General features: G+C 37.5%; 5 protein-coding genes and 2 long non-coding RNA genes across 10 annotated transcripts; 3 read left to right on the forward strand and 4 right to left on the reverse strand.

Annotated features, from left to right (window-relative positions):
• The first annotated feature begins 801 nt into the window (after window positions 1-801).
• On the forward strand, window positions 802-1,583 carry LOC126596832 (uncharacterized). Its single transcript, XR_007614036.1, has 3 exons — window positions 802-852; window positions 962-1,037; window positions 1,547-1,583. It is a non-coding gene; the product is annotated as an uncharacterized LOC126596832 (long non-coding RNA).
• A 9,983-nt stretch (window positions 1,584-11,566) lies between these two features.
• LOC126595274 (NDR1/HIN1-like protein 10) lies at window positions 11,567-12,247 on the forward strand. Its single transcript, XM_050261624.1, has one exon. It carries the CDS (start codon window positions 11,567-11,569, stop codon window positions 12,245-12,247), a length of 681 nt encoding a protein of 226 aa, XP_050117581.1.
• A 2,667-nt stretch (window positions 12,248-14,914) lies between these two features.
• On the forward strand, window positions 14,915-18,515 carry LOC126596821 (BTB/POZ and MATH domain-containing protein 2-like). The gene is made up of 4 exons (XM_050263477.1): window positions 14,915-15,675; window positions 16,192-16,540; window positions 17,424-17,703; window positions 18,057-18,515. Exons 1-4 carry the CDS (start codon window positions 15,254-15,256, stop codon window positions 18,236-18,238), a joined length of 1,233 nt encoding a protein of 410 aa, XP_050119434.1. The 5' UTR covers window positions 14,915-15,253; the 3' UTR covers window positions 18,239-18,515.
• A 554-nt stretch (window positions 18,516-19,069) lies between these two features.
• Window positions 19,070-25,368, reverse strand: LOC126596820 (mitogen-activated protein kinase 15-like). The gene is made up of 10 exons (XM_050263476.1): window positions 24,640-25,368; window positions 23,354-23,762; window positions 23,089-23,216; window positions 22,913-22,972; window positions 21,949-22,098; window positions 21,670-21,825; window positions 21,377-21,588; window positions 20,403-20,504; window positions 20,126-20,286; window positions 19,070-19,988 (listed from the first exon to the last, which is right to left on the reverse strand). The coding sequence occupies exons 1-10, from the start codon at window positions 24,661-24,663 to the stop codon at window positions 19,696-19,698; spliced, it is 1,695 nt and encodes a 564-aa protein (XP_050119433.1). The 5' UTR covers window positions 24,664-25,368; the 3' UTR covers window positions 19,070-19,695.
• A 1,729-nt stretch (window positions 25,369-27,097) lies between these two features.
• On the reverse strand, window positions 27,098-35,366 carry LOC126596823 (endo-1,3;1,4-beta-D-glucanase-like). Of its 4 annotated transcripts, XM_050263484.1 has the most exons (8): window positions 30,285-30,350; window positions 29,912-30,083; window positions 29,372-29,393; window positions 28,682-28,802; window positions 28,273-28,363; window positions 28,019-28,108; window positions 27,578-27,678; window positions 27,098-27,497 (listed from the first exon to the last, which is right to left on the reverse strand). In XM_050263484.1, the coding sequence occupies exons 1-8, from the start codon at window positions 30,348-30,350 to the stop codon at window positions 27,357-27,359; spliced, it is 804 nt and encodes a 267-aa protein (XP_050119441.1). In that variant the 3' UTR covers window positions 27,098-27,356. The 4 variants fall into 4 exon arrangements, with proteins under 4 accessions (XP_050119441.1, XP_050119439.1, XP_050119438.1 ...); XM_050263482.1 differs by lacking the exons at window positions 29,912-30,083; window positions 30,285-30,350 and adding an exon at window positions 35,214-35,366 and having other exon boundaries at window positions 29,372-29,465; XM_050263481.1 differs by lacking the exon at window positions 30,285-30,350 and having other exon boundaries at window positions 29,372-29,456; window positions 29,912-30,175.
• LOC126596825 (endo-1,3;1,4-beta-D-glucanase-like) lies at window positions 30,445-33,424 on the reverse strand. The gene is made up of 7 exons (XM_050263486.1): window positions 33,277-33,424; window positions 32,725-32,746; window positions 32,110-32,239; window positions 31,705-31,795; window positions 31,425-31,514; window positions 31,160-31,260; window positions 30,445-30,865 (listed from the first exon to the last, which is right to left on the reverse strand). Exons 1-7 carry the CDS (start codon window positions 33,422-33,424, stop codon window positions 30,725-30,727), a joined length of 723 nt encoding a protein of 240 aa, XP_050119443.1. The 3' UTR covers window positions 30,445-30,724.
• Window positions 35,367-36,893: 1,527 nt separating the features above from the next.
• LOC126596828 (uncharacterized) lies at window positions 36,894-37,627 on the reverse strand. Its single transcript, XR_007614033.1, has 2 exons — window positions 37,386-37,627; window positions 36,894-37,107 (listed from the first exon to the last, which is right to left on the reverse strand). It is a non-coding gene; the product is annotated as an uncharacterized LOC126596828 (long non-coding RNA).
• Window positions 37,628-71,581: the final 33,954 nt, after the last annotated feature.

Below are 71,581 nucleotides of genomic sequence, written 5' to 3' on the forward strand. Positions count from 1 at the left end.
GTTGCACATAGATATTATTCAAAATTATACAACAATATAATTTGGCAGTTCTAATTCTTCTATTTTACTACCTGCATTGGAAAAGTTATTGATAGAAGTTTCTGATTGTTTACTATAAAAGGATCAAAGGACGGGACAACAAATATAAGATCGTATGGCTTTTGCAACCGTAAACTAAAGAGGTATTATAATCTATTTCTCTCACCAACTTTGATCCACAATTGCAAATTGTATAAATACAGTAACAAAATAGGTTTAGTGTGTGAACTTTGTTAAAAGTTTTTCATATTATAAATCTGGCAAATGTTTAATATGTGACCTATATATATCATTTATTCCTTTGTTTCTTACCGTTATAAATTATCCCATATGTAACAAATTTACAAATTAACTACTTACACTAATACTATAATGAATCTTTAATAGACGCATCACAATTTTGTTGATAAGATTTGTACTTTTGTTAAACAGAAAAGCAGTGCTACTAATACCATTCACCAAAGTGCAAAATGATCAACAAATAATTTTGTGCTTCTTTTAAAGCCCCTTTGTAAGATTTCAAACTTTACTTCTAATTGTATCTTCTCTCTATTTCTATGCTTTCAAAAAGTTTCAGTTTTTTGTATTCCTCCAGCCCACCAAACACAGTTTTCATTTGGAAAAAGAATTTACCTTTTGAGTAGGAGTTGTAGTCTTGGTTACTATTGTTTTAGTTCATGCTACTAATCATGCATTCGGTAGATTTATATATACAACAACGTTTAAATGCTAATCAATTACTAACATAATGCGGTCTTTACAGAAAAGCAATGGATTCTCAAGAGGGGTTTCAATGTACATAAGAATTACAAGGTCTTATTAGCTATTCATAATTTTATATAATAATTTAGATAAAATATAATATATATACCCAAAAAAAATCTCTAAAATCTCTTTGTTTTGTTTCTTCTATGTGTAGCAGACGTCATCAACATGGAAGATGGCTAGCCAAGATTGGAAAGGTTACTGGAAATAAGGATCTCTATCTTGGGCATTCAGTAAGTGATTTTTCAAACTTTATTTGTGTTTTTTCGTATCTAAAAAATTTCCTAATATTTTTAATATAATCAGTGAAACCACGATTTCATGTACTAGCTAGCTACTAGAATGCTTGGTTTTTGTATGATTCCGATTATTTGAGGTATCTAGGTAAAGTTTTGTTCAAAGTAGGAAAATGAATTTAAACTCAAGCTTCTTTACAAGCTTTAGGAGAGATTTTAGTCTTATAATGATTAATAATTAAGATAAAATTAGGGTAATACATGTACTACACATATTGCTAACTATGCTAGACCAAAAGTATCATCATCACTGCTTAAACATACCAATCAGTTTACTTTTTGTGAACGTATATGACGACTGAGGGGTTTAACCTTCAATTGCAATCTCATTTGTAAAGCTTTTGCTATCATAACTGATACACTCGTGTAATTTTGTGTTTACACCATACTAAACAATATTTTTTTCATATGTTTAATCAAACTCTTATCTAATTTACATTTCATAGAGACAAACGTGCAAATATTTGATGACATCCTATAAAAAAATTGCCAAAAAAAAAGGTCATTTCCAACTAATGCAAAACCAGACTTCTTTCCCTGTAGAAAAACACTAGGTAAACACAATCTATCCTTATTTTGTTCACAATATAATTCTATTGTGATACAATTTTATTTCGTGTATGCATGTTATTTCTTTTCCCCATATTTTTCATATAATTTATGAGGAATGTATAGGAACGACAATGATCGAGTGTATTATGCGAGTCTCACCATATAAACTGTAAATTTCACATTATTGTTCCTCTTCCCCCCTCTCAAAACATAGTTTGGGTAGATTAACTAAGATATGTGTAGTTAATCTTTTTGTTTGTCTACAAGTCATGGTTTTGAACTTTTGGTTCTTGGTGACTAACAATGTAAAATATAATTAATGGGGTAGGCAGTGACACATATTTGGGCAGGGCTTGGAGAGGCAGACCCCATATGGTATATGCCTGCACCAGCATAACCAAGGTGGTTAATCTTGCTGGCTGGAGCAACGATAACCACCTTGAATGTAACAAGTAAGTAGATTATGTCAATTAAAACATGATTAAGCATTTTCATATAATTAGTTTGAGAGTTAATAATATAATTTGAAATTGCAGCTATGTGGCATGCGAAGAGTAGTTATATATATTCAGGGTATGGTTGCTGCCTCCACCAAATCCAAAAGTGTAGTTATATATATATATATATATATATATATATATATATATATATGTGGGTTCGATTACAAAATTATGTCGATTGAAAATGATACTTTATGTTATCATTTACTTGGTACATGAAGATGTTTCATTTTGAAAATGAAAGATAGACTATACTTGGAACAAAATTCTTGAGATTGTTGAGGTGTGCCTTTATAAAGCATATTCTCAGCTTTAATGCATTTTCAATCTGGTCTTTAATTTGTTTCAATTGGGCTCATGAAGTTTGATTACTCTTCATTTTCAATTGTACCAATTAGTGTCATAAAGTGGTTCAAAGAGCTCCAAGAGCTTGATTCACTCATTTTATACTTTTCATGTAAAAATTCTTTTAAAAAAGCCAAAACATCTTTCATTGTAAATAAATTTAACCATAGGTAACAATCTTTTATCTTTTCTTTTGGTTTTTTGTTGCATTGTTTAGGTGGTGAATTGCGTGGAAAATGGGGGAGAGGGGTACAATTTATTTAATTTTGAGCAAAATAGTAGCATTTAAGCTTAGTTGGTTAGTGAGGATTAGAGTCAATAAGGCGTCGTCTGTCTAGCTATATCTGAAATCTGAATTCATTGAATGATGAATGAGGTTGTAGTGAGAGAAATTGAGAAAGTCAAGGAAAGACGGTCCATATAGTATGTTGTATGTTTCGGGATATCTCAACATCTTAATTTATGCTCTCATGTTGCTGAAAGTTTGTAATTTTACTTGCTACTTGATTATAAAAATGTAAAACAAAATCTTTACATGATTTACAAATTTCTATTTGATTTTAGATGTTTTTCCAGTGTAAGGCATATGTTACATGCATGTAAATGGTACAAATTGTTTTGGTTTTGGACAATAAGCTTTTGAGTTTTACAACCCTTGCAAGGGGATTGTGAGTCCAACAAATTTAGTGTTGGGGGATACAGTTTGGTTCTCCTTAATACATAATATAACAAAGGCCTAGAAATTTTCCTTCAAGGAATATGCAAATGTTTTTTTGCGCATCTTGGCTTGCAGTTTGTATGAAGGGGCATTAGTGCGTGTTATCTGCATTGGTGCATTTGAGGGTGTGATTCCGTTCTTACTGCCTTTTTAGGTTTGAACATTTGTGCTTGACAACTTAGTTGCTCGAACAAGAACGTAACACTTTTTCTGTTTTTTGGTAATTGCTAAAACAGTTGCCTAGCCTGTAGGACATATATTTTGCCGTCTTAACTGCAGGGGCAAAATATGTGTGAACTGTATGTTACTTCTGTTTCTTCTGTTTCTTATGTTTCATACGGAAACATGGCTTCTGCATATTTTTGCCTTTGAACATTTGTGCTTGGAAAATTAGCTACTTGAACAAGTACAAATGTTCATACGGAAACACTTTCTATGTTTTTTTTATTAAGTGCTGAAATAGGTGTCTACCATGTAGGGCACATATTTTGCCATCTAAACTACACAATGTGTGTGAACTGCATGTTGTTTTTGTTTCTTCAGTTTCTTCCTACTAATTGTGCAATGTCTTTACATGTTAGTTCAGTTGAATGCATATAAAGCCAAGCTGCTTAACTTATCGATCTCATTCTCATGTGTCCCTCTGTTCATTTATGATTGTGTTGAATTTATTCAGGTTAAATGTGTATTATTCATGCAGTTATGGCTAAAACAATGGTTCCCGCCCAACGCGCGGGCTTATTTTCTAGTGAGAACTAATCAAGGGCTTGGTTTCGGCCCAATCAGTTAATGGGTTTAGTGGACCAATCAACTAGAAGGAGAAGGGACCAATCAACTAGAAGGAGAATGGACTAATTAGAAATTAGAAAGGAAGGCAGCAACTAATCAGGAGAAGAGAGAGAGACCCCCATTTTCTCGTCTACCATCCCCGTGCAGCAACCCGTTTCTGACCGAGCGATTTCCAGCCACTTCCACCATTTTTTCAGGTGATGTTCACCCATCCAGCACCTGCAACCTCTTCCACAATCCCTCATCTACCTTATTTGCCTAGATTTTGTTATGAACTTAGGATTTAGTGATTGGCTTAATCACTATTAAGGGTTTAATATTGGATTTCTTAGGCTTATTCTTGTTAATTAGTGAAGTGTATTAGAAATGCCCGCTGGCACTAAAGGTGTAGAAGTCTATAAAAGGAGCTGAGCTCCCTTAATTGTAGCAGATCAGAATTTATACAAAAGAAATATAAACAAAAAATAATTCAAGAGCTCTGCTCTCTTTCTTCATTCCCCCTTCATCTCCATCCTTTATGTTACTTGTAGGTTGATTAGGGGAATTGAGAATTGGATTGTATCAATGGTATCATCTTTCTCGAATCCTGGCTTCCCTTCTGTGCACACCCACCCACCTACGTTTTCTGCCATGGTTGCTACAAACGAGGATTTGATTCGTGGGACCGTGAATGCTCTATTCGCACCCTTTCTTGCTAAGATCCGTTATGCCCATGAGTTGGCTCTCAACGTTGAGGGAGACTCCACTCTAACCCCTATGATCGCTATCAGCGATAGGGGAGATTTTGATCCAGCTTCGACGTGTTCCAAGGAAGCTGAATCGATCGAGGTCGGTCACCAAAAACCTCAAAATGGAGACAGCAACCCACTGCAAATTATGTTGACAATCCACGACCATTCCATTTCGTTATTGCTCTCATCTTCATCAATGTTGTGAACATTGGCAAATTCGACCGTCAAGCCACACTCGAACAACTCCACTGCATCTACAGTCTTGCTTCCGGAATCGAAGACAATGACCTCTGCTTCACAGCTACTCCATAAACACTCGTTCTCCGTTAATACAAAAACTGACATGATGTAGTTCTTAAATTGAGTATCATTTTAGAAAATTCGGAGCTAAATTCCCTTCCCTTTTGATTGATAACTATAGTGCATACCTGAAAGATAAATTTGGATGGGTTAGTTGGTATGTTGTGGGTAAATTTGTGAGGAAGGATTTTGGTGCATGGAAATTGTTTGATGAAATTCCATACTCAAGTTGCTATGCTGTTCTCAATTGTGACATGTGTTACTGCAATGGCATTCGCGATAAGGGTAGAGGCTCTAAATTTGGCAAAATGCAATTGAAGATGGCAGTGGCTCAAATAAAACTGCTGAGTAACAAGAGGCAGGCGGTGGTGAAGCCAATGAGGTGTGGCATTGCCTTGCTCCTACAATCTGGTCAAGATGCCACTGCTCGAATCGAGGTTAAACATGTGTTCAGAGAACATAAAATTTTGTCTGCCAATGAGTTCATTGAGCTCTTCTGTGAATTAGTAGTATTTAGACTTTCTATCATCACAAAGCAAAGGGAATGTACGCCTAAGCTCAAAGAGGGAATTACTAGCTTAATCTTTGCCTTTTCCAGGTGTTATGAGGTTTCTGAACTGATCGCAATAAGGCATATTTTTTAGGAAAAGTATGGTAAATATTTTGTATATGCAGCTATGATGTACGTCCTAGCTGTGATGTGAATCATATGATATGGTGTGAAAGATGACATATGCAGTTTGTAGACTCAGCATCAACTGCTAAAGCAGCTGCAAAATCTACCAGTGATGCAATGGCTACTGCACAAGTTGCTGCATATTTTGGCCAACACAGACTGCAATCAGGACATTGATATTGTATCTCTCAAGAAAATAAAAGGAGATTCCCCATTGAGTTTGATAGTTTCTTTACGATCGATATGTGAGGGCAGATTTCAATCTCTTGACCAGTTTCTACCTTGTGAATATTGTATATCTCTTGCTAACAATATAGAAAGTCAAGTCAAGTTGAGGGAGGAAGACTATTCTCAACTCTTTTCTAACGTGCATAAATTTGATGTGATTTCCAAATTGAACAATATGGTTTCTGCAATTCCTGTGATGGTTACACAGTCTGATGAACTTAAGCTTAAGTTCGATGAAGGGTCCATGATGAGCAAGCTTTGTCTTGTGAATTTGGGTGGCAATGAGAGTCTAGCAAAAACTACAGTTCACGGGGAAAGCCTTAAGGAAGCTCAACACATCAAGAAACCTCTTTCAGCTCTTGGGGATGTGATCTCAACTTTGTCAAGAATTAAGGCTTTAAACCGATTGGGACATGTGGACGAAGAGAATGCCAATGCCATATTCCTGTCTGAGAATGTAGTGGACCTTAGTGATTCTATTGAAGATGAAGTCAAGTGGGTAGAGAATTTGATTAGAGGAATATTTGCAGGAAATATATTTGATCTTGGTTATGTACAGCTTGCAGAAATTTTCTCAAATGAGGGAATGTCATTTTCAGTTAGTTGTCAAGACCTTGTCCCTCGACCTTGGGACTTGGACTAGGCAATGGTTGTGTGTGTGAGATTTGCGTGCGAGCAGTCAGGTGCATTAGACCATGGAAAAATGGTGTACTTTACCTACTCTACAAATTCATTTGAAAATGAAGCTGTGGTTGCTGAGATTGTGCGGAGAGGTGGTGGGGCTCTTCGTTGTACCAAATTACAAGGAATGTCAACGTCCATTGATGATAGAAGGATCCATGAGTATCTGTTGATGGTGGGATTCATAGGGAATTCACATGTTACGAATGCACAGCTGGATCTTTATGCAAAGAGTGAAGCCAATATCATTACTGGGATTTCTTATATTGCCATAAAGATAACAATACAGCATTGGATCAATTTTGGTACACCAACATGTACTGCTGTCAAGAGCTATATTTCCTCGACTAATCTTAAGACATCCTCAGTGCATTCAAGTTGTGTGAGGCAACCAAAATTTATTTTGTGTACTAGTGGGTATCTTTCAGCCTTCACTTCTACATACTCAACATTACTTATTGGGACTGAACCTCACTCCAAGAGAGTCAAGGTTACATGGGAAGTTCTGTCCGATGTCCTTCATGATGCGAATAAAAAACATAGGTGCGAATCATGTTCACAAGTTCAGACCATCCCTATCCAGTGGGTTATATTCGTGCAACTTCACCAGCATGCTTCTCCCAAACCCACAATTTTCTGTCTGGAACAGCTGATCCTGAAGCATGGTACTGTTGCTAGTGCCATAGAGAGTCAAGCATTGGTGATTGAGAGTTTGCGAATGGGGTGAATCAGAAACAAAACAGTAGGGTGAATTACATGCAATCAAGGCTTCATTTTGTTATGAAGTTCTCTGCAAAAGAAATTGCTTTTGATTAGCATTTTCAACATGCACTACAAGGTGGAATTGACTAGTTTGTGGGTGATGCATTGGCTAAAGTTGTCAAGCTGATACTCTATTTTCAGTACAAGGAAGGCAAGTGAATGGGTGCTTTTGAGAATCTATTTTTTCGAAGGGAACTACCATTGAAATGTTTTAATGTTGACCAGCAGGGCAATGGTTGCAGTTGAATTGAAAACATGTCATTTCACAAGTGTGGCGCTGTAAGTTCTTATGCTTCATAATTGGTGGTCTTATGCTTCTTCCTTAGCTCCCACTGTTGAGCCTTCAACCACCTTGTTACTAAGCACAGAGGAAGGTCTAGTTCAGAAACCATCCCTACAAGTAGTATTGGCTCAACTGATTTCTCACCTTCATTCCAAGAACTACAAATTCACACTTCGTTTGCAAGACTCCTTAGTTGAATTTCACTGCAAACAATTCCAGATTCCAAGTGCTAATCTTAACCTTGAGGACAATGTTGTTTTTCAAGGGAACGGCAATGTTATGAACTTAGGATTTAGTGATTGGCTTAATCACTATTAGGGGTTTAATATTGGATTTCTTAAGCTTATTCCTGTTAATTAGTGAAGTCTATTAGAAATGCCAGCTGGTACTAAAAGTGTAGAAGTCTATAAAAGTAGCTAAACTCCCTTAATTGTAGTAGATCAAAATTTACACAAAAGAAATATAAACAAACAACAATTCAAGAGCTCTACTCTCTCTCTCTCTCTCTCTCTCTCTCTTCATTCCCCCTCCCTCTCTATCCTCGGTGTTACTTGCAGGTTGATTAGTGGAATTAAGAATTGGATCGTATCAGATTTGAGGATTTTTAAGTCCAAAACCGTGTAAAACCATGTGGGTGAACCGTGGAGTTTTGACAGCGATTCTGCCGTTCTCGTGAGTCTCACCACCCACTACCACCCTTAATCAACTCCCCTTGGACCCAGGAACAAGACCCAACTAGTTGTAGGGGTGTCAGAGCACTGAGGAAGGAGAATCGAAGCTCACTCATTCTAGGGTTTTCGACAGGTTTAAGAGAAATTGGAGCTTTTCCCGGTCAAATTGGACTTGGCCACATGTATAAAACTTACTCTACTCATTAAGATCTTCATTCCTGTAAAATTTGGGAATTTTTGGAAAAAAATGAATTTCCTGCGAGTCAGGGCGCCCAGCCCCTACCTTTGAACAACAATTCAACTTCTCTTAAAATTTTATTGTGAGGAACCTATTGAAGCTGTGGTTATATGAATTATTGAAGGAATTCTAAATGTGGGCTTATACTTTGTTTTAGGCTGCCATAGAGCGCGACGCCTTGATTCTCTTGCTAGGGTGCGTTAGCGCGGACCCTAGTTGAGTTACTTTAATATATGTGATATAGTTATTACCCTGAAAACTCCCGTGCTAGGATACTTTGTGGATATAGCATGGATTTCTAAAATATGTTTTATGCTAAATAATTGTTTATATAAAGTGTGCCATCGATCTACTTTATGAAATGTTATGTGACTTGGATATTTGAATTGTTTATGAATTGTGTTTTAAAATATGTATTTGATTGTTTGATAAATGTGAGGGCTAATAGATGACCGTTACCCTGGTGTCATGGGGTTAGGTGACACTGAGTCTGCACCATGTAGCAGTGGTACATGGATGGTCCTGCTTGGTTAATCCGCGATAGGGGACCATACTATTTATGGATCGTACTTGGTTAATTCGTGATAGGCAATCCTTATATCTTTGGTATGGCCATACACACACTTAGGGATGATCATGCTTGGTAATCTGCGATAGGTGATCACTGCCTAACAGATGCGTATGAGTGACTTTGCTTGGTTAATCCGCGATAAGGGGTCACTGCCTTCTTGGTTATTGCAGGGGCGGCTCTGCTTAGTTAATTAATGATAGGAGGCCACTTCCTGTTTGGTTACTTATGTAGGCTTCGGATGAACTGCATCACTCTAGCCTTAGTTTTTAGTGTTTTTGTGAACTATAGTTTTGAGAACGTTGTGTTTTGATTTAGAAAAGTTGTTGGATGTCGGGGTGACTCATTCGGAGAGTTCAGAGACTTGATATTGATTCTTACGAATGAATTATATTCGAGGTTTATAAACTGTGACTAATGGTTGGTTTTATTATTATTATCACATACTTTGCATTATTGTCACTCACACGAGCTTTGCAGCTTATCCGGGTTGTTGTTTGTCCGGTGCACCATTCCGATGGTGTAGGCACTGATCATACAGGTGACAGGTCTGAGTAGATTCTGAGAAGTCCGTAGGTGGGGGTAGCAGCGCAGTTATCATAAACTTGGAGCGTTAGGTTACCCTTTATCCTCTCTTGTACTTTATTTTTTTGGACTTTCTTTTGAGCACCTCGGACTTGTTCCAAGTCTAGCGAGGGTTATGTTTCTTTTTGAAGTGTACATATTTGTAAATATCTTGTGGATGACCTAGCCACCCTCATAATTATTTTGGGTTATTTGTTAGAGTCGTATTTCATTCCGTAACTTATGACATATTCAACGAACGTTACTTCCTCTTATCACGTGTCGATTCTCGACATATGTCGGGGTCGGGGCGTGACATAAATAACTATTTAACCGACTAATGTTATAGCTCTACTAAAATAATAACGATAATAACTAGTCTTTGATGATATCCCACATTGGGCAGAGACAGTAAAAAAGAAGAGACTAAATATCATAACTCCACTCCAACTAATACATAAACTTTTTGTGATAAAATCTTACATCTGAAAAAAAAAATTGCAAAACTACAGTGAGTGCATTGGATGCACTTGAGTTTTAGTTTTCTTTTTTCTTTTTCTTTTTTTTTCTATCGGCCTTCACCCACAACTATTTTTCCCTTGATTCCTCTATCTTTTTCCTTCTCGAGCTCAAAATAAAATCTCAATTAAACACAATACCTAAGTTAATCTTTTATGATTTATTGAGCCTAGTGTTAATCTAATTTTGAATACACTAAGTACGAGTGTACAACTTGCTATACTTTCATTAAGGATTGTGAAATTCATTTTCCACTTTTGACAAAAGATCTCCTGTATTCTTGTTTGTCGTGTGTTTAACTCATAATCTTGGTGTATAATACGACCTTTTGGAAGTACGATAACAAATCATGCACAATATAAATGAAAGTATGATCAACTTCTAGACGCTTATTTACTATGACCTCAACAACAACAAAGTCTTTTCCCACTAAGTGGGGTCAGCTAGATGAATCCTAGAATGCCATTCCACTCGGTTATGTGTCACGTCTTCCGTTAGATCCAAATACTCTTAAGTCTTTTCTTAGAGTTTCTTTTAAAGTCTTCCTGGTTCTTAGAGTTTCTTTTAAAGTCTTCCTAGGTCTTCCTCTACCCCTTTGGCCCTGAACATCTGTTCCGTAATCGCATCTTCTAACCGGAGCATTAGTAGGCATTCGTTTCACATGTCCAAACCATCGTAATCGATTTTCTCTCATCTTTCCTTCAATTTCGACTACTCCTACTTTATCTCGGATATCCTCATTCCTAATCTTATCATTTCTTGTGTGCTCACACATCCAATGAAGCATTCTCATCTCTGCTACACCAATTTTATGTACGTGTTGATGCTTCACTGTCCAACATTCTGTGCCATAAAGCATTGCTAGCCTTATTGCCGTCCTATAAAATTTTTCCATTTATTTACTACGACCCCATTGTTATAAAATTCTGCCTCCACCATAGATTGTGCAGGTGGTAATTAATAAATTAGTGACAATATCGGTGTTGTTGAAAGTGGGCCTTTGACCTGTCTCTATGATAATTTGATAGTCTCTCCCATATGCTTACACGTGTACGAAATTAGTTTTTATGTTAAATCATGTTTTTTAGGTTTTTAATATAAAAAACTGATTTATATTTTCTTGTTAAAGAATTGGTCAAAAAAGGGAAGCCACACGTAAACCACCCACTACAAAGTCCACGTATGAGAATTGTCTTTGTAAGACCTAGTCCTACTACACGCATTAGAAATGTCTTTGTAAGTCGTGTGTGTGTGTATATTAACGCCCAGCCTCGTTTCTCATTATTCAGTCCAGTTTTCGCAACAGTACCCTCTTTATTCTCTCTTTCATATATCTTAGCCATGGGAGTAGCCATGTCTGCAACTTATACTCCCATATCTACAGGTAAAAGTTCAGACGACTGCGAGAATCCCGATTCCTTACCCATTTCTGCAACTAAAAGCTCTCTGTTATCAGCGTGCGATAAAATCTTTTGGGTCTTGATGCTTGCTCTTTTTCTCATAGCTTTTGCTCTTCTCATTGGGCTCAGGGTGTCGTCGTCCGAAATAAGTAGTTCGGGGTACAAATGCCCCGACTTCACCATCAACGGCGCTCATCTCACCCAGTTCAATTACACCGGAAGCAACCGTACTCTCTCCTACAACCTCGCCCTCAACATCACCCTCACAAACCCCAAGAAGAAACTCTTCCTCGAGTTGATTGACGTCAAAGTCAGTGCATACTATCAAGACAAGAGAATTGGGCAGGTGACTTTGATGGATCGGTCGATGTCGTCGACACCCAAGAACACAACCATTTTTCAGAATGTAGTCGTTCAAGGGCACGATATGTTGTTCGAGCAATTTCAATCTGTGACCCGCCCTGCAGCAGCTGAGCTTTATAGTATCGACGTGGTCATTGCTTTCCAGGATAGGTATACTGTTCATCGGGGTGAGGTCATCTACAATCTGAGGCTTCCTTTGAGTTCCAATGGAACATATTGGGATGCTGACAAGACTACAAACTGCCCCATATATATATAGTTACTAATTTGTTATATTGCGTCTGATAAGAGGGAGGCTAATATCAAATTAATTCAACTAAATATGCATTAAATGAGAAATTTGTTGTTTGAAATAAAAAATTGGCTAAATCTCATTTCTGGTTCCTGTAGTTTAGTTGTTGTTCACTTTTGGCTCCCGTGTTTTTAATTGTCTCAATGTAAATCCTTATATAGTTTAGTAAACGATGCAATTCAAAGATATTTTAATGAAATGTGCCACTACATGGGCATTCTAGTCATTGCAAGAAAAATTAGGACGCCTTCATCTCCTTTTGGCGTGTTTAATAAATTGGAAAACAATAAGGAAGAGATCAGAATGCTTTATTCTATAAGGCTATTGTTGGGACATAAAATATTCGGACTAACATGAATACGTCATGTGTACAACTTATCAAATATGATTATTCTGTCCTTAACAGCATACACAAACTATTAGTCAAACTTAATAGGCCACATTCTCTACGAAGGCCTTAAAAGCCCACAATCAAGGCCTCCATGCCCAATTCATCGTCAACTGTCCAACTCGATCGCCATGTGACATACATAGATTACCCTCATATGCAATGGGTTTGCCTATCCGTATCTTAGCAAAGCAAGACTATTTGAAGCATATTCTCGAAATCTCAGGAATATTCCTCAATCGGTTTGCATACTAGGTAACACTCTGCTAACGGGTTCAAAGAATCTAGACGCTAAGGTTAACTCCTCAATTCTCTTTAAATAGCCAAGGTAGCCACTTTAGTCTGGTAATCAAGAACTTTCACCATGCCCTTATTGCTTCCTACAGTTTTTCTGACTTAAGCATCAAAGACCCTTTGGATAATACCACCCCGATGTTGGTCTAACTCCGTTTGTCTCTTTTCTTTGTGTGTGTATGTTTTCGTCAATTCAATCCCGGGGGAATATTGGTCCCCTTTGTGACTTAATTTGTTTTCTAATTATTGGTATTTGTTCAAGGAAGAATTTGCTCCCATGGATGCTTTATATCAGACCATACAAGTAGTATTTCCATGTTTCCCTTGCCTACTTTGTGTTCTCAATATATATATATAGCTTTGTTTAGCTACTGGCAAGATAATCAGAAAAGAATTGTGGCTTTGTTTAGAGTTTTTGCTGGGTTGATGTGGATGTTGTGCAATTGCATAGAATAATGCTAGAGAGATTAATCTTATAGATAAAATTTTGTAAACTAAATGATATGAAAGTTGATGATTGAATTATTACTTAAGCATTGATAAACGTGCTCATTCCTATTGATAACAAATCATTTTATTTGCAAATTTTGTTTACAAATTTACAAATGGATGGAAAATGTTAAATGTCCTTGAATTGCATCATTAACCAAATTACAAGGATTGACCAAAAAGGAACTTGAACTAAACTATTACAGGGACCAAACGTGAGATTTGGCCTTAAAATTTCTTTCCAAATTTGTTTCTACATCAGTTACAAACTTTCAATTCCAAATTCAACATACACGACTAAATTACGGGTTTGTTTGCATGTGTTTTTAAAATAACTGAAAGCGTTTTTAGAGAAAATGTTTTTTTATTCCAAAAGCATTTTAAGTGTTTTTTAAAAAAAAAAAAACTAGTTTTGTGATTCTTCCAAGTATCACTTTAAGTGTTATTTCAAGTTTTACTAACATATTTACTAAGAATTGTTTCCAAAAATATTTTCACCAAAAACGCTTTCATTCATTTTAAAAGTACATCCACATTCTTCTTTCAAAAATTAAAATAGAAAGGCTAATTATATTAACACCCCACAAATTGTTGAATAAACCTCACAAACTTAATACACCCCACATTTGCTTTTTCACTTAAAGACTATCTTAATACACCCCACTTACTTTCCCATAATACCCTCACACTCCACATTTTTAATATACATCTTATATTTTATACATACACCCCCACATTTCTCAAATCTTATAACACTCATTTTTAATTTTCAGGGATTGAATCTAACCATATGAACACTAAAAGATGAAATGAATATAGAAGTTTAAATAATGCAGCAAACGCAAGATTAAATAATTATCGGTGTCATCGAAATCACTAAAACAATGAAACTATGAAGTCTTACCTCATGTGAAGCTCTTGAAACATCGATTTCATGTTCCATTCATAAAAAACAAATTTTCTTAATCAACATGTTTGATAGTTTAGAATATAAATAATACGCTAAAAGTGATTTGTGATGTATTTATAAATCTTTATTTTTTTTTAAACCTAATAAGGTCAAAATTGTCATTACATAGTAGAGTAAATAAGTCATTTAATATTAAATTTTAATATGAGGTGCATTCAACATTTTGTGGGATGTTAATGTAAAAACCCAATAGAAATGCTAGGGATACTTTCTCAAAATTGAAACTTTGAATTTTAACACAATATTTTATAATGTGGTCACATAAATGAAAATTAAACCGTGAAGTAACATATAGTTTATAGTGAGTCCCGCTATGAGAGAGTCTCATTAGGAATTCTCAAATTAAAAAGTATTTCCCACATGAGAAAATGAGTGTTAATGTTATTCTGATTGTTATATCTTTAGTTGCTTATTTTATTCACATATTTAATTGCTTAATCAATGTTATTCTGATTGTTATATGTTTGTCGTCTTGTTTCCTAAAAGTAAGAACTCGAACCTCATTCCAACCATATAAAAACCATTACCCCCACTCGACCGGAATCAAAATATTAATCTCACCACCGTCATCACCATTCACCGCCAACCCACCACAAACCCACATCGCCGCCGCCGCCGCCGCCCGCCAATTCTGTTCTCTCGCTCCAACCCTTCCGATCCTCAATTTTGGACCACCAACTCCAACCCCAAAACCCCCCAATTTTACACCCCAACCCTGTTCAATCAAAACCCTAATTCCAAATACAATCCAACCCCTTTAACAATTTCCCTCCCTGAGAAACCCCAGAACATCAAAATCGATCCTTTTCGCGCCACCGGCCAGTAATTGTTAATGGACAGAATCGGGGTCCGCAATGAAACTCTAAAACACAGCTCGTCCCCACCGCCGCTGGCTCCGCCGGTTACGTGCTCGACGTCGTGCACGGAGACCGTAAATGGGTGCCACGAGTTTAAGATCAGTGGGTACTCCCTTGCCAAGGGTATGGGAATCGGTAAGTACGTCGCCTCCGATTCGTTTGTGGTGGGTGGGTACACGTGGGCTATATATTTCTACCCGGATGGCAAGAGTATCGAGGACAACGCCGGGTATGTGTCGGTGTTCATAGCTCTGGCCAGCGAGGGCACGGACGTCAGGGCGTTGTTCGAATTGACGCTTTTGGATCAGAGCGAGAGGCAACGGCACAAGGTGCATAGCCATTTTCTGAGGATGCTCGATGGCGGTCCTTATACGCTTAAATACCGCGGAAGCATGTGGTATGCATTGTGAATTACTCTTTCGATGTATACTTTTGTTTAAGTTGTATGTATATATGTCTATTGGACTCTGATTGCATATTGTGTGTTTAAAAGTGCGAAAAATTTCCTTGAATTAGTTAAACGAATGATGTTGTAGGTTTGAAGTTTAACCATTTTAGTTCGACTTCCGCCACAAACTTAAAGCTCCTTGAATGCAATTCGGAGATAAAATACCTCATAAAATTTGTTTAAATGTAAAGAAAGTAAAAGACCAAACAGTATTATCTTCTCTTATATGGTCTAGTCTGACAACTGGATAACTACTTCAAGTTTTGGCCATTGTTTACAGAGTGTATTATGTACTTCATGTTTTGGCAAAGCTGTCATTAGCATTGTTAGTGAGCATTGCAAAACACCGTAATTGTTTGGGCCTGGATTTCCGCAAATAAATATAGTGTATACAACATAAATTGTTGCCTGTAATGTTGCGGGTGAAAAACATAACTGAGTAGGTTCAACTTTTGGATGTTGCAGGGGTTATAAACGCTTCTACAAAAGAAGTCTTTTAGAGGGATCGGACTACCTTAAAGATGATTGCCTTATAATAAAATGTCGTGTTGGTGTTGTTAAGACGAATACAGAAGGACCTAAAACATACAATATAGCAGAACCACCTTCTAATATCGGCCAGCATTTTGGTAAGCTTTTAGAAAGTGGGAAGTTGACTGATGTAAGTTTCAAAGTTGACGAAGAAGTATTTGCTGCCCACAAAGTGGTGCTCGCAGCACGCTCACCTGTGTTCAAGGCACAACTTTTTGGTCCATTAAAAGATAAAAACACTGATTTCATAATAGTTGAAGACATTGAAGCTCCCGCATTTAAGGTACTCTCGCTCTCTCTGTATGAAGGCTTCTCCTCCGCCGCATGTTTTGTTCCCCCCAGCAAAAGCGTTAAGAGGTGTATAACTGTTAAAATGAATGGGCAATATGCTTTGATTTTCGTTTTTGACGCATATGGCTGAGAAGTCAGTTTCAAACTTTAGCAGAAGTTTGATTGTCCCAAAGAAAGTGTTCATGTTATGGTATGAAGCAGGACATTTCTACAGGAAGCACGAACTAGGAGATCATACACAAGAATTTTTTCTGTCTTTATCACCTATTTAGTAAAGCTGTTCATGCCTTTTTTATGACTTTATTTTGTTGTTTATATGGATTGGTGGGTGTGCTTAGGGATAAATACTCTCTTCTTCAATTCAAATTACAATCTTAAATCATATAGTAACAGATGATAAAGGAGATGTCATTTTTGTTTCTTAGCTTATTTTGACTGCAGACTTCAATGTGTAAAAGAGAATTAGTTTCATTGTGGCTGATTATACATGGTACCTATATTGCAGCTCTTTTTTGTTCTAAAATGTGAGTTTTTATTTGCTGAAGGATAGGAAGTTCATAGTAATGCAACCTTCAAGTGTGTATCTGATGGAGCTAGGTGTTTTGTTTTTGCATTATGGCATTGTTCAGCTATGAAACATATGTATTAACTTAATTCAAATATTTAATGGAAACGTATCTACCAAGTATTTCATTGTGTTACTTCTGTCTTTGTTATTTTACTGCATATTTAGCACTAGCATTGACAATGCCCTGTTCCCTCTTCAATACATCTTTTATGCACAGAAGACAGTTGCTAACAGTTTGATTGATATCTGCTATTCTAGTAAAGGGAACATATGAGTTTGATTGATTTCTTGTTTTGGATTTCTGCAGGTATTACTTCACTTCATCTACTGGGATTCTCTACCAGACATGCAAGAGCTTGTGGGCCTGCTAAATTCAAGCTGGGCGTCTACAGTAATGGCCCAACATCTTCTGGCAGCGGCTGATCGCTATGCCCTCGAGAGGCTCAAACTGATGTGTGAGGCTAAACTTTGCGAAAATGTTGCCATAAATAATGTTGCAACAACGTTAGCCTTGGCAGAGCAACACCAATGTGAACAACTTAGAGCTGTATGCCTCAAATTTATTGCAGTGCCTGAAAATTTAAGAGGTAAACTTTTTTCTTTAACTGATTTGTTCTGACTGTTAATATTTCTAGACAGCTATTTTTTAAAATAGAAAAATCGTCCATTGTTGGTCTCCCAGTGTTCCTCGATTCTTCAATATCTTCTTTTTCGTTCAAATATGAGTGAACTTCTCATGCATATTGGGGAGGGGACTTCCATTTTGTGGTGGTTTGGGTTTGGTTTTGAATTAAAGAGGCTTCACTTGTTGGTTGGAAAATGAGAGCTTCTCGGGCATATATTTTTCTTTTCATTTACCCTAATAATGCGGATTGAATGTCTGTGTTGCTGTCTGCTGAATAACTTTATATTGACAAGAAAGCTGGTAAATTGTTTTCAGCTGTGATTGAAACTGATGGATTTAACTACTTGAGGGAAAGCTGCCCTTCAGTCATCACTGAGCTACTGCGTTACGTTGCAAGTAGTGGTGATCATTCTTTTTTTACTTCTGGGTACGGGAAAGGGAACTTATTAGACAGCACTGATGGGAATGGAAGGCGGGTTAAGGCAAGGTTGTATTGATTTGGAAAATAAGCAATTAGAAGAATAAAATAAAAACGAGAGCTTTCTACGTTGCATATTTTGTACTGCACTGAACAAGACCCTGCTAATTCTTTGAAAAGAAGGATTAGTGTTTAGTTGGTTTTTTGTTTGTTTGTAATATCTCGTGTTGTCTGTTGGTGATGTAGTTTGTAAACCTCGGATGATAGCTGGCTGTAGCATGTGTGCATTTTTTCTTGGTCCAGATTGGAGTTGTCGTTTTTACAGATGATGAAAAATGGCAGCATCTTTACTATGATCACTTTTTGTACCCTGTCACCCCTCTCGTGTGATTGAATATGTAGAATTTACGAAGTTACGTCATTCGATTTCGTCAGCTTTGACACTATATATATATATATTCACATGTTGATTGTTTTATTTGAGGATTCATCGCGTATGTTTTGCTTGACGAGATCAAAGTTGAAGAAATTTAGATACAGGTGAGGTTTTCTAAGCGTCCCGACTCCAAGAATTTCAGACTGCTGAAAATTAAGAATCGATTTATGGCTCGTTTGGTGACTGAAAATTTGAACATGATTGGAAGGGATGTGTTTTGCTATTAAGTAATTCATGTTCTCTACCATAAATTCGACAGATTTTTTTCGTTTTTTCCTTCACCATTCCATGAGCATTGAAAGTTATCCAACAATTCGATGACTATCGAGTCCTCGCCACCAAACAAGCCCTTGGCATAAACTGAATCAAAGTGATTTTCACTGATAACGATAGGAAAATGATTTTCACACACCATTTTTGTGGACTTAGATGCATAGGTGCATGCATGAAAGTAGATACTGAAGTCTGGATCACAACATAAAATTGAAAGCGGTTGTATTTCACTGTACCATTCAAGCAAAACAAGTTTAAATTTGCCAGTAAAAGTACCACAAAATCAAACCAGTTAACCCCCTACAGATTTCCGAACATGTTCAAGAAACGGAGGGTGAGAGAGATCACTATTTCGAGTAGAAAAGAAATACAAGGTGAATCTACAAACATTGACGTTACGCCAGAAAGGATGAAACGAAAAATTACTCCAGTTACTATGGTAAAAAAACGACAGATGGAAAGAACCAGGTAAGTCGATGCATAGCTTGGCATTTCTTCGTTCAAGTTGTCACCTGCCCCTTCACGTCTTTGTTCTGATTCGAATCAGAGAGTAGCGGAATCATGAAGACCGATCATACAACAACCCCTTCACTTTCACTTGGTGATATAAAGTACAATTGTTCGCTAAACTTCCTCTGGTGGAGATTGAAAGGGCTCAATCTTCTTCACGCAGATGTGGCATTCTCCGGAACTGGTATTCGAATCACTTAAATTGATGAAGTTTCAATTAGTGATGGATCAATCCTGGTTACCATGCGGTGGATAACAGCTCCATCTAACATTTGTTATGGCTATATTGGATTCCACCATATAAACCCGCCAAAGAATCAGTACCATTGGCTACCAGATCCACCCTGAGCAGCAGCAACTTTCCTCGGTATGTATTGCGGAGGCTTTGGCTGCAGTCCGTTGGAACCTTCAACACCTTCACATTCTCCCCTCTCATTTTTACAGGGCAGATTTCTTCTAGGATATGAAGCTGCACTTGCAGCAGGGTATTGAGCCGGAGCAGCTGGATTCCTCACCACCCTTCGCTGCTCAAGAGCCTCTGCTGCAGCTGCTGCCCCGCAATTATTAAAGCGTAATACCGAGCCCACAACTTTCCCAGGCCTTGCAGCTCCTGCATCAAAAAGCAGCATTACAAGTTTAAAAAAAAGTAAGGTGACTAATGTGAACAAGATAAATATTGCAAGAGCATCTAAAGGGCGAAAAACCAGACACCCTATTAACAACATTTATTTGTAATCATGTCTGCACCTTGGATGGTATGAGGAACTTGAATTGGGAGCCTTGTTGTAGCGATCCCACTGCTCCTGTCCGTCTGTGGTTTCTCAACTTCTTTGATGCAGCATCTTGAGAGGTCATCTGTCACATCTGTTGAATGCTGTACCTGGTTATCTGAATATGAAACACATGCCCTACAAGCACAAAATTTAGTCAATCCCCAGATTTCGAATCAGATTTCGAGCAATACAATAAGAATACTAATAGAATTCACAGGTGATGCTTAGAAAACAGGAGCTACAAGGGATACCTGGGTAGCGATGCATGTGTTCTTTCAGGCGCAACAGCTGTTGTGCCATTTCCGTAGTGCTCCTCAAGATAAGCGAATTGCTTCTTGAAATGGTCAACAGCACTGTATTGAGAAAGCAAGTATATTAAAAATTAAGATAAAGCTTTCTCCTTTGAAGAGCAATAAGGCTTGCAAATTGGAGGAAACTTGGTATGCATGCTCTCCCGGTGGTTTGCATGCTATTCATCCACCAAATTTGACATTCAAGGTTTAGATTCCAAATCAAATACTTGATTACATGAAATAGACCTAATATCTGTTAACACTCTGTCTACTAACATTATAAAGCCATAGTTCTTGCCTTTTCAAGATTGTAAGACGTGCATATCTATCTTACTTGTATACCGATTCCTGTACCTTATATACCTCCCACCTCAAGAGCAAACTGTGAAGGCTCCTGAGAGTGACAGTTCACCTCACTACACAAGGAAACCCTAAATAGGCTTAAAGTGGTGCATTTCAGTTTTCTTTGTTTATACGCTTCAGATGCAATATCACAGAATCATTCTTATGGAAGCCTGGTACAGTGCCAAAGTTTGATCAGATCATCTTGACGTTAACACGAGAAATCATCTGCTTCACTGGGAAGAGCAGTCATGGTTTTATTTCGAGGTGCTTCAACTTTTCACAACTCAGAGTAACAGTTCTATTAAAACACCGACAATGTTGACCAGACATTTTTATGTTATGAGATACAGAAAGTTGACCAGACTATGAACATCTACATGATTATAACTACAATAGACTCTTGTAAGAGAAATGTATAAAGGTCGTACCCAGTGCACAAGGCTCCCGCTTTACGCAGGGTCCGGGAGAGGTGAATGTCGGCTAGCCTTACCCCCATTTATGGAGAGGCTGCTCCCAAGTTGTAAGAGAAATGTATGACTAGGCTATTTTAAACTAGGTTGATAATATAAAATTTAGGATGAGAATACCTTGGATACATGAAGCCAGTTGGCTCAGATCCTTCTAAGTACTCCTTCAACATCTTTGGATGGTATTCAAGAGTCTCACGGTAAATGAGCTCCCTTACATCTTCCTTGGTTATCCTTCGCCTCTCAAATTCAAATTCCATCTTGGTAACAGGCTGAGCAGAAGGTTCTCTCTCCACCTTTGCCAAACCCTTAAAATAGGGATCAGCAAGAGCCTAAACGAAGCAGAAGAATATCTCCATTAGCAGAATTTTATACATAGTAGAAAGTAATGAAAAATTTGCATGAAAATTTACCTCTTCAGCAGTAGGTCTGTCCTTTGGTTCAAATGCCAACATTCTTTCTAATAAACGAAGAGCAAGTGGGTCTGCATTAGGGAACTTCTGGGAGAAAGGAATTTGCTTCTTCCTTCGCATACTGCTCAAGTATCTGCGTGCCTTCTCATTGCGTACCTGTTTGATAAATTTTAGAATTAGACTCAGAAAACAGTAGCTCAGACAATGAAATGTACACACAAAATAACATATAGTCAGGATTTGTTAATACTGTAAATAAATTTATTACAGGAAACTGACCCTGGCAATTGCATCGGTAGATGGTGTTCCCAATAGTTCAGTCATCAGATCCAATTGATGGACAACGTTTTTGCCAGGAAATAGAGGCTTTCCAGTTAAGAGCTCTGCAAAAATGCACCCTATGCTCCATATATCTATTGCAGGTGTATACTGGAAATCGAAAACAGAGTGTCAATAGACTGAAAGTCACACCTGGAAAAGGAAGAAGTAAAACGAACACATTCATTGCAGTAGACTGAGATGGCTATGATTGGTGACTGCATGACCTAACTTAAAACGGTTACTGTTCAATGCCATATAGGAAGTACACGTACTTCCAATATCTAATAGTTGGGAATGTTAACCTCGCAGACAATGGAAGGCCAACCAAAGAAAGATTTTCATAGAAGATAGTGAAGGTATGGCTCATTCTAATATTATATTGTATAAAATTATTAACAATCTGCCAAACGGCACCCATTATAGGAAGGGTTACAGATACAGTATTGTTTTCCAGGCAAAGCCTTGGTTAGCAAAAGGGTTAACAATATAGGATTGCTAGTGCATATTAGGATTGCCAGTGCATGCCAAAATTAATTAATTAATTTCTTTTCCAACAGAAGAAAAAATACCAATATAGGATTGCTAGTGCATATTAGGTAGGAGCTGAGTTCCTTGTAGGCTACAAACCATGACAATAGATTAAATAAAATGTCCTAAATCTACTGAAAATAAGTTAAGGAGAAAAGGGCAGATGGTGAGATCTCCACAGCGCTAATGTTCACTGCAAAATTAGAAGTGAATTGGAGAAAAGAAGAGATGAAGAAGCATTACATGCAATGGGACAATAACACACACACACACAAAAAGAAATCAGTTGGAAACTTCTTAAAGAATCATTATAGCACACGGAGCTACAACTACAATACCAGATGAAAGGATCAAACTGCATCCAAAATAATGAAAGGGATAATTATTCTTGCACCTTTGAGAAAAATGATCCACACAATTCAGGGGCCCTGTACCATCTTGTGGCAACATAGTCCTGCATAGATAAGAGAAAGTTATAGATGAGACCTGAACAACTTACATTGCAGAGAACATTGAAATCTGATACCATGTGGAAATTGAAACTCACAAGTTATTAAATGAGAAACTTACTGTCCAAAATATAGCGGTAGGAGTATCACTGAAAGCTACTCTTGCAAGACCAAAGTCACAGATCTTGAGCTTGCAGTCAGCATTTGCTAAGATATTTTTGGGTTTTAGATCTCGGTGAAAGACATTTGCTACAAAAACCAATATATAAAGAAAATCAGAACCAGTATTGTCATGATCCAATTGAGTTTGAGGTAAAAAGAATCTGCAGTAATGCTAAATCTTGTAAATGTACTGCGAACAAGGTCATTACAAAGTATGAAACTACCTGTGTGTATGTACTTCATGCCTCGAAGAAGCTGATAAAGAAAGAACTGATAATGTTCTGGTGTTAAATCGTCATTTGCTTTAATAACCTGGTGTAAATCAGATTCCATAAGTTCAAAGACAACATATATGTCTTTGAATTCCCTTCTGGATGGTGGTAACAAGATGTGCTTGATCTCTACAATGTCAGGATGACGTAGGAGCCTAAGAAGTTTAATCTCGCGAAGAATGCGGGTGGCATCCGATACATGTTCAAAGATATCATTTATTTTCTTTATCGCAACCTTTTCTCCAGTATGTGTATCATATGCGGAGCAAACAACACCATAGCTTCCCTTACCAATGACTTCCTCTATTTTATACCTACTACCCTCACCATATTCTGTGAAGAAGTCCACATCTGCAGATGACTGTATGATCATAAACATACCATTTCATCAACCCAAAACCATAAGATAGGTCAGTATGCAATTGAAATGATTCACAAATGGAAACAGTTGGTCTGTACCCTCCACAACACTACAATGTTAAACGAGACCAAAAACACCGAATAATTCGCATTTGCAAATCTAAGTAGAAGATGATGAAAGAATGTTTGGAATTATTTCCCTGCATCAAGCATAACTGAAATGCAAAGAAAATCATGCCAATCTACCCTAGTATATGTCACAGTAAGAGCATCATGGAGCCAAGATGAACACCCACTAGTTATATTCTTGAAATATTTCCCTCTATATTTTTACTGAAGACTACTAGTGTTTATCATTATACAGGAGGTAAACAGCAACAAATGTAAACAGAAGATTTGTAAATGATACTGACTATTTATTAGTTGAGTAAAACAGAGATGCACATGTTAAGCATAAAAGCAACTTATGCAAGTCTTGTATTTCAGTTTGATTAACCTTTAGTCCATGAATTACCCATAAAATGTTTTACAATACAAAACGAAAACTGAGCAACAGCTTCATATGACAAATACATTAAAGTGGGCCTTTTCCCTGACAGAAAAATGCACAGAAGAAAATGGCATAGAACTGAGACATCAAACATGGCACACTGTTCAGTCCATATATAAAAATAATAGCATAATACAGCAGAAAAATATACTAAACATGGACCACAAAGTAAATAACAATTATCGTGAATAAATTAACAAATGCAATAGCAAATCTTCCAATAAAATCATCAATAACTACCAACATGAACATATGATTGCAAACATCAAAAGGACATCAGAAAAGTTTTGCATTTTTGCAGGAATACATCAGAAGTAATTGAATTTACCTTTTTCCTTTGATCAGACTGCATCTTAGCAACAAAACATCCAAAGGGTTTCTAAGCAGCAATCCAACAGGTGCATCTAACACTTGGGTTTAAAAAAAACCCAGACCCAGATCAAAAAAAGCAGCAAAAATATTACCCAAATCCCACTTAAATCGAAACACCCGGATGACCAAATCTCCAAAATATCACCAACTAATGATCAAAATCTGAAACCCAATACAATACTGAAAAAACCCAATTCCAATTCTGATGTTGTGAGAGCAAAGCAAAGAGCTTTAGTCCAAAAAGAGACAGCTAAAATGGTTTAGCGGAAGTATCCAATTTAGTTGGAAACAAATATTTTCCAGATTAAGTGTGACTTCTGCTAAGCAATCCAAAGAAAATAACTAACTTTGGAGGATCTAAAGAAGGCGGTAATCTCTAACGTTTTCCAGATAATATATATAAAACAAAAAAAAAAGGATTATTTTGGAGAAAAAGGTAATGGGTTCTTCCAGAGCAGAGTAGAAGTGCTTTTGGATTAAGTAGAATTGGGAGTTGAAGAAGTGGCAAATATGTGCAGATTAGACTGGAGATTTCTGAGTGGAAATGCTTCTGGATCTCGAAGAGAAAGGGGAGAGAGAGAACCGCAGAACAGCGTACTCCAAGTCGGAGCCTTTGAAGCGAAGAGATATAGGGACAGAGAAGAACAGTAGAACATTACTAAACTGAGAAAACAGCATAATGTTTAAAGATGGCAATTATTTTGCATTACTTATTTCTGATAAAATAATAATTTTAGAGAGCGATTTGCATATAAACCATATTTGTGGTAAAAAGACCTCTTTACCATTCAGTTTGGGCTTTTATTTATTGTTTTTGGTTTACCAAGATAATATACATTCTGAGTCCGAAAAATTTACATGTAAAGGTTTTTCAAGATTCTTTGAATATTCGGTACACGTCTCTTTTGTGTCTATGAAGTGTTTGATGTAATATCTACTAGGCATAACTTGACAGATTGCGTCAATAACACTGAACAGATTCCGATATCACCATTCAGATTATTTGGGCATATACTGATATTTGTTGATATGTACGTAACAAAATTTGACAAATGATAACAAACCTCAAAGTGTTTGATGAACTTTCTTAGTGAATACTTACAATTGAAGATACACAAAAATCTCCCCTCGATCTTACAAGTTGATGTTACATGGCTTTCATCTTGAAAGGTACTAGCATTTGCCTACACACTTTGTGTGTATGAACACATTTTTTTTAGAAAATGAGAATGAGAGAGGGAAAGAGAGAACGTGGGGGGGGGTAGTGGGAGGTTTTTGTTTTTGGTTTTTTATTTTTTATTTTTTATTTTTTATTTTAAATATTAGAGATTCATCTGTAGTTGAGGTTTGAATAAAAAATAATAAAATTTGGACATGTGAAATTACATTATTGCCTATCATTTTTTTGTGTGATAGAAGACTAAGTTGTCTTTTCACTCTCTTTTGATTGACAAATAAGGTTTCATTAATTAGTAGAGATTATGATCAATATTTTGAAGGATAACGTTCTCCTTTCAAACTTCGCAACCAACAACCAATAGATAAAGAAAAAGTGTGCACATAATTAATGCTCGTTACCTAGGCCTAGCCTAACCGTCATTAAAGTTTCATATACGAATTGACATTTTAAAAATCTTATTGTGCATTCTTCACAAATATATTCTTCATTTTACATAAAGAAAATTTGGAGTGCACAATAATAATTTTAAAATGCCAATAACAATTTCTTAAAAAATTATTGATCTTTTGATAAGTAGACCTCTTATTTTGGTTATAGAAATTAAGAGGTAATTAATGTACTAATAGTAATCTAACATTAATTTACATTACCCAGGCGGGCGGCCCAGGTGCATGTGTGCATCACATGGGATCTCCAAAGCATAATCTTTTATAATCATGAATTGGATCTCCGAACTACTTTATCTTCAGTTCTGTATTTATGTTTTTCTTTTTCATCATTGGACAGCCCAGCCATATAAAATTAAATCACAAATTAACACTTTGGTTTTGTTTCATAATTGGTGGAAGATCGAACTCTGGCTGGACTTAAACAACTAACAAATCACATATTAAACTACAAAAATAATTTCCATGCGTTTAATTTTCTTGTACAATAAAAAATCTGATTTTCTTAGGCCTTTTTTTTTTCTTTCTCATTTCTCATTTTTGAATTCATGTTCAGTGATGTGGGTATGGGATGAAGTTTCAAACATACTCCTAATTTATGGAAAAATAGACAGCATTAGTGATAAGGACCAATGGTGCAACACGTTGTTAAGTTCGAGGAGCAAAAAAATTAATATCAGAGTTCCAAGATTAAAATTTAACTAGAGGTAGTTTAGAAATCATTGCTACAATTAAGCCTTATAAATAATATTACTTCTCTAAATTGTACTAAAAAAGAAATAAGAGAATTTTAAACTGCGATATAGTGGGTTGAACATAAATAAAAACTGCAATCCATCACTCGCCAAAGCTGAATTATTGACTTAAGTATATGGGTTGAGATGAGTGTTTGAACACGGGAAGTAGTGGGTTAAAAGAGAATGCTCCAGTCACTAGGACAATCCACCGCTTAGAGATAAAAAGCAATTGATGAGAGGATTTAAGGTACTCCAAACTAACTGCGTCTTCCCAAGTGACGATAAAACACTTCAGCATTGATGGTTCCAGTCACTTGACATGCTCCAAGAACCACCCCAACAAATCTTGATGAGCCTCCCCAGCCGCCTTGACAGCCACCTCGTCTTCATCGTCGTACCTCAACGTCCACCCGTGTGCCACCTTCGGGAATATCTTCACATGGCTTTTAATCTGTGATTCCATTACACAGACAGTCACTTATAAGGAGTCTGCATTAATCAAAATCAATATCGATGAAGGAGTATTCCTACCTCAGGTTTTGCAGTTAAAACCTCTTCAAATTGTTTGATGACTTCGGGTGGATACATCTGATCAATCTCAGCTCCAAGTACAGAAATCGGAACCTTAACAGCTGAAAGTAGTACCAGGAACAGATCAATAATCTGACGATACTTTTGTTATTTCTTGAAAGAATTGTAATACCACGTTTTGTTTCTCTTCCTCTAAAATCTCCATACTCAAAACAATAATTAGAGTGCTATATTTAGACCATTTCAATGTGTAGAAAACATTCACTGCCAAAATCCCCCACAACCATTTTTTCATGCTAAACTGTGCAGCCATGAGACGTGGCAGCCAGGGCTGCACAGGAATCGCGCAACACAGGTTTGTTGTCGTTTTTAAATTTTGCTGTAGGAACAGAGAGAAGTGGGTGTGGAGAAACATTTTGGCTGTAATTACAGAAAACGTACCCTTGATATCATCCAGAGTGACAGATGAAGGATGACACAGAACAGCGGCTTGGATAAAGTCATGCTTCGCAAGATCAATGACACCCTTGGCTAAGAACAGCACAAATAATTCAAATGTCATATGAAACAACCTATGCCGTAACGAATTGAGCAGGCAAATGAGCACTTACTGGTATGAGACATTGTTAAACTGGAAGAGTACTAATGAAACAGTAAATAGATATACATAACGGCAAGCAGGAAAATGAACTCACCACCCCAACAGAAGCCTGCAGCACCAATTGCAGAAACACCTTTACTTCTTAAAGCTTCAATGACCAGTTTTGCATCTTCGATTGTTTTTTCCTATCGACATGACAACAAGAGCTCATAAGCTCAGTTTTAGCGGCACTTATGCACTAGACAATTCCATATCAAATTTTAAAACACCAATATATAAGGTCCTTGGACTTTTTGTCACAATAGTCGAGATGCGGAAACATCCTATCGTTCAAGACCATATGAAGCCCAAAACAATGACACTGGGGCTGCCAAGCTGAAAAGAAAATGTCTCCCAAGGTCTAAGTAAATTCACGAATCACATACATACAGATACTTGTGAAAGGACTTATATTACAAATAAACAAAATATTTAGAGATCTGCATCAATACAAAAGAACCAACCGGTGCATGAGTTTTTCTCCAAACGGGTATAGAGGCACGGTCCCCATTAAAAGGGTCTCCGTTGAAGAAGTCTGGGAGCACAACAATGAACCCAGCAGCTGCAATTTTGTCTGCAAGCTTCCTTTGAAAGAGAAGGGCAGGTCGCATTAGTTAAACGTATATGACAATGTGACAATCTCGCAAAATTAATAGTGATACAGGTGAAAACCATAACCGTTCTTCAAAACAACAACTTCTGGTGTTGGAAACTAGAAGGGCCCGACCAACTATCATTTACAATTGTACAGAGCTGACACTAAAAAATGGAAATGAGAAGAGAAGGGCAGGTGGCATTAGTTAAACGTATATGACAATCTTACGAAGTTAATAGTGATACAGGTGAAAACCACAACTGGTCTTCAAAACAAGAACTTCTGGTGTTGGAAACTAGAAGGACCAACTATCATATATTGAAAGCGTCACGAAAAGGGCATCAGAACAGGTATTTGATGTAAAATTCGATTCAAAATGTAGTTACATTAGACCTATTATAGCCTTTTTTTCCCTTGAAGATTAATGTAACTTTTGAGTATTTAATTTCAAAAGTGTTCTCCAGGTCATCCAAGAAAACGCGACTCGAAGAACTTATCTGCCAAGCTATTCAAAACAAATGAATTAGCTGTAGAAAACAGATGTGGGAATGAGTCATACCTAGCCTTTGGAGCTTCATACCCTGCATTGCCAAACAAATGTAACATTAACAGGTGGTTTTCTGATAGAACAGCAATGCAATCAACTGTATAGCAAAGAAAGAACAACAATCATGCAAAAACAGAAGAAAGAAAGAACAGAAATTGGGGAACAAGTAAATAGTTGATCAATTAATCAAACATATGCACAGAGCCAAAAGGAAAAGGAAAATGTCAAAACTGATTCCTCCATCAATTAATCTAACATATGCAACAGTGTCAGAGATTTTAGACAGACACTCAGCAGCCCATTACTAACACACCGTAACACAGATAGTAAGACAAGACCTCGATATAATTAGATATACAACCACCAATATATATATATAGGTTACATTAATTTTGTCAATTTTCAGACGTGAGATTCTTGCACCCATTAATTCACACAAGCTAAAAACCAGAAGCCATTAAGCTCACAAACTCAAATCATAAACTGAACAAAAAACGCAAACTTTAGAAACAAGTAAAAAAAGAAAGACTTTTGGAGTGGTGGGTAAAGTACCAAAAGCGTCATGGACGAGAAGAACTGAAAGCCTGGAGTCAGGGGAGCCAGTGACATAGGAATCGAAACCGCCGAGCTTTTCGACGTGGCCGGAGCCGCTGGACGGGTTCAGGGCTGGTGGGTTTGAGCAGCACTCAGAGCTTGCCATGATTTCTTTCTTTTTTTTCTTTCTCTGAATTCACAAACACCAACACACTCAGTCAGTGTTTGATTGAGCTACGACAGCAGATGCTATATTTATAGGGGGGAAATTATTTACTGGTAAAATAGATTTATCGAAATTTGATATTGGGTACTTAATCCTTTATTCAATTCTTTATTTTTTAAATGACGGAAGGAATGACTTATTTTTTAGATGACGGAAGGAATGAGCTAAGCCGCAGTCCAAGACTCCAAGTCCATGGCACTCCACCGAGACACTCGACTGAGTATTGTTCATGTTGACGAGTTACTCGCATCCCGCAACTATCCAGAAAATATTTCTCTCGTATTACAGAAAATCGCTTAATGTGCGGTTCTATTCTGATAATTGGTTTAAAATAACAAAAAAAATTTACTTTATGAAGCACTAATCAACATCATCAAATGTCTGAGCATGAATTATACCACTCAGCAAATTCCAAACCTTAAAGAACCTTGCTGTTCTCAAACCTCTAATCTTCCAAGCGACAAATTTTACACACAAATATTGGCACATAAAATTGCAGACATTGTTCTGATTCTTAGTAAATAGAATGCAGTTGGGACGATAAGGTTCAAATTATTCTTATCCTTCACTGAAAATAGAACGCTTCACAGTAATGACGATACCATTCACTTGACATGGTTCAAGAACCACTCCAACAAGTCTTGATGAGCCTCCTCGGCAGCCTTACAAGCTGCTTCATCTTCATCGTTGTACCTAGTGGTCCACCCGTGTTCCACTTTTGGAAATATCTTCACACGGCTTTTGATCTGTGATTCCATAAACCAAACTGTCATTCCAAATACATAAACGCGAAACATTGAAGAAATAGAGCCACATTAAGAAGGCAGAATATCTAAGCATAATATATAAGCCCTTGAACACCTTTGGTTTTGTAAGGGCAAGTTCGACCTACAATCCGTGACATATTTCTACCAATAACCCATGACAGAATGAGAACGACTAAACCCGAAGTCATCTCAAGGGCTATAAGGATGTCCATGATTAAAATCAGCAACTACATTGAAATCATTGAAAAGTGTTTGGATCAAGATATTTCCTACCTCAGGTTTTGCAGCTAAAGCCTCCTCAAATTGTTTCACGACTTCAGGTGGAGACATATTATCAATCTCAGCGCCAAGTATTTGAGTGGGAACCTTAACCGCTGCAATTTAGTTCCAGGAATAAATCAATAAACTCAGGCCGAACAGATTTTATTTTTCTATTTACACTTTCTTAGCGTAAATGATAGAAAACTTAGTGTTCGTTTAAATTGACACCTACACTACTTAGCTAAATATTTCTTGAAATTAAACAGTGAAATCGTACCCTTGATATCATCCAGAGTGACAAATGAAGGATGACACATAGCAGCAGCTTGGATAAAGTCATGCTTTGAAAGTTCAACCACAACCTTGGCTGAAAACAGCACAAATGATTTAATGTCAAAGGAAGCATCCCATCGGTTGAACTAATAAATTAAGGATGAAAAGCAATACGAAAAGAAACAAAAATTGTAGAAAGACGGGACATTCTTTTAACCTGAAAAATGAACTAATAAATTATAGAATAAAGAGAAGAATCCACAAGAAGGGGAAAATGAGCTCACCCCCATAACAGAATCCTACAGCACCAACTGCAGAAATACCTTTACTTTTTAAAGCTTCAAGTATTGGTTTTGCATCTTCTAATGCTTTGTCCTGTTTAGAAGCGTAACATTTTAACAATACTTGCACAATCAACAGTTTGGATATAAAACAACACCACAAAATAAGGTATTTTTTCGTGTCAGAGGTGGAAACGATCATATAAACTTTAAAAACAACAACAATAATTGGACCTCCAAGCTGAAGCTACATGCATCTTCAACTTAAAACAGCCCCAAAACGAGAATACACAATAAGTATCTTAACATTTTATGTGAATTTAAGAATCACAAAGGGATACTTGTAAAAGTATTTCCATTATAAATCAGTAAACAATTTCTTGATCTCTGCATGATAAGAGAACCAACCGTTCCATGATGTTTTATCCAGCCAGGGAAAGCGGCAAATCCCTCCTCTCCGAGTACAAAAGGGTCTCCGTAAAAGAAGTCAGGGATCACAACAAAAAAGCCACCAGCTGCAAGTTTATCTGCCAGCTTCCTTCAAAACAGTAGGTGGCATTAGGTGAAGGGTACATAAGATTATGAGAACACGCAAATGATATAGTGATTGATCAAGTGAATAACACAACTGTGCTTCGAATTTTTTTTTTTAATGATGTTGGAAACTAGAAGGATAAACTATCCCAGTCTATCTTTCTAGATCGCATAGACTCGGATCAAAATATAGGAGGTGATCTTCTCAGCATAAGGAAATACCATTTTCAAAAGTAGGGAGCTCGACAGTTGCTACGTCCGATATATGATCTTAAACTAATGGTTGTAACTACTTGAAAATTTAGTTGCATGTAACCTATTACAATCTTTCTCATTCTTTCCCTTAACGACAAGTATTTATTTGAAAGTGTCCACCAAGACATCAAGCAGGTTCAAATTCACGAAAATTGCAATTCAGAGAACCAATCCATCACATCGTGCAACAAAAATAAAGGAGCTGTAGCAAAACGGATATGCAACAAGTCATACCTCAAGTTTGGAGCATCGTATCCTGCACAGAACAATAAACATGTTAAATTAACAGTGATGTGCTGATACTACGTCATAGACTCATACGAAGCAATTTTACAGTACTGATCGGGGAAGGAACAGAAACAGGAGAAAGAAACACACTAAAAGGCAAACAAACTATGCTCTGATATGACATACAGTTACAAAGATCCTCCTTGTTATGACTGAGGCTAAATACATATTTATAGCACCTATTAACATTTTCTTCCAAACTATGATATTTTCTGCTGAGCGGGGTATTTCGGCCAAACTATACAATAGGCCCGCCATAATAGTTAAGTATCGACCTCAGTCAAGTAATATTGCTAGACTGTAGTATCAGTGACATAACACGAATTAACATAAACACCCTAAAAATATATAACCTTTAAACAAGAATCACGTACAGACCAATCAAAACACAATAAAGAAACTAAACCCATGCCATAAAATGGAAAAAAAAAATTGCAGAAAATACTGAACCAAATTAAAAAGCAGAGATTTTTGAAGTGGTAGGAGTTGGGAAAGTACCAAAAACATCAGAGACGAGAAGAACGGCGACCTTGGAGTCAGGGGAGCCGACCAGATAGGTGTCGAGACCGCCTAACTTCTCAACGTGGCCGGAGCCACTCGATGGGTTCAGGGTTGGTGGGTGGGAGCAGCACTGAGGGCCTGACATTTTTGTTTTTGTTTTTGTGGTTCTCTGAAACAAACACAGTCTGCTAATCTAATCTGGCCAAATGGTTTATAGGGTGGTTAGGGACAGGGACCTGGTTTGTCTGCCCTCTCCCATCCCATTCACTCTTATTTCTGTGGTCACAGTTAAACCACGTCAACAAAGAGTTGAATTGACTCGTTGACTAGTTGATTAGAAAGAAAGGTTAGGATTTAGGGAGGAAGAGGAAACCTAATCTTATATTCTCACCTGTTGTAGTAGGCCTATTTGATTGAACTAATATAAGGGATTAGAGAGAGAGTGGGCCGGTGGTAGCTAGAGAAAAGAGATAGTGATTTAATTGTGAGGTGTGTTTGTATCAAACTATTGTGCTTTTATTTATTTATAGTATTAGGATAGAAAAAACCTTACCCTTTTAGAATCACAACTTCAAATAGGTCATAATAGGAATATAAGAGATATTCATAAATTCACTAGAATTTACACAATCACATCCCTATTCTAAATATGACTCACCCATATTTTAATACTAATTTTTATCCTTTGTAAGATTATATCTTATATACTAAAACTCAAACAGGGTGGGTACTGTGGATGACCAGTGGGCGGACTGTGAGAGGAGGGTTGAGGGTCTGCCACGTGGCAGGCAATGAGAGGAGGAGAAGTTTAGAAAATCTGAAAAGGGGATTCTAATTGGATGAGAGTAGGGGACCAAAATGCAAATTTCATAAAACTCTAGGGGAAAATTATGAAATTACAATTATTTGGGGGTGGGGTTTAAGCATGTGATTTGAAATACATGTTGGATTGTTTGTGAAAAGCAAGGGCTAGTAGTGGACCGTTAACCCATTGTCATGAGATTTTGTTTGCTTCGATATTGTTTCATTTCTCGCTTCGTTGACGTGTTCTAAATTTAGTACTTGGTTTTGTTTCATTTCGTTAAGCGTTTGTAAATTGAGCACTTGATTCATGTTTTGTTTCTTTGAGCCGTTGTTATGTTCTTGGACTTCCGTTCGGTTCCGTTGAGTGGTCCGAAACTAGGTTCCGTAGGGTTCCGTTGTGTGGTCTGGTTCCTTGCTCCGTCTAGATTCCGTTGAGTGGTCTGGAATCGTATCCACTCGGATTCCGTTGAAAGGTCCGGAATCCCTTCTACTCTGCTATTCCGTTGAGAGGTCCGGAATCCCTTCTACTCTGCTATTCCGTTGAGTGGTCCGGAATCGTATCTTGGTTTGGATTATGTTGAGTGGTCCATAATCCCATTTGGTATTTTGGTTCCGTTGAGTAGTCCGGAACCTGATGTTGTTGGATTTTGTTGAGTGGTCACATTCTTCAAAGATGTAGGATTCAGTCGAACTGTGTCGCTCTAGCCTTACATTTTGGTGTATTGTATGTGTTATTGATTGATGTGATTGTAGAATGGTGTTGGAAAGCACATGTGTGTGTGAATGGCATGATGACAACACTTGTTGGGCTTATGGTTGATGTGTAGTGGATACTCTAGGTTTTTTGCTAGGAAGTATTTTACGAAAAGTTTAGAGTTTAACAAATAGTGAACTACGAATGGTTTGATCCCTATTTAGGGTACGCACGCAATCTAACGAAAAGGTTAGATGCAGCCAATCTGAATCATGAGTTGTGCTTTGTCCATATCTCGGAGATTGAGTATGTTAGATATATGGGGTATTTAGTGACGTCACGTGTTGATCTTAAACATACGTTGGGATCGGGGCGTGACAAAATGTAACATGAACAAGTAGTTTGCTGATAGAATACCAGCAAGCAACTGTATAGTAGAGACATGGTTTGAAGGATCGAATATCAATTACGCCTATTCGAATTCCCAATTGGAAGCAAACTGGGAAAGAAAGAACATCAATCATGCAAAAACAGAAGAAAGAAAGAACAGAAATTGGGGAACAAGTAAATAGTTGATCAATTAATCAAACATAAGCACAGCACCCACAAAGCCAAAAGGAAAACGAAAATGTCAAAACTGATTCCTCCATCAATTAATCAAACATATGTAGAGTGTTAAAGATTTTAGAAAGATGAGTCAGCAGTCCGTTGCTGACACACCGTAAAATAGACAGTAAGATACATACGATCTCGATATAATTAGAAGTAAAACCCCTCAACATATGTAGGTTAGATTAATTTTATCAATTATCCGACGTGCAATTCTTGCACCCATTAATTCACACAAGCTAAAAACCAGTACCCATTAAGCTAAAACACACACACACAACTCAAACTCACAAACTCAAATCATAAACTGAACAAAAAACACAAATTTTTGAAACAAGTTAAAAAAAAGACTTTTGGAGTGGTGGGTAAAGTACCAAAAGCGTCATGGACGATAAGAACTGAAAGCTTGGAGTCAGGGAGCCAGCGACCTAGGAATCGAACCGGCCCAGCTTTTTGACATGGCCGGAACCGCTGGACGGGTTCACGGCTGGTGGGTTTAAGCAGCACTCTGAGCTTGCCATGATTTCTCTCTTCTTCTTCTTTTTCTCTGAATTCACAAACACAAACACTCTTTGTCAGTGTTTGATTGAGCTAGCACAGCTTTATAAATGGGAAATAATTCTCTGGTACGTAAAAAATTTGGAAATTTGTTCATGGTCAGCAGATTCATCGGAATTCGATATTTGTTAATTTATTCAATTCTTTATTTTTGAGTTGACGGGATGAATGACCTAAGCCTGAAGTTCAGGAGAATAACTAATAACCGCAGTCCAAGACTCCAAGGCCATGGCACTCCAAAAGGGACATGGAATCCCCTCCGGATCCATTGATCCTAATCTGCCAATTCTTATAATTCGGATCATTGAAATTTGATTTTAAATATTATAAATAGAAGTTCGTTTTAAAAGTTATAATAATTTTATCTGTTGAATTAATTTTCAATGATCTGAACTACGGAATTTGATGGATAAAGACCAATGAATCCGGAAAGGATCCATGTCATGTCCCTCCAAAAGCAGTACAACAAGACAGTTGACTGACTTGTGCAAATTAAACAGTTACTCACGTTCCGCAATTATCCAGAAAATCTCTTGTATTACATAAAATAGTTTAATGTGTGGTTTTGTTCCGATAATTGGCTTAAAATAACAAAATTTATTTATTTTATGATGCATTAATCAACATCATCAAACGTCTGAGCAAGAATTATACCACTAACCAAATTTCAAACTTTAAAGCATCATATTATTCTCAAACCTTTAGCCTTCCAAGCGACAAATTTTACACAAAAATATTTGCACATAAAAATGCAGGCATTACTGTGGTCCATAGTTAATAGGGAAAATTTTTAGTTGTGACGGGAACACGAATGGTACACCATGTGTTTTTATGTAAGTGGTGAAAAATTTTAATTTTTAAGCTATTAACTTTTTAACACACATATCTAATCATTTACATAGAAACACGTAGTGTACCGTCTTGTGTGGCGGTCACACTGAAAAATCTCTCGGTAAATAGGATGCAGTTGATACGATACGATAGGGTTCAAATTATTCTAATATATCAGAAAAAACCTCTTCACAGTAAAGAAGGTTCAAGAACCACTCCATCAAATCTTCATAAGCCTCCTTGGCAGCCTTACAAGCTGCTTCATCTTCAACGTTGTACCTGGTGGTCCACCCGTGTTCCACTTTCGGGAATATCTTCACTTGGCTTGTAATCTGTGGTTCCATAAAACCAAGAGTCATTCCAAATACATAACGCGAAACATTGAAGAAACAGAGCCACGTTAAGAAGGTAGAATGTCTAAGACCTTTGGTTTTGTAAGGGCAAGTTCGACCTATAATTCGTGACGTAGTTCTACCAATAACCCATGACAGAATGAGAACGACTAAACCCGAAGTCATCTCAAGGGTTATAGGGATGTCCATGACTAAAATCAACAAATACATTGAAATCATTGAAGAGTCTTTCAGTCAAGATATTTCCTAGTTCCTACCTCAGACCTTGCAGCTAAAGCCTCCTCAAATTGTTTCACGAGTTCAGGTGGAGACGTACCATCAATCTCAGCTCCAAGTATTTGAGTGGGAATCTTAACCGCTGCAATTTAGTTCCAGGAATATATCAATAAACTCAGACCGAACTGGTTTTATTTTTCTATTTACACACTTAGAAAACTTAGGTATGTGTTCGTTTAAATTAACACCTACACTAAGTATTTCTTGAATATTAAATAGTGAAATCTTACCCTTGATATCATCCAGAGTGACAAATGAAGGATGACACAAAGAAGCAGCTTTGATATAGTCATGCTTTGAAAGTTCAACCACAACCTTGGCTGAAAACAGCACAAATGATTCAATGTCAACCGAAACATTTTCCCATAGGTTGAAGTTGAACTAATAAATTAAGGATGAACAATCCGAAAAGAAGAAAAAAAATTGTAGAAACATGAGACGTTCTATTAAACTGAAACCGGAACATAAATTATTGAGTAAAGAGAAGAATCCACCAGAAAGGGAAAATGAGCTCAACCCCATAACAGAATCCTACAGCACCAACTTTAGAAGCACCTTTACTTCTTAAAGCTTCAAGTACTGGTTTTGCATCTTCGAATGCTTTGTCCTGTTTAGAAGAGCGAAACATTTCAACAATACTTGCACAATCAAGCTGAAGCCACACGCATCTTCAATTTAAAACTGCCCCAAAAAGAGAATTTCACAATAAGAATCTTAAAACATTTTATATGAACCAACCGGTGCATGATGTTTTATCCAGCCAGGGAGAGCGGCAAATCCGTCCTCTCCTAATTCAAAAGGGTCTCCGTAAAAGAAGTCAGGGACCGCAATAAAAAAGCCAGTAGCCGCAAGTTTGTCTGCAAGCTTCCTTCAAAACAGAAGGTAGGTGGCATCAGTTGAAGGGTACATAATATTATGAAAACACGCACATGATATAGTGATTGATCAAGTAAATAACACAACTGTGATCCGAAAAAAAAAATGATGATGTTGGGAACTAAAAGGATAAACTATCCCAGTCTATCTTTCTGGATCGTATAAACTCAGATCAAGATGCAAGAGATGATCTTCTAAGCATAAGGAAATACCAGTTTCAAAAGTAGGGAGCTCGATAGTTGCTACGTCTAATATATGATCTTAAACTAATGATTGTAACAATTTGAAAGTTTAGTTGCATGTAAACCTATTATAATCTTTCTGATCCTTCCCTTAACGATAAGTAATTATTTCAAAGTGTCCATCAAGACATCAAGCAGGTCCAAAATCACGAAAAATGCAATTCAGTGAACTAATCCATCACACCCTGCAACACAAATAAAGTAGCTGTAGTAAAACGGATATGCAACAAGTCATACCTCAAGTTTGGAGCCTCATATCCTGCATAGAACAATAAACATGTTAAATTAACAGGTGGTGTGCTGATACAACGTCATAGACTCATAGAAAACAATTTTACAGATCGAAAATCAGTTATTTCACCTGAACGGGGAAGGAACAGAAACAGAAACGTCCAAGGACCAAAAACAAATGGAAGAAACACACAAAGGCAAACAAACTATGCTCTGATATGACATACGGTTATAAATATCCTTCTTTTTTATGACCCAAGTGAACATTACTGAGGCTAGATTATCATCAGTCAACCAAAACATATTTACAATGATATTTTCCTCTAAGGGGCGGGGAATTTGAGCTAAACTAAGCAATATCCCAGCCATAATTGTTAAAAATAGTTAAGTATTGAACTCGTCATTAGTGACATAGCACCAATTAACATAAACACCCTAAAAATATCATTAGGTTATCATCATTCTTTTTGCTATTCTATTGATTAAAATCTTATTCCTTTTCAATTTTTGATCAAGGTCCTTGTATTAATAACATCATTAATAATTTCAATAATAAAATATTTTTTTATTTCTAATATATTCATTTAATGTTAAAAATGTTACAATTAGTATATTTATATTTATGACTAAATTTTTTATCATATATTTTTAGTTTTAGTTTATACCCATTTTTAATTTGTAATTCTTTTTTAATTTGTACCAATTTTCTTTTTAGTTTTAATTTGTACCCATATATTAATTTCTTTTTGTGCCCTTATTTTTTAAAGTTTTTTTGTATTTGTACCCATATTTTTTTTATTTGTACATTTTATTTTGCTAAATGAACCCATGCTAATTATATGTACCCATTCATGTAAAACTTTTTAATCTAAAAATATACTCTTTCTTAAATATATCAATTTGTTATATGTAAAATGTACCTTTTTTTTATATAAAATGTGACAACCTGTCCCAAATCTTACGTTTTTACAAAATTTAAAAGTGTGATTTTACGAAAATGCCTTTAGAGGCGAGGGTCTTAACCAACGTATAGCGAGGTGTATGAATTAATACTTAGTGTTTTCTTGAAGTACTCGACGTTACGGAATTATAAAACCGAGAAGTACTTTTGTTTAGTCGTTATTTATATATTTTATACATTTTTATAATGATATATTTTGTTTATCATTTAGTGATTTTAAAAATAGTTGAAGAAAAAGAGGAAGAAGGAGGGGGGACGGGAGAGAGAACAGAGGGAAGGGCTGCTGCCCAATCAAAGGAGAGGAAGAGAGAAGACTGCCCAATCAGAAGCAGAAGCAGAAGCAAGGAGGGAAAGGAGGGAGAGTGGAGAGCGGGGGAAAAAGGGGGGAAACGGGGTTCCCATCCCATGACCTGTGTACACCCAGTCCAATTCTCCATATTTTCCGATGGTTTTCCATCGGATTTCTCACGAATTTGGACCAAGAAACCATTCCCAATCATCCCCTAGTCCTTTCCTCTTCCATTCCCAATCAAATTTTATAGGATTTGAGCTTGAATTCGAGTATAACGAAACTATGGGTTCCGAGGGTGCCATGACAAAATCCGAAGATCGTGAAGGTAATCTAGCAAATTGCTACCACCACTAGACTTCCCTAGAACCCAGGAACAAAGCTCAATTAGTGGTGGAGGCGTCGGAACACATTTGGAGGTCGAATCGAAGCACACCTAATTCTAGGGTTCCGACGGGTTTTGATGAAATTAGAGCTTTTCCAGGCCAAATTGGCCTTGGTCACAGGTATGAAAGTTGTTCTACTCATTGATATCTTCAAATCTGAAAATTTTGGTAATTTTTAGAGATAGTTGATTTTTCTGGCGAGTCGGGGCGACCAATCGCCACCCACAGCGGCGCGTGGCTAAAGGGCCGCCAATGATATTTTAAGGCTATATTTGAAGCCTTGAATTCATTTTGGAGAATTGAATGACGTAGATTGATCGTTAGAACCAAAATTCTCTAAGATACGTTAATAGGCCATTATATGAATCGACAATTCGATCGTTATATCGTCATCAAACTTTAATAGGTTATTATTCATAATATTTGAGGAATATAGGAACTTAAGGATTGGGAATCCGACGTACGAATCTTCTCGAATTGGATTTGTAAGTTCGTAAAATAAAATGTTAACCGCCACTTGGTTTTGGCAATTGGTGGAGATCCGACTGTTGGATCGTTTCGAAACTTTAGTATGTTATTCTAGAAGCATAATGTGGATCCTTGGAAGTTACGGAGATCAAAGATCTGATTTGTAGATCTTCTGGACCGAATTACGTAGACTCATGTGCGATGTAAGTTATGTATTGTATCAACGAGAATTCTGAGATATGGTTTGACAATTGGTCACAGGCGCCGATCATTTGTGACACCTCGATGTTTGTGCTAGGAAGTTGTAGCGCGGACTCCAGGTGAGTGGATCTTTCCTTGCTTATCATATTTTTCATGATTGATAATTTTATAAATGCTTTTAAATAAAACTGAGAAATTTATGCCATGACATATATATATATTTATATGTTATAAAATACTATGAGATGGTTGAGTTTAGATTTCATCGTGATATATCCATATGCGTATTACTATAAATGATTATTGTGAACTACGAATGGCTTGATCCCTGTTTAGAGTACGTAGGCAGTCTAACAAGACGTTAGATGCAGCCAATAAGAAATGAGATTATATAATCGAGACAATAGCCTTGTTTAAGGAATTGAGCAATGTGAGGGATATTGGTGAAAAATGTGCGTTTTAACTTTATGTTTTGGTGATTAATAGTTAGTACACCGTATTATGTAATTGGAAATACTATGAAATGTTTTTATTTTAGATTTCATCATGGCATATCCATATGTATATTCCTTGCACATAATTATTGTGAACGCTCTGAAGTGCAAAGGTGAATGCAGGACACATGTAAGTTTGGGTAAGTTCAAGTAAGTATATGATATTAGTTGAATTGATGGGGTTATGATATGACTACATTTATGTTTAAAGAAATTCCAACACTGTCGTACAAGTTGCAATAGTAGGCAACTCTAGCATTGTCGTACATGTTGCTTATGAGTCGTACATGTTGTATTAGATGCATTCAAAGCTCATAAACCTGCACCTTGGTGTTAGTGCTCCCGCCCGTGGCCAGGGCACAATCCTTCACGTAATGTTCACCTCCCGCACCATATGCTCACCTTGAATTCAAGGTAGGTGCACAGGCCTGTCGTACAGACCACTATAGGTGGTTCCGACTCGTAGGTGACTCTTCACTTGATTGTAGCACTTGAGCGTATTCATTTACACCCAGTCATATCGTACAGACCACTACTGTGATTCCGACTCGTGTGCAGGCGTAGTGCCGTATAGATCACTAGAGGTGACTCCGGTTTATGTGCTAGTAATGATTCATGAAATATGAGTACAGTCGTACAGGTCACTAGAGGTGACTCCAACTTATATGCTAGCCACGATTGATGAGATATGTGATGAGCTAGCATATGTGATGAGTATGTGATGAGCTAGCATATGTGATGAGTATGTGATGAGCTAGCATTTGTAACGAATAAGAGATGAGCTAGCATATGTGATGAGTATGTGATGAGCTAGCATATGTCATGAATAAGAGACGAGTTAACATATGTGATGAGCTAGCGTATGTCATGAATAAGAGACGAGTTAACATATGTGATGAGCTAGCATATGTAATAAATATGTTATGAACTGGCATATGTGATGAGATATGGGTAAGTTGTACAGGTCACCCTAGGTGACTCCAACTTGCGTACTAGTATGAGTTATTTATCGCATGATTATTTGATATTATTGATGAAATGCTGTGTTGTGGTATATTATGAATTTTCAGGAAACTATACAGGTGTTGTAGTGAGGGGTTATAATGTTTTACATTGTTTCTATTAAAATTTTACTTACAAGGCCACTCACCTTGTCTTGTCTTCACCCTCTAGGTTTTATTAGCTGAGCTTTCTTATTGTCGAAGATTTGTGGTGATTCTTAGTATTGGAGATTATTTCGAGGTACAATTCTTAATTCACTATTCTATACTTGTTCATGCTCTAACGTCACGTGTGAAGTGAGTTCATTCTTGCTCACAGGTGCACTCTGGTATTTAGGCACTCTTAGGTTTAAATTTATTCACAATCTTCCACATCATCACATTTTATAGCTTCTTCACATTCCAAGTGTCGGCCAGCACAGCTTGATTTGAAGTCCTAGTGAACATTCCGGGTCGGGGTGTGTCATGAAATCTATTCAATTTTTTTTCTAATCCATTTTTAAACTTATATGGTACATTAATTCTTTTTTCTTTGATTTGAAAATGTATCCATGTGAAGTTTAATTTAAGAAATTTACTAATGTTATTAAGCCTAATATCTTTTTTTTTGTTGTTGTGATTTTGAAGAATGTACCCATGTTTTGATACAATAAATTTTTTGGTTAATTATTATGAATGTACCCATGTTTATATATAGACACACACACACACACAATAGAATATTTATATTTTAATAATTTTAATCCAAAAATTATGGTTTTTTATTTAAAATCTCATTTATATAAACAACTAAAATTTCTAATTTTTAATTTAAAAAATATAGTAACCTACATAGAAATAAATTATCACATTAATTTCAGGGACCTTGATCAAAAATTAAAAACCAACAAGGTTTTAATAAAAGAATATTCATAGCTAAAGACCGTATCCAAAGTCTCCCTTTCATTTTTTTTCTTTCTCTATGTTTGTATTTATTTTTATTTTGAATTTTTAAGCCACGTGGCATTTAGTTAACAAAAATATGGAGCCCACAAAGACCACGTCATCAAACTAACAGAAAATCTCACGATGTTAGTATGGAGGAACCAATGCTCTACATTTTGTTAAGTTCAAGGACCAAATCTAATGAATTTTAAGTTTAAGGACCAAAACTACATTTCGATCATAGTTCAGGGACCATTCCTCCAATTTCCTCTAATTTTACACTTATCTAATTCTCACAACTAAGGAATCGTAGTTAACTTAATGAAGATGAATACCGCTAGATCATAATACTAAGTGGTCAAATCGTAATTAACTTTGATTCCCTTTGATGACTTTGACAAATGAACTACCAAACCTACACCATTAAATAAGTTTTATTATCTAATCGTAACACAATTATCTGGAATTATCAAATCAAAATATAAATATCAATTCGTTGAAGATCTACTAATTAGCTACAATTATATGATATCTTCTTCACTTTTAAGTGGAAGATTTCAAGTTTAGCTTGCATGAATGACTAGAAAGTAATATATTTATAGGCTTTAACAAGTTTTGGTTAGCCCTATGCCTATCGATTCACCCAATCTTCTACATTGGAGTCTATCTAATGTAGAATATGAGTGAATTGGGGTGTTTGGTTACAAAGTGGGATAGCTATAAGGTTAATTATGTCATATTAAAATTATTTTATGCTAATGTCAATATAAATCGAAACTCTAACGGAATGAGGTTTGTGAAATGATTTTGAAACATCAAGGGTTTTTGTGTTACTTTCAAAATCGAAAGAATTTTTGTGAAAACTCAAAAAATTCCAATAAGTATGTAATTAACCCAATAAAAAATATGAATATATACAATTGACAACTAAAACTTTTCAGAAAAAACAAAAAAAACAAAAATTTGTTGCAGTCATATTTATAATAGGAATGTGATTGTGTAAATCCTAGTAGATCTAGGAATATCTCTTATATTCCTATTATGAGTTGATTACTTATTAAGAGTTGTAATCCTAAAGGGGTAAAGTTTTTACCTATCCTGCTACTATAACTAAAGGCACAATGAGATGATACAACACACACCTCACAATTAAATCTCTCTCTTATCTCTTGCTACCGCTGGCCCCCTCCCTCTCTATTCCCTTAGAATAGCTCAGTCAAATAGGCCTACAACACGTTATCAGCACACTCTTTCCAGAAGCTGAGGAATTTACGGATCATAGGAAGAGGCTATCTTCCACAAAATTCAAAGACTCTTTTTTGTTTTCTGCCAATCAGCTATGCTTAAAATAAAGGAAGATATTTGAAACGTCCACGAAGCATGAAAACATTCCCCATGATGCATGAACCCCTTTATGTTTATATTTTCCTTATGATATATATATATATATATATATGTGTATATTGTATATGTTCATATATTTGTCAATATGTATATGTTTCATGCATTATGCAATTAAATTGCTATGTGGAATTTGTGAGTCAAAACATATAAATAAATTAGAAGCAATTCTAGGGTTTTCAAACGCTAATTATGTCGGAAAAAAAAAGGGAAAATTTTTACGTTGGGCACTGTGCAACACCACTGTGGCATTATCGGACCATCACTGGCCTGAAGCACAGTCATATGGACCACACGGCAACAGCTTTTGGGCTTGCTGCACTGACCCAGACATCCCAAGGCCTTTGGCCTAATGAAACTAATGGGCCTGAAGTCCCTTGGCCCAACCAAAAGCCTGCAGCTTTTTGGCCCGATGTCCTGCGAGTCCTTGGCCCTCTGGGTTGTGCCATGAAGCCCCGACCCACTCGCCCGCAGCCTTTGCTGCTGGGCTTGGCTTGACCCAACCTGGACCCAGCCTCGCCTGGGCTTCCCATGCCAACCCAAGGCTAGTGTTATGCTGGGCCTGACTCGTGCCCCACATTTAACCCAAAAGCCAGCAGTTGCTGCTACTGGACTCACCTGTCCCAGCCCGTGGCCTATAGTCATATATGGGCTGCTTTTGCAGCAATACCCGAGCCCATTTACCCCTAGGGCTTTGCCCTACTCTCGGCACCCTAGCCCAAACCTGTTTTTAGGCTATACTTTTTTGACCCAATGCTAATTTTTGGCATTTTAAATCATTTTAACCCGAATGTTATTATTATTTTTGCTTCCACAATCAACCCTGTTTGGTCTCGATCTATTGAATTAATTAAAAGTGATATGCAGTCCATTAATTTGATAATTAATCTAAAATTATTGACCTGAATATCACTTTTGGACATTATCGATTCAATAATTTATTTTTATACTTTGAACTGTTGACATACTTATGTAGTAATGAAGCTCTCACACTTGAGTTCCCGAAGAAACTCAAATTTACTACACTTAAGTCAGCATATTGCATTTTGTGTTTCTTGCAGGAACCTCTCCTTTATGAACTAATCGTTCAAAAAAACTAAATTGAACCTGTACTTTCATATTTAGTGCCTTTGAAACTTGAAGTTTTCATTCAAAACTTACCACATGAAACCTATAGTTTTCATGCATAAATTAAACCAATGCATGTCTATAGAACCCAAATGTTCTACGATGTATGTTTATGGATCATCTGGAAGATGCTACTACATCCATGGAGATATCAGATTTTTAGTCAGCGCCTATGGACGAATAAATTATACATATTTTTAGGGTGTTTACCCCTAATGGGCGAACCTAGTAGGAGTGGTCGGCCCCTCTCCCCTATTTTTCTAGGTTTATGGTTTAATTTTGAACAATTTTTCTAAGTCTTTGGAATAATTTGTTTGGTTTTGGTTTGTTTTGAATTATGGATTGTTATTTGATGGATATTATTTCTCGAATTGCTTAATTGAATGAATAGAATTATATTTATGTATGTGACCAATACAATCAATTTATTTCTAGGTATGTCTAGTGGGGAAATTAGTTGTCTGGCTGATAGTGCTACCAGGCACACCATCTTGCGTGAGTGACACTATTTTACTAACTTAATACCCAAGAAAGCACCTCTGACAATTGTTTTAGGCCCATCCAACTTGATTGAAGGATACAGAAAAGCCAGTATCATGTTGTCCAATGGTATAATCTTAACCATTAAAGAGGCACTCTATTTTCCACGTTTCGGAAGAAGTTGTTGAGTTTTAGAGATATTCGAGATAATCAATATCATATTGAAACCACTGAAGATAATGGTTTTGAATTTCTTTGTATCACTTCGTACGAATATTGCCAGAAGCATATTCACGAGAAGTTGGAACGTCTCTCGAGTGGGTTGCACATAACAACCATTCACGACGCCTGAGTTCCATAGCACTTTGTTGCTTTGGCATGACCATTTGGGACATCCTGGATGTGACATGATACGTCGTATCCTTAAATCATCACATGGGCATCGGTTACCTCCTTATGTTGGATTCCCGCCACGCAAAGCATGTTCTTTAGGGAAGTTGAATACCCACTAGGGGATATTTGTGGAACTATCCAACCAACCTGCGGACCATTTCGATATTTTATGGTGTTGGTTGATGCATCGACATGATGGTCACATGTTTGTCTATTGTCTACACGTAACACTACATTTGCAAAACTCCTAGCACAAATTATTAAGCTAATGGCTTACCACCCTGATTATCCGATTAAGTCGATTCAACTAGATAACGCTGGAGAGTTTACATCACAGACTTTTGACGATTATTGCATGTCAGTAGGGATTGATGTGGAACATCATGTACCCCATGTTCATACTCAAAATGGCCTAGCAGAAGCTTTCATAAAGCGCCTTTAATTGATAGTTCAGACTTTGGTTATGAGAGCCAAATTACCGGTATCTGCCTGGTGCTATGCAATATTGCACGCAGCTATGTCGGTCCGCCTGAGGCCCATCACTACCCAACCTCATTCACCATTACAGTTGGTTACTGGTACAAGCCTGACGTCTTGCATTTACGTGTGTTTGGGTGCACAATTTATATGCCAATAGTGCCGCCACTATGTACCAAAATGGGTCCTCAAAGAAAAATGGGAATCTATGTCGGTTATGATTCGCCATCAATTGTTTGCTATTTAGAACCCTTGATAGGAGATCTTTTTACCGCATATTTTGCAAACTGTCACTTTGATGAGACAATCTTCCCGTCGTTAAGGGGAGATAAGTATGCTAACGTTCTTGTAGAACGCCACAAATTGTTGTGGTATGCTCCCACTATGTCTCATTTAGATCCCTGCACTGCCCAGTCTAAAACTGAAGTGCAACGAATTATAGATCTTTAGAACATTGCTTAAAGCATGCCAGATGCTTTTAATGATCTAGCAAAGATGACAATATCACATATACCCGCTACAAACGCACCTGTAAGGAGATATATACCCCACATACGTCAAAATCCTGCCTGGGAAGGCCGGACCATCCCCGAAGATGGTAAGGCCCCACCTTCCATGCGGCAAAGTACATTGGCGGCTAGCCAATCATCTGCTCCGACCTTGAAGCGTGGTAGACTCATTTGTTCTAAGGATTCACAACCCTAGAAGAGGAAATCGGCACCAACTAGTGACCCTAGTTTGAATCCAACCATCGTTCACTCATTCGTTCCAATGCATGAGGTTATTCTAGATTACGGTGATGTCTTAGACAAGACAAACCGACCTCCCGAGAATCGTGAGATTTCGGTCCACTACGCAATATTGGATAAGGTTTGGAATAAGAATGAGATGATCGTCGATGATGCATTTAGGTACATAGTAGCTACTGACATCATGCTTAGCGATGACATTGAACCACGTTCTGTTGATGAATGCCAACGTTGAACGGATTGGTCAAACTATAAACAAGCAATCCAGGTCAAACTCAATTTGCTTACGAAACGTAAAGTGTTTGAACCTATCTTTCCTACACTACCACGTGTGAAGCTAGTGGGCTAGAAGTGGGTTTTCGTGAGGAAGCATAATGAGAATAATGGAATAGTGGGTTACAAAGCACGCCTCGTACCGCAAGGCTTCTTTCATCGTCCTGGGATTGATTACAAGAAGATGTATTCCCCTGTAATGGATGTTATAACGTTCTATTATATAATCAGTTTGTTAGTTTCCGAAAAACTGAATATGTAGCTTATAGACATGGTAACCGTGTATCTCTATAGGGATCTAGATACATAAATATACATGAAAGTTCTAGAAAGACTTCCATTGACTGGTTCAAATAGTTCTAGACCACGGAACACTCTCTTGATTAGATCGAGGAGGTCACTCTACGGATTTAAACAATCCCAGTGGATGTGGTATAACCATCTGCGTGAATATTTGACAAGTCAGGGTTATGTGAACAATGAATTATACCCATGCGTGTTCATAAAGAAGTCAGATTCTGGATTTGCAATCGTTGTAGTTTATGTCAACGACATGAACCTCATTGGAACTCCCACAGTGCTTAAGGAAATTGCTACGCACTTGAAATCAGAATTTGAGATGAAGGATCTTGGGAAAACTTGATACTGCCTCGGCCTGGAGATCGAGCATTATTCATATGGAATCCTAGTACATTAGTAAACTACACCCAAAAGGTATTGTGACGTTTTGTTGAGGATAAAGCGAAGTCTTCGAGTACACCTATGGTCGTTCGAACTCTAGATGCTAAACGAGATCCTTTCAGTCCAAAGGAAGATGAGGAAGAGGTTTTTGAACCCGAAGTTCCTTACCTAAGTGCAATTGGGGCTTTATTGTACTTGACTCAATGCATTAGACCCAACATTTCCTTTGCTGTTAATCTTTTGGCTAGATACAACAATGCACCCACATGCAGGCACTGGAATGGTGTTAAAGATATTTTCCACTACCTCAAGGGTATGACGGATTTGGGCTTGTTTTATACCCGTGAATCTTCGAGTGTTGCTGCCCCCTATGGTTCTCAAATTGATTTTCTCCTTGTTGGTTATGCAGATGTTGAATATCTATTTGACCCACATATGGCACAATCTCAAACAGGCTATGTTTTTACTGTTGGAGACACCGTTATATCTTGAAGGTCTACCAAGCAAACGCTAGGTGCGACTTTTTTGAACCATGCTAAGATTCTCGCCCTGCATGAAGCATCGCATAAGTGTTTTTGGCTGAGAGCAGTCATGGAACAAATTCGAAGCACTAGTGGTCTTACTTCCGTCGTTGACCTTCCTACGACGATCTTTGAAGACAGCATGTAACGAGCAGTTAAAAAAGGGATACATCAAAAGAGACAACACGAAGCATATAGCGCCGAAGTTCTTTTACTCACACCAATAACAACAGCATCATAACATTAAAGTCAAGCAAATTCGTTCCCAGGACAACCTGACAGATCTCTTTACCAAGTCATTACCCAAGTCTACTTTTCAGAAGCTCGTCCAAGAAATTGGTATGTGTAAATTATCTAAGTTGAATCGCTTGTAGTTCTCTTATTTAGAAGTTATGTCTAACTCAGGGGGAGTATCCAGAAGCATACTTACTTGATTTTAATGTACTCTTTTTCCTACGATTAGGAGCATTTTTTTTACTAGGTTTTTGCTACCTATAGAGGTTTTGATAAGGCACCAATCCTGAGATAATCATACTCCGTTAAGTTAACTACTTTCGTCCTGTTTGATGTTTGTTTTAGACATTATGCATATTTCTCACTTCTCTCCTTAGTATATGGGGTTTTCCCCATGCCTTGGGTTTTACCATAGCGAGGTTTTGTAAGTTTTACCACCAATGTATACTTTCTTTAAATTTGAGACTCACGTTCACCTATTGTGCCGATGACTTCATCAACTATTCTACCTTATCTGCTGAAGATCTGATGTGATGGTTTGTTAAGTATTTACACACTCAAGGGGGAGTGTTGCAGTCATATTTAGAATAGGAATATGATTATGTAAATCCTGTATATCTAGGAATATCTCTTATATTCCTATTAGGAGTTGATTACTTATTAAGAGTTGTAATCCTAAAAGGGTAAGGTTTTTACCTATCCTACTACTATAAATAAAGGCATAATTGGGTGATACAACACACACTTCACAATTAAATCTCTCTCTTCTTTCTTGCTACAGCCGGCCCCCTCCCTCTCTATTCCCTTAGTATAGCTCAGTCAAATAGGCTTACAACAAAACTTAATTTGTAGAGACAAATGTCCGAGCAAAATATAAGTATCTCATCTCCTTCCTAAGATAAATCCTACGTATCTCACCTTGCTTAAAATTATGATGGTATACAACTAGTTACTTTTAAAACTTTCTCCGAAGCAGCTTAAATTTGTAAAAATCATGTAGAAACTAGAAAAAAAAAAACCTTTCACTAATCACTTCTATAAAACATATTTTTAATCCACTTTATAATTATCATAATAATCTCTAGTTAGTGAGGAGACAACTATCCCTGCAAAAGGTAGGCATTTGATCTCGTTCCAAGTAGCGAGGGAGAGAGAAAGAACCCATGCATCACATGGGAATCAATCAAATACACAAAGCAAAAACATGCCATCGAGAACAAATGCGTGATGCTATCTACATTTTTTTTTTACCTTTCACACATCTTCTGTTAATTTATGTCCTTCGTGGTTACGGAACAAGTAGTTAAGCAAGAGCCAGGGGATTGATGGAAGAACCTGGCCGAAGTCAGTGTTGTGTTCAACTCCACGGATTGACTGCCTTTAGTCGGCTTATACGGATTAATCTTTTTTCCAATAACAGTCATCTTCAATTTGTCGATTCAATGGCCAAAAATTGAGACGAGTGTGTGGAAAATAAAGGGCACATGAATAGCACCATTCACAAATTAAGCAAAGATTAATAATGTATGTGATGAAATCAGTAGGGACTAGTAGCTGAATGCATCGGTGGTGTGGGGGGGCCTAGATAAAGTCGAGTAGATAATTGATTCCCCATTGAAATTTAGCTTTTGTTGCTTTTGTGAACAAGGCTTTGAGACTGAGCGACTTTGATCCCCCAATTATTATTTATCAAATACAAAGATTTATCTGGCTAATCAGCTAGTCCCACATCTAATAGTTCCCCGACAAGATTGAGAAATTTCCTACTAATAAATTCGCACATTTACATCATATAATTGTTCCTGCGGTCGTTTGGTTACCATCTCAGATCTTATAAAATACAATTGTCATCAGCTTACTCTAGAGACTAGAGTGATTAGTCATATAAGCATGATCAGCTGTTACATTATGGAAGTCTTTATCAAGGAAGCTACAAGGTGTCTGAAAATGTGTTTACGCATCGAGCAGCTTAGGCAATAAAAAATTTTAAAATTAGTAGCACTTTGTGATAGTGACAGTCACACTAAAAAAAAATTCAAGATGATTAGCCGCACTTATTAAGTTCATATTCTCGAACGTTAAGACCTTAGTTAGGATTCTAGAAGAGACTAGAAAGATTGATCCGCACGATGCTGCAGGAGTTTTATGACATATTATATTTCAGACATATGAATGGTGGTGTTGTAGGTGATCAAAAGTATTTACAGTGAGAATGTTGGGACTATATTTTACACCTAAAAGTTTCAATTCATATTAGTTCATATAGAAAATATTACAAAATGTTTGACCATCACAACACAAAAATGGTCAGGTTAATACATTCCCCTTCAGCCATCTTTCCACTCTTTGATAAGATGAGTACTTCTAGATAAAACATGTTACAAAACTTTGGAACGTTTATATGCAAAAAAGAATCGCTTCCCATGTTTACCTCCATTAGTTAATAAAAACCCGTTAGAGGACCATTAAAATTAGAAGAAAAATGTAATTTCACTACAAACCCACAAAATGTACGCGACCCTGCCTCAAATTATTTTGGCGCCAAATAGTCTTGCAGACATCTATTTTGCGGGATTACAAATCAGCTGCGTAATTGTGCCGACGTCGAGTCTTTTGAGTTTGAAAAGCTTTTGAGATTTTTGGCTAATAGTTTGTTGGCATCTTGTTCACTTTTAGTGGAACAATATTTGTTCTCATTCACATAAACTTAATCCCATGTACATCAATCAAGGACATAATTGATAACTACATCAAAGTCACGAAAGCAATTTCCTTCGAGATCACAAAGAAGAATGAGAATCCTTTTATACTCTAATATTCAATTTCATGCATGGGGCATGCACTTGTTTTTGGATCATCTTTGTGAGTATCCTGGGGATCCTCCAATCATATCCGTTCATCGTATATTGTGCGGTCAGAAATTATTTTAATATTTTTATTTAAAATTGAACATAAATAGTACCTGACGAAAACTAACCGCACGATGTACGATAAATGGACACGATTGGAGGATCTCCGGGATCCTTACAAAGAGGATCTGGAAAGGATCCTCATTCCACAAAATAATGAGTAATATGTTGAAAGTGCTTTCCAATTGAAGCTCACATTCAAATCCAAGAAGTTCTTCAAGAAAGGCAATGCTCGAGATGACCAGCAAGGCGGGGAGCAAAGATGGAAAAAAGGCGAGTCTAGCAAAAGAGATGATACCAAAACCAACAAAGGTAATAAGCCTTTTTGCAAGATTTGTAACAAAAGTAACCATGCTATAGCTGATTGTTTTAACCGCAGGAAGCCAAAGTGTCATTATTGCAACAAATTTGGACATGTTGAATAGGAATGCAGATTTAAGAATTCTAATCAAGCAAATTTTGCGGAGAAGGATGATGCAAAAGAAGGAATTTTATTTTATGCTGGTCAATCAAAATCCGAAGAAGGAAATAATGTTTGGTATGTGGATAACGGCTGCATCAATCATATGACATCAAATGAAAAATAATTTGTTGATTTGGACACTTCCATTACTCCCAGAATAAATATGGGAGATGATTATTATCATCAAGCGTTGGGGAAATGCACTGTTCTCGTCCAAACAAAAAAGGGAGTCAAATATATCCATGACGTTTTGCTTGTTCCAAACATAGCTAAAAATTTATGTGTTGGGCAACTTATGCGAAATGGCTACAAAGTTGTTTTCGAAGATGTGGATTGCACTAGAATGATAATGAACAGCTTGTTGCATCGGTTCCGATGGAGACAAATCAAACTTTTCCCCTTTCAATGCGTTGTGGAAATGAAGTTTCTTTGAAGGTTGATGTTGTGCATGACTCTTGGTTGTCGCACAAAAGGTTCTGTCATTTAAATTTCCAGGGGCTAAAGCTTCTCCAAAAGAAAAGCATGGTGAAAGGATTACCAGAAATTGAAGCAACAACTAATGCTTGTGAAGGGTGCGTCATGGACAAGTAGCACCGTAATTCATTCCTAAGTCAAAGCACGTGGAGAGCAAAGGCACCGCTGGAACTTGTGCATACTGATATTTGTGGCAAAATGCCAACTCTTTCCTTAAGCCAGCACATGTACTTTCTCACGTTCATTGATGATTTTTCGAGGATGACATGTGTTTACTTTTTGAAGGAGAAATAAAAAACTTTCATTGTCTTCAAACAATTAAAGCTTTAGTAGAAAAGCAAAGTGGTTGCAGCATCAAAATCATTCAAAGTGACAGAGGAGGCGAATATACATCTCATGAATTTGAAGACTACTGCAAAGATGAAGGCATTTGGAAGCAATTGACAACAAGGTATAGTCCACAGCAAAATAGGATTGTCGAAAGAAAGAATCGAACAATCGTGGAGATGGCTAGATCTAGGATGAATGAGAAAGGGCTACCAAAAAGTTTTTGGGGAGAAGCTGTGTATACAACAGTGTACATTCTTAATAGATGTCCAAAGCCGTAAAGAACAAAACTCCATTTGAAGCTTGGAGCGGATTCGAACCTTCGGTGAGTCATTTCAAATTTTTTGGCTGCATTGTTATGCTCATATTTCTGCTGAAAAGGGAACTAAGCTTGATGAAAAAAACCAAAAATGTATCTTTCTTGGCTATTGTTTGAGCACCAAAGGTTATAGGTTTTATAATGTTGAAACTAAGAAATTGACTGTGAGTAGAGATGACATCTTTAATGAAAAAGCTTGGAATGAAAATAAAGCTCAGGAGATGCCATGTGCAATTGTGTAAGAAGAAGGTGAAATTCCAAGAGAGCAGAAAGTCATGCCTCAGACTCCAGTAGTTGCCGGAAGAAGAAGTTCAAATGATGCTGGAAGTAGTTCGAATGCAGAACCTGTTTCTCCGAACTACTCTTCATCAGAAAGTCCTCCATTAAGAACTCGAAGTTTGAGAGAAGTGTACAAGACTTGCAATTTCATTGGTGTAGAGCTAGAAAGCTTTAAAGAGGCACAAAATCATGAAATATGGGTGAAAGCCATGAAAGAAGAGATGAGAATGATCAAGAAAAATCAAACATGGGAGTTGGTTGATTATCCACAAGATAGAGATGTCATACACGTGAAGTGGATTTTCAAGATGAAATTCAATCAAGATGGGAGCATTCAAAAGCACAAAGCTAGGCTCGTGGCAAGAGACTTTACTCAAAAGCCAGGTATTGATTTTTCTAAAACCTTTGCTCCAGTTGCACGGTTGGAAACTATTAGAACTTTGATTGCTCTTACTGCTCAAAAGAATTGGTTGATTTATCAACTTGATGTGAAGTCTGCATTTTTGAATGGAGTGTTGGAAGTAGAAGTTTACGTTAAACAACCCCCAGGTTTCATGCTTGAAGGGGGAGAAGACAAAGTTTACAAGCTAAAAAAAGCCCTTTATGGGTTAAAGCAAGCACCTCGAACATGGTATGTTGAAATTGATAAATACTTTGCCAAGCGGGGTTTTGAAAAGAGTCAAAGTGAGCCTACACTCTATGTTTTGAAGAGAGGAGCTTCCATTCTCATTGTTTCCTTATATATGGATGACTTAGTCTTCACTGGAAATGATCAAGAAAGATATGATGAGCACCTATGAGATGAGTGATCTAGGTTTGCTTCATTATTTTTTGGGAATTGAAGTTTCCCAAACCAAAAATGGGATATTTATTTCTCAAAAGAAATATGTAGAAAATCTGCTCAAGAAGTTCAATTTGTCTGACTGCAAAACAGTAGCTACTCCTTTGATGCCGAATGAAAAATGAAGAAATGTGATGATGCCGGATATCATGTTTGCTTCAAGTATGCTTTCAAGATACATGGAGGAACCAAGTCAGCTTCACTTTGGTGCCGGAAAAAGGGTGTTAAGATATGTGCAAGGCACGCTTGACCATGGAATTATGTACAAGGCTGAAGCACGAAGTTCAAGGCTTATCAGGTACACTAATAGTGATTGGGCTAGATATCTAGGAAGAACTATCTAGTTAGAACTCTCTAGTACTTTGTATTCTCTTTATATAGCCTTTGGCATATCATTTTGTATCAAGAGAGTTACAATAAGAAGTAATACAAGAGCTTTGCTGTAGCAACTCAGATTTCCTATAAACTTGTTAAGTATTTCCATCCCTCTACACTTCCTACATGCCAAGCTGAAATGAAAATGTCTCCCAAGGTCTAAGTAAATTCACGAATCACATACATACAGATACTTGTGAAAGGACTTATATTACAACCAAACAAAATATTTAGAATCTGCATCAAAACAAAAGAACCAACCGGTGCATGAGCTTTTCTCCAAACGGGAATAGAGGCATGGTCCCCATTAAAAGGGTCTCCGTTGAAGAAGTTAGGGAGCACAACAATGAACCCAGCAGCTGCAATTTTGTCTGCAAGGTTCCTTTCGAAGAGAAGGGCAGGTCGCAATAGTTAAACGTATATGACAATGTGACAATCTCGCAAAATTAAAAGTGATACAGGTAAAAACCACAACTGTTCTTCAAAACAACAACTTCTGGTGTTGGAAACTAGAAGGGCCCGACCAACTATCTTTACAATTGTACAGAGCTGACACTAAAAAATGGAAATGAGAAGAGAAGGGCAGATGGCATTAGTTAAATGTATATGACAATATTACGAAATTAATAGTGATACAGGTGAAAACCACAACTGTTCTTCAAAACAAGAACTTCTGGTGTTGGAAACTAGAAGGACCAACTATCATTTATAATTGTACAGAGTTGATACTAAAAATACAGGTGGGGATCTTGAAAGCGTCACGAAAAGGGCATCAGAACAGGTAATTGATGTAAAATCTGATACAAAATGTAGTTACATTAGACCTATTATAGCCTTTTTTTCCCTTGAGGATTAATGTAACTTTGAGTATTTAATTTCAAAAATGTTCTCCAAGTCATACAAGAAAAAGAGACTCGAAGAACTTATCTGCCAAGCTATTCAAAACAAATGAATTAGCTGTAGAAAACAGATATGGGAATGAGTCATACCTTGCCTTTGGAGCTTCATACCCTCCATGACCAAACAAAATTTAACATTAACAGGTGGTTTTCTTATAGAACAGCAATGCAATCAACTGTATAGCAGAGACATAGTTTGAAGGATCGAATATCAATTACGCTATTCGAATTCCCAATTGGAAGCAAAATGGGAAAGAAAGAACAACAATCATGCAAAAACAGAAGAAAGAAAGAAAAGAAATTGGGGAACAAGTAAATAGTTGATCAATTAATCAAACATATGCACAAAGCCAAAAGGAAAAGGAAAACGTCAAAACTGATTCCTCCATCAATTAATCAAACATATGCAAGTGACAAAGATTTTAGATAGACGAGCCAGTAGCCCATTACTAACACACCGTAACACAGATAGTAAATACATACGACCTCGATATAATTAAACGTAGAACCACCAAACATATATCAGTTATCCGACGTGAGATCTTGCACCCATTATTTCACACAAGCTAAAAACCAGTACCCATTAAGCTAAAAACACACACAGACAACTGAAACTCACAAACTCCGATCATAAGCTAAACAAAAAGCGGAAACTTTAGAAACAAGTAAAAAAAGAAAGACTTTTGGAGTGCCAGTGGTGGGTAAAGTACCAAAAGCATCATGGACGAGAAGAACGGAAAGCTTGGAGTCAGGGGAGCCAGTGACATAGGTATCGAAACCACCGAGCTTTTCGACGTGGCCAGAGCCGCTGGACGGGTTCAGGGCTGGTGGATTTGAGCATCACTCAGAGCTTGCCATGATTTCTTTCTTTTTTTTTTCTCTTAATTCACAAACACAAACACACTCCAGTATTTATCAAATATAGCCAAATATTAGTCTTTAATTTAAAAAATTTCAATTTTTATAAAAATTTTCATATATATCCATAATTTTACTTAAATAGACACAAATACCCTAAAATTTTAAAATCAAATAAACTAAAAAATAAAAACCCTATATGATAAATTTCTGACGGCAAAAGCTAAGAAATAGTGGAGACATACTGAAGGCTTCGCTATTGGTTGTGTAGCCCTAAACAACGGTATAGATGGTTAATTTTTTTTCATTTTTCCTCATCTACGATTTCTTTTTATTTTTTCAATTCATTCCATGTTTCAATCGGTATCTTTTTTTTGGTTCTTTGGTTTCGCTGATTTTGGGAGAGAAATAGATAATACTTACATGTGTTTTTGCAGTTTTGTGGTTCTTTGCTATCGGTCTGTATGTATTTGGGTACATTTTTATTTGTTCTCAAGTATTTATGCAATGTAGTTTTTATGTAAATTGCCTAATGTAACTTTAACATCATTGCTTATGTAGTTTTTATCCAAATTGCTTCTGCATTTGAACATAATTGCTTCCGTAGTTTTTATGCAGGTTGCCTTTGTAACTTATGCAGCAGACCAGTATCTACTTCTCTTACAAATCATTTGTTTGCAAATTGCTTTTGCGTGTAAAGAATTATCCTACCATCAATTACGCAAAGAAGACATGATAGGAGGAAAAAAAAAGAGAATCCCATTACATGAAGAAGAAAAATCAACTCGGAAGTGTTCAAAGTGTGGTTCAAATGATCATTATAAATAAACTTCTAGGAATCCGATTCAACTTCATCCTACTTTGTTGAACTCTTTTAAATTTGGAGTGTAATGAATACATTTTTATTTGGATTGTTGTATTGTTTATTTTGGCTGTACAATCCTTTAAATTTGAGACAAGTAAAAGTTAATTTATTTTTATTTGTTCATTATGGTAGTTCACTTGTTGCTATATATATATATATATATATATATATATATGTTTTATGTTAATTCCTAGCTGGATAAGAACAAGAAATCTGGCCAAGTAAGATTCTATTTATTAAAAAAAATAAAATTGAGAGAAACCTATGATCTTTGTTTGACAAAGAAAATTAAAAAAAAAAATGAGAAAAATATTGGTGGGACCAACATTTGATTAAAGTACAAGAAATTTTTTAATCAACAACTATTCACATATATTGAGAGTATTTGTATCTATTTAAGTGAGATTTTAGATACAATTCAAAGTTTTTATAAAAATGACATTTTTGAAATTAAGAGTGAATTTTTTACTATTATTGATGAATTCCCAACACAATCTGTCAGTGTTTGATTGAGCTAGGACAACTAAGGCTATATTTAAAGAGGGAAAATAATTCTCCGGTAAATAAAATATACGGAAATTTCAGAATTTGATATTTGTTATTTATTTAAGGGAGTTTCATGAAAAATGACTTAGTGTAACATCCCACATCATCCAAGGGAGTGGATCCTATAAGCCTTATATGTAAATTCCTATCTCTTTCTAGCCGAAGGTATTTTGAAAGCTCACTGGCTTATGGTTCCATCGAAACTCCGAAGTTAAGTGAATTCGTGCGAGAGCAATTTCATGATGGGTGACCCACTGGGAAGTTCTCGTGTGAGTTCCCAGAAACAAAACCGTGAGGACATGGTCGGAGCCCAAAGCGGAGAATATCGTGCTACGGCGGAGTTGAGCCCGGGATGTGGTGGGGGCCCTTGCCGGGATGTGACACTTAGGTTAAGTTTATTTTAACAAAAAACCATACTATAACTTTATTTAATGAAAAATAATAAATTTTAATAAAAAAATCCTTAAATTTTAATAAAAATGACAAAAAAAACTAAAATTTTAATGAAAAAACACAATTTTAATAAATAAAAAGAAAAAAAAATACTTGACGCGTTGGACTCGCGCATCTATAACAAACATTATTTATGAAACTGAATACTATTTATGAAACTGAAAGATAATACACTATTTATTGATCTACTTTCATAAATAGTGCCTAGTTCTTGGTCCATTTTCATATATAGTGCCTAGTTCTTGGTCACGTTTCATAAATAGTGCTTAGTTAGTAGGTCTAGTTTCATAAATAACGTATAATAGTTGATACAATTTCATAAATATTGCCTAGTTATTAGTCCACTTTCATAAATAGTTCCTAGTTTTTTATCATGTTTCATAAATAGTGTTTAGTTCTTAGTCCAGTTTCATAAATAATGTATAGTCTAGTTTCATAAATAGTTTCCACATCTTGGCTTAGTTTTAGAAATAATGGCTAATTCTTGGTTTCGTTCCATAAATAGTGTCTACTTATTGGTCCAGTTTCATAAATAATGTCTACTTATTGGTCAAGTTTTATAAATAATGTCTCATTCTTGGTTCAGTTTCATAAAATTTGAAACTTAGACCCTGTTTGGTCTTATAAAAGCACCAATTGCGTTGAAAACGATGAGCCAAGTTGTGACGACCCGTCCCGAATTATAATGCATTTTATCCTCGATAGCGTGGAAATGTTGATTTTACCCTTGAGCGTTGGGTTGTGAATGTATAAATGGACTAAGGAAATTGACCAATTATCTCATTTCCGACTTCTTTGGACCCAATTGAAATTTGGGATTGTTTTGGATGATTTTTAGCCTATAATTGGTGGTCCAATTAGAGCTTTAGGATTGTATATGGGTGCCCAATCTGGATCAAGACACACACACACACACACATTCACACATGTTCACCTTCTCGTACTCTCTCTCTCTCTCTTGGTCTGGAACACTCTCTCTCTCCGTACACCTAAGACCAGCCACAAATCCCTTCAAATCGTCGCAGATCGAGTTAGCGGACGTTACTTCCGGGTTCCTTGCAAGCTCAGGAGTCGAACTATACCTTAATTTGGAGGAAAGATCTCGGGAACTCGAGAACCAGTGAGCTCCGACGAGGTGCCCTGTTGCTTCGTCGTGATCGCGGGTGTTTCTCGGAGTTTTAAAGTTATAGAAGGTCTTAAAACAACTTTACGAAATTGTTAGAGAAGTTTTGGAAGGTTTTGGACATTGGGACACTCAAGTTCAACGAGTTGCAGACTTAGCCGATTTTTCAAGAAATTTTCCAGCCAGTTTCCATTTGTTTTAGGATGTAAAAGTGGTAAGAACTTGTTTCTCTTGTTCAGAGCTTCATTTTGGTACAAATTTCATGGAATTTGATTGAGAAATGGTGAAGATATTGAAGTTCAAAGTTTTTCCAAAAATCGGCGAGTGCAGCGGCTGCCGGCGTCGGAATCTGGTGAACCATTGGAGAAGAAGGCGAATATTCCGTCAATTTGATGGAATATGCTAACGACGTCAAGTAAAACTAATGGTATATACTGTCATTTAACAAAATATTCTCTAACGCCGTTAGGGAATCCGTCAGTGTGCCAAGCACGTGCCTGCGCGTGGGCGGTGCGTGTGGCCTTGCCTTGGCCGGCGCGTAAGGGCATGTGGGAACATAGAAAATTTTTCCAAAAATATGGGAATATTCGTGGTGTCGAGTAGGCCACGATGGTATATTCAAACACCTCAATTGAGCAACGTATGAGAAGTTATTACATAGTTTTGGTTATATGCTTAAAATAACGTTAGAATAGTTGTTTTGCATATAGGTGAGACGTTTCCAGAGGACGAGCACAGTCAAGTGAGACTTGGGGGCTACGACCCTTCCACATATCAGTGAGTAGGCTTTTGATTTTCTATATAAGCATATATGCTTTACATTTTTCCCATAAAGCTTATTTAAATGATTTTATATGTTGAAATGCATGTCAAATGTTTTATAATTAATGTTGATGCACAAAACCGGAGGTCTTGGAACAACGTAAATCCAACCGTGAATCTGCAAGTAATGTAAATAACACAAGATGTATCGTTGTTCACCCCAAGGTTTGGGCTACGTCTACACTGATTGTATTGTATTTCTCTGAGAAGTGCGGGAGAGAGAGAGCTCTGGGAGTGAGAGCGTTGAGAGGGGTGAGAAGGCTCCAGAAATGGCCTCTTTCAATTGTGAGGGTGATGGGTCCTTTTATAGAATAAGGACTCCTCACTTATTACATATTTGCCTATTCCTTTATCACATAATTACATTTAAGTCCCCTGAGTATTTATACGAGATTTAAATATGAGGCCCTAAATATGGTATAAACAGTAGTCCCCCAAGTCTTCAGTCAAGAGAGTCTTTTGGCTAGAGACTTGAAATTCAGTCCATATGTGGGTCGAAGTAACTAGATATTGTCTTGAACTGATGCTCGATATGAGGCGGTGCTCAATCTGCAATGATGCTCAACTAGAAGTAGCATATGCTGCGAGGCTGCTCGGCTCGTGGCTTATGTTGCCTTGGTTGGTTCGGCTTGTGGCGTTAAAGGTGAGGGAGTCCCTTTTATAGAATAAGGGCTTGCTCCTCAATACATGAATGATGGGCTAGAGTTGATGCTCTCTAATGATGGTGAGGGAGTCATTTTTATAGAATAAGGGCTCGCTCCTCAATACATAAGTGATGGGTTAGGAGTGATGCTCGCGGCGAGGCGGTTGCTCAGCTGGCGGCATTGCTCTCTAATGAAAGTGAGAGAGTCCCTTTTATAAAATAAGGGCTCATTCCTCAATACATAAGTGATGCTCGCGGCGAGGCGGTTGCTCAACTGGCGGCGTTGCTCTCTAATGAAGGTGATGGAGTCTCTTTTATAGAATAAGGGCTCGTTCCTCAATACATAAGTGATGGGCTAGGAGTGATGCTCGCGGTAAGGCGGTTGCTCAGCTGGTGGCGTTGCTCTCTAATGAAGATGAGGGAATCCCTTTTATAAAATAAAGGCTCGCTCCTCAGTACATGAATAATGGGTGCTCTCTAATGAAAGTGAGGGAGTCCCTTTTATAGAATAAGGGCTCACTCCTTAATACATAAATAATGGGCTAAGTCCCCCAAGTATTTTTCATGAGGCCTAGTTGAGGCCCAATATATGGTACATAATGTAGTCCCCCAAGTCTTCGGTCAATAGAGTCTGTTGGCTGGAGACTTCAAATTGAATCCATGTATGGGCTGAAGTGGCGGTTGTTCGGAGGCGGTATTTGTATACCTTGCACTGAAGCTTTGTAGGTTAAGCTTTGCAAGTGAAGCTTTGAAGCTGGAGCTCTGTAAATGAAGCTTTTGAAGTTAGAGCTTTTGTAAATGAAGCTTTTGAAGCTGATTGACATGAGTGATGCTCATGAATGTTTAATTGACATGAGTGATGCTCATGGATGTTGACATGAGTGATGCTCATGAATGTTGACATGAGTGATGCTCATGAATGTTTATGTATGATTGATATGAGTGATGCTCAAGAATGTTTATGTATGATTGACATGAGTAATGCTTATGTATAATATGAAGTACTGGGCGTACTTTTGATCACTTGGTTGGTGGCATGAAGGAAAGTACGAGTTGTACATTTCATCGCCTGGTTGGTGGTATAAATGGCTAGTTGCCAAATGATATCAAAGTACGGGTTGTACATTTCATCACCTGATTGGTGGTATGAATGGCTAGTTGCCAAATGATATTAGAGTACGAGTTGTACATTTCATCACCTGGTTGGTGGCATGAATGGCTAGTTGCCAAATGATATTAGAGTACGGGTTGTACATTTTATCTCTTGGTTGGTGGTAATAGCGGCAGGTTGCCGAATAATTTTTTGTAGTGCTTGGCGTACTTTTGATCACCTGGTTGGTGCTATTTTGGTCTTATGGGCCTTCGCCCTCCACACAACATGCCAGCCCATTTATTTTGGGCTTTGCCCTTTTTTTCTTTTTTTTATTTTTTATTTTTTTATCATTACCCTTTGATGGGGTTTATACATATGTCTCCGAAAGATAAGAAAAATAAATTACATGTTTTCAGCATGTTAATGGGCATCTTCTGGTCCAACAGGAAGTGGAGACGGGAAACCTTGGTGGCCATCTTCTTATCTTTAATCATGTTATCTCGTGGGATAGTGGAGTAGTGGAATAGTGCAGCATATTCTTTTTGGCTTTTCCTTTTCTACTTTCTGCTTTTCTTTCTGATTTTCTTTCCGTTTCTTGACCTTGATGAATATGGCAGACAAGGAATGATAATAGATTTGATAATAAGAAAATACTCTTATCTCCTCTTTTGCTTTCTTCTTTTCACTTTCCTCTCTTTCTGTCTCTGAGCTGTCATGCATGTGCACCTAATCTGTAGGTTGGCCACGATGGTAATGCTGTGTTGGTACTGCTGGAAAGGAAGGAGCCGATCACGTTCTTTGCTTGACCAAAGCTTTTCAAACACTGCTTTTGCCGTCTCCATTCCTGTTGCACGCTCCCACACTGCTGCTCAACCTTGACGAAGCTAGATCTCTCTTTAGGGCCCTAAGCTCCTCAGCCAATGCCATCGTCTTTTCCACAGGGCAGATCCAGGTATCATTGTCGTGGGATTGATTCACGTTCTAACCCATATTCCATTTTCGCATTTTTCGAGCCATTATTTGATTCGGCACCGATTCAGGGAAGCTTCAATGGCAGCAAGATGAGCATCTATGGTGGAGAGATGCGAAGTCGTGGTTTATCGAGAAATAGTGAACGCGGTCGTATCTGGGTCCAAAGCTACATTCATGACATGGCCCACGTACAACCCATGTACAGCCTACCATTCAAAAGCCACGAACTGAGTCAGCACCGAGTCCAGTTTCGACTCGTCACTCCCGACACCCCCCCTCACCCTCCTCATTTCCCTTGACCTGGTGTGAACTCGGAGTCTGCCATGGTTAAAGGCAAGCTCCAACTCATGGAAAAGGCTAAGCGTATTTTAACGGTCCGTCTTGGGAGCTTGGTCGCGGGATTCGAAGACAAAGAGGAAGAAAATGGTGGGTCCGACTTGCCGTTAGAGTCGGGTGAGGAGGTGGAGACGATTCTGCCAAACGGGCTCGGGTTCGGATCTGGCAGAGAAAAAGATTAACGAAGACGATGAGGATTTTGATGATGAGACGGTGGATAGGGAATCGGGTTTGAGGGTCCGGCAAAGACCCGAAATGGAGTGACAAGAACTACGGGACACCGTAAGCAGATCAATACCACTACCTATGAACTTCTCCACAGTTTCTTCCATCAATTGGATCTGCTCTGCGATTCTTCAAACCAAAGCACTCTAGACCTGACGAATCTCCGGAGTAGCTTTCTTAATCTCGTCTGATAAGTTTTGAGTCCTGCAAGAGCTGGATGGGGATCGGAAAATGTTTGAGAGCTTGAGCTTGAATCGGTTTTGCATTGCACTTGCAGAGAGCTATGGAGAAGAATAATCAAATTTCTAGAGAGAGTGAGTTAGTTCAGTTTTAGGTTTTCTGTGGAGATCAAGAAAGGGGGTGTCTTGAGAGATTTAGTGGGTTTGTTTCTCACACTTTAGTTCTCTGAATTTCTGCCAAAAAGTAGAGAGAGGGAAAGAATGTGACTGTTTCCATCGATGCTGCCGTGACCGAGAGCTGAAGTGGAAGACATGGGTTTTGCAGTAACTGTGTAGGTGTTTGGTTATTGGGTTTTTGTAGATTCACGGCGGAGGTGAAAAATTGAGAGAGAACCGACATAGCTTTTCGTGTCGATTCCCACAGACGACGCTAAATGTTGATGCACAAAACCGGAGGTCTTGGAACAACGTAAATCCGACCGTGAATCTGCAAGTAATGTAAATAACACAAGATGTATTGTGGTTCACCCCAAGGTTTGGGCTACGTCCACACTGATTGTATTGTGTTTCTCTGAGAAGTGCGGGAGAAAGAGAGCTCTAGTAGTGAGAGCGTTGAGAGGGGTGAGAAGGCTCCAAAAATGGCAATTTTCAATTGTGAGGGTGAAGGGTCCTTGTATAGAATAAGGACTCCTTATTTATTACATATTTGCCCATTCCTTTATCACATAATTACATTTAAGTCCCCTGAGTATTTATACGAGATTTAAATACGAGGCCCTAAATATGGTATAAACAATTAGAATATGCATTTAGTAGTTATATATGTTATTGTTGATGCTGCGGACGCTCAGGTAAGTTCCAGGTGAGTTTATAGATGGTGGATGTGAGTTGCATGGTTATGATTACAATTTATGCATTTAGAGCTCATAAACCTGCACCCCAGTGTTAATGCTCCCGCCCGTGGCCAGGGCACAATCCTTCACGTGATGTTCACCTCCCGCACCGCATGCTCACCTTGGATCCAAGTTAGGTGCACAGTCTTGTCGTACAGACCACTATAGGTGGTTCTGACTCGTAATTAACCCGCGATTATTCGCACAGCCTTTACGTGATCGTAGCACTTGAGCGTATTTATTTACACCTAGTCCTGTCGTACAAACCACTCTAGGTGGTTCTGACTCGTGTGCAAGCATATTTGATAGCTATAAGTTCAGCCGTACAGGCCACAATAGGTGGATCCGGTTGACATATTACTTTTCATTGATTTACTTCACCTGGTTTACTTATTTCATTATGTTGAGATATTTGGCATGGCATACATGTGGATTTGGCTATTTCAAGTATGGTTTCGATATAGATATGTATTCTATTTTCTAGAAAATTATACGGGTTTTACGGCGAGGGGTTATTACTTGTTGATGCACAAAATCAGTGAGGACTTTGGTACAACAGAAAGTGTTAAGTTTGTGACCTTCACTAGATTCCTCTGGTCACTAGTGTGGATAAGTATGTAAATGGATAGAGACAGGAAAGCAAACACAAGATGTACATGGTTCACCCAGATTGGCTACATCCACGGAGTAAAGGAGTTCTCATTAATTGTGAAGGGTTTACACAAGTATATAGATTCAAGCTCTCATTTTGTAAGTACTAGTAAATGATTTAGTACAAATGACATTCGAAAATATTGTGAAAGAATGATCTCCATTTATAGAAGAGAGTTTCTAGTTTCATTCTGACATTGACACGTGTCATGTTGTGATTGGCTTCTGATGTTGACATGTGTCGCGCTATGATTGGCTTCTGATGTTGACATGTGTCGCACTGTGATTGGCCTCTTGGTTGGAGGGAAACTCTTCTGGGTCCTTAATGGTATAACGTTGACTGGTGCTCAGTAGTTTTGGGATTGGTCAAGTATGGTACAAACAGTGCTCCCCTAAGTTCCCGAGTGAGGGAAGCTCCTCGGTTGGGGACTTGCAAGATCCAAGCCATTGAGTAATCACGAAACTTCTAAGTACCAAAGTGTGGTATCATTTTCACTTGCCTTATCTGTCTCATACGTAGATGTGGCATCTTCTCTGGAAGTACTTTTCCTCCATCCAGGGGTGGTATCTTTAACCGATGAAGGTGCACAAGGTAATGTATCAATTTCACTTGAAGCTTACTTGTAGTTTCGAGCTTGGTCAAGTGCGATACAAAACCCTATAATAGGAGTCCCAAGTTGCCGAGCTAGGAGATTTGCTGAAAGAGGTAACAGACAAGGTAAGCAATCAGACTTCCAAGCAAACAACCTGGATTGAAGGTTCGATTTCGGCTTCCGGTTGATTGTTCTCATTCTCTTTGTGTCGTAAACAGCAACAAGGATCAGGAGAAGCAAATGGAGAAGAAATGATATGAGATACTTTTGCTTTTGAAAAAGTAACTTTCTACAGGCTTATTCTTGAACTGGGCTGGAGGGTTTTCTGGTTTCCTCCAGAGTATAAGGCCGACTCAAGAATTTGAGGGTCAAAACAAGTCCATCAAATTAAGAGTGCATTCGACCTTGATGATATGGGATACTTTTGCTGTTGACGAAGTAATAGATGAATCGGCACGTGTTCTGTTGCGCTTGTCTCCACATGCTTTCTTGTATCCTTCTCACTTACCCTATCTGTTCCTCAGGCAGATGTGGTATCTTTTCTAGAAGCATAAGATGTTGAAGATGAGTACTCGAGAGCAATGCCAGGTAAGTAATCAGGCAAGGCGTTCCAGGCAATCAATTCCTGACTGTAAGCTTGATTCCAAGTGCTGACTGATTGCTCTTTTTCTCCTTGTCTTGCAGGTAAGAACAAGGGCAAAGGAAAAGATAGGGAAAAAGCATGATATGGGATACTCTTGCTTTTGACCCTTATGATATGAGATACTCTTGCTCTGGTGTGGCTGGTTTGCATAGGTATTATTTGGGGGGAAGAAAGTTGAGTATTTCGAGAGGCTTCGTTAGGAGTGCCCTCTCAGATATGAGGAAGGGTTGAGCATTTTTGCAGGTTTGCTTGTCCGTGGAGGATGAAGGTCGACATATATAGGAGTCTCCCTAACAACAAGTAGTAATGCTATTTCTTTACCCTTCTTGGTCGTAGCAATGTAGTGGGAGCTGCAAGCTTCACGTGTTTTAACTTTGTCAGAGCACTTTGAAAACATGGTATGTGGTATCTGGAAAGCTGATGTTGCGTGTGAAGATTGCAGACAAGCTTTATCCAAGGAAATCTGGCTGTCGAAGTTCGGATAGCGATGCCTCTACGATTTTTAAACAAGTAATCCTGTCGGGAATCTGGCTCTCGAGATTCGAAGAATGGTGCCTCTTCGATTTTTGAGAAAGCAATCCTGTTAGGAGTCTGGCTCTTGAGATTCGAAGAGCGGTGCCTCTTCAATTTTTGAGAAAGTAATAATGCTATTCATTTACGCTTCTTGGTTATAGCAATGTAATGGGAGCTGCAAGCTTCACATGTTTTAACTTTGTTATAGCGCTTTGAAAAAGTGGTTTGTGGTATTTGGAAAGCTGATGTTGCGTGTAAAGATTGCAGACAAGCTTTGTCCAAGGAAATCTGGCTCTCGAAGTTCAGAGAGCGGTGCCTCTTCGGTTTTCGAACAAGCAATCCTGTCGGGGATATGGCTCTCGAGATTTAGAGGACGGTGTCTCTTCGATTTTTGAGCAAGCAATCTTGTTGGGAGTGTTTTCTCGAATGTGAGTAAAGGTTAGGCATTTTTGCCAGTCTGTCTTGCCACGGAGCACGGAGATTGACACACATTGGGACTTTCTAGTTATCAAGCAGTGGTGTTGTTCCTTTACCCTTATGGTAATAGTAGGGTAGCTGGATCTTCAGAATTTATGTGTCTAAACTTTGTCAGAGATTTTTGGCAAAGTTATATTTGGTACCCGAGGAGCTGATGTTGCGTGTGGAAAGTGGTGCCTCTTCGAAATCTGGAGAATGGTGCCTCTTCGGAATCCGGAGAGTGGTGCCTTTTCTATTTTTTAATCAATGGCCTTGTTGCCCTTTCTTTTATAAGGGCACCAATTGTGTGCAAGAAGTACATTCAGAGAGTTATTGCTTGTAGGAATTTTCCCCTTACTTAAGAGATTTATTGCACCTCATTTCTCCTTCATCATTTCTAAAAATGTTTGGCCCATCCGACCGTCGTTTTGACTTGAACTTTGGTAAAGAGGCAGCCATGCCTTCTCAAGACAATATATGGCGCCCATCCTTCTTATCCGCTACTGGTCCTCTTACCGTTGGGGACTCTGTGATGAAGAATGATATAACCGCTGCGGTGGTGGCTAGGAACCTTCTCACTCCCATAGATAACAGACTACTTTCCAAATGGTCTGATGAGTTGGTTGTTAAGGATTCTCTAGCTTTCAGTGTTCAGTGTGCAAGTTCTGTGTCTAATATGGCCCAACGCCTATTTGCTCGAACCCGCCAAGTTGAATCATTGGCGGCTGAAGTGATAAGTCTCAAACAGGAGATCAGAAGGCTCAAGCATGAGAATAAACAGTTGCACAGGTTCGCACATGACTATGCTACAAACATGAAGAGGAAGCTCGACCAGCTGCAGGAATCTGATGGTCAGATTTTACTTGATCATCAGAGGTTTGTGGGTTTGTTCCAAAGACATTTATTGCCTTTGTCTTCTGGGGCTGTACCGCGTAATGAAGCTCCAAATGATCAACCTTTGATTCCTCCTCCTTCTGGGGTTCTGCCTAATACTGAGGCTCCGAATAATCACTTTCTGGTGCCTCCTCTTTCTGGGGCTCTGCCGACTGTTGAAACTTCTCCTGAGCAACCTTTATGAAGGCTCCCTCTTGTTTGTTTATTTTGATTCATGTATATGTACATATTTGTAACTTATTGGAGATATTAATAAACAAGCTTTGCTTCATTTCAATGTATTGTGTTAAATACACCAAGGCATTCTTCACTAAGTTATTTGAATTTTTCCTTTTATTGAAGCTTGTATGTTGAAGCTTTGTGAGTGAAGCATGTAGGTTGAGGTAGTGCTCCCTTAATTTCCCGAGTGAGGAAAACTTCTTGTTTGGAGACTTGAAAAATCCAAGTCACTGAGTGGTCGTGAGACTTGTGACTATTAAGGTGCAGTAGCATATGGTAGGAGTCCCTCAAGTCTCCGGTCGAGGGAGTTGACGAATGAGGCATTTCCTTTCTAAGTTGTAGCCTAAAACTCCTTCATGTATATTTATTATGAAAGTTGTTAGGCCCAAAAAAGATGAGGCCTAGGCAATTTTTTTTTTCGAATTTTTTTTTCTTTTCGAATTTTTGAATTTCCGAATTTTTGAATTTTCAAATTTCTGAATTTTTGAATTTTCGAAATTCCAAAATATATATATATTAAAGCTTTGTAGATGAAGGTTTGAGGTTGAAGCTTTGTTGGGCACCATGAATTGATTTTGCTTCACACTATCTTGATCAAGATAGTGTGACGCTTTTGGCTTTTGTGGGTCAAGCTTTTGTAGGTGAAGCTTTTGTGGGTCAAGCTTTTGTGGGTCAAGCTTTTGTGTTGAAGCTTTTGTGGGTGAAGCTTTTGTGTTGAAGCTTTTGTAGGTGAAGCTTTGGAGTTGAAGCTTTGTAGGTGAAGCTTTTGTTGGGTAACATAAATTGGTTTTGCTTCACACTGTCTTGATCAAGAGTGTGTGAAGCTTTTGAGAATTGTGGTTGAACTCCTTTGATGAAGCTCTTGTTGGCACCATAAATTGGTTTTGCTTCACACTGTCTTGATCAAGAGTGTGTGAAGCTTTTGAGAATTATGGTTGCCCTCCATTGATTAAGCTCTTGTTGGCACCATAAATTGGTTTTGCTTTACACTGTCTTGATCAAGAGTGTGGATGCAAATTTTCTCCTCTTCGATCTTGGACGATTTTGCACCTACAAAACAACTAGCACCTTAGGTTAAGGTCAAGAGCCTCACGCGCCCACGATGAATGGGGGGGGGCTTTGGCCGAAGAACCTCCGATGCCAAAGTTAGAATTTTAGAGAGAAATAGTGTTTAGAATATTTGGGATTTTTTGTAAGAGAATTGGAACTAGTGTTTTGTGAAAATGGGACCCAATTTATAAGAGAGGAAATGGTGATTTATTTTGGGGGGTTATGGAGATAATGGGCTAGTTATTTTGGGGAGTTATGGAAATAATTGGCTAGTTAATTAGCAAATAGTAATAACCTAATTAACTAGCTATTTGAATGTCATAAAAAAAGGGAGAAAATGGCAGCAACAAACAGAAAATAAAGGGCATGGCCGGCCCTAGTGGGTTTTTGGTTATAATTTAGAGGTTTGGTTGACAATTAAGGGATTGATTAGGTAATTAATCCCTTAATTAGTCAATTTTAGGAAATATGAAAGGAATAAGTATATTATTTAGCTAATTGATTAGCTAAATAATGAAATGGGAAATATATGAATAAATTAGGTTTTAAGTTGATACCTATTTTGGGCACTTTTGACTTGGTTGAAGGATAATTGTCTGCTGATTGCACGTAGGAATCCTGATATACCTCAAGGGTAGTTTTGTCTTTTTTTGTCAAAAATCCACGTGTCACCTTGTGATTATTTTTGGCTCCACAAATGCCCCCACACCTGTTGGGCTGCTTGTAGGTAAGGGCAACAGGTGTAGAGATTTTCTTGCTTTAGGAAACTTAAGACTGTTTCCTATTTTGATGTTGATTCTCTCTTTAAATGGAAATTAGATCCTTCTAGGAAAGGGAAATAAATTTCTCTCAAA

Source organism: Malus sylvestris, chromosome 13 (genome assembly GCF_916048215.2).
Source record: "Malus sylvestris chromosome 13, drMalSylv7.2, whole genome shotgun sequence".
In the NCBI taxonomy this organism is placed as follows: Eukaryota; Viridiplantae; Streptophyta; class Magnoliopsida; order Rosales; family Rosaceae; genus Malus; species Malus sylvestris.

Bases quoted from the DNA above. Each gene is read 5' to 3' on its own strand.
- LOC126595274 (XM_050261624.1), top strand. From the start codon at position 11,567: ATGGGAGTAGCCATGTCTGCAACTTATACTCCCATATCTACAGGTAAA.
- LOC126596821 (XM_050263477.1), top strand. From the start codon at position 15,254: ATGGACAGAATCGGGGTCCGCAATGAAACTCTAAAACACAGCTCGTCC. The intron at 15,676-16,191 runs GTATGCATTGTG...TGGATGTTGCAG, and splicing joins AAATACCGCGGAAGCATGTG to GGGTTATAAACGCTTCTACA. The intron at 16,541-17,423 runs GTACTCTCGCTC...GGATTTCTGCAG, and splicing joins TTGAAGCTCCCGCATTTAAG to GTATTACTTCACTTCATCTA.
- LOC126596820 (XM_050263476.1), bottom strand. From the start codon at position 24,663: ATGCAGTCTGATCAAAGGAAAAAG. The intron at 22,973-23,088 runs GTAAGTTTCTCA...TTATCTATGCAG, and splicing joins CTACCGCTATATTTTGGACA to GACTATGTTGCCACAAGATG. The intron at 21,589-21,669 runs GTAAATTTTCAT...TGCTTCGTTTAG, and splicing joins ACAGACCTACTGCTGAAGAG to GCTCTTGCTGATCCCTATTT.
- LOC126596823 (XM_050263484.1), bottom strand. From the start codon at position 30,350: ATGAACAATACTCAGTCGAGTGTCTCGGTGGAGTGCCATGGACTTGGA. The intron at 28,109-28,272 runs GTGAGTTCATTT...TGCTGTTCTTAG, and splicing joins TGCAGGCTTCTGTTGGGGTG to CCAAGGGTGTCATTGATCTT. The intron at 27,679-28,018 runs GTACGTTTTCTG...TACTACTTTCAG, and splicing joins CACTCTGGATGATATCAAGG to CTGTTAAGGTTCCGATTTCT.
- LOC126596825 (XM_050263486.1), bottom strand. From the start codon at position 33,424: ATGTCAGGCCCTCAGTGCTGCTCCCACCCACCAACCCTGAACCCATCG. The intron at 31,796-32,109 runs GTTGGTTCTCTT...GCTTCTAAACAG, and splicing joins GGATAAAACATCATGGAACG to GACAAAGCATTAGAAGATGC. The intron at 30,866-31,159 runs GTAGGAAATATC...ATGGAATCACAG, and splicing joins CTTTAGCTGCAAAACCTGAG to ATCAAAAGCCGTGTGAAGAT.